The following is a 72,089-nucleotide window of genomic DNA, read 5'->3' as shown; positions in this document are numbered from 1 at the left end:
TTTCTTTCTTTCTTTCTTTCTTTCTTTCTTTCTTTCTTTCTTTCTTTCTTTCTTTCTTTCTTTCTTTCTTTCTTTCTTTCTTTCTTTCTCTTTCTTTCTTTCTTTCTTTCTTTCTTTCTTTCTTTCTTTCTTTCTTTCTTTCTTTCTTTCTTTCTTTCTTTCTTTCTTTCTTTCTTTCTTTTCCTTCCTCCCTCCCTCCCTCCCTCCTTCCTTGCTTTCCTTCTTTCCTTCTGATAAGAAGAATCAGTTTGGTGATGGTTCTACCAACATTAGCGCAATGATCAGATTATGGTAAATGAAAATGATGATGATAATAGTCACAACCCTGTGTAAAAGAAAAATTCTATTTACCTCACAAATACTTGGACAAGTAGCCCGAATACAGAAGAAATGATCTGAAGATTGTGCTTCAAAATGGGATCTTGAACTTGACACATTTGCCACCAATGTTCTCTTTTCTGTTCCTTTTTTTTTTGTCCTGTTTCTGCTTCTTCATCCAAGAAGTTCAGATTGTATCTTACTAGGGGTCAGAGATAAGTACATTCAAATAAACTGTCCAACACAGAAAGAAAGACAGCTCTTTGATAATGTCTAGGCTCCAAGAGAACAGATGGATTTACAGGCCATATTGCTGACTCTTCTGGCTAGTTCAGACATGTCAAACACAAGGCCCGGGGGTCGGATCCGGCCCATGAAGTGGTTTTATGCGGCCCGCGAAGCCATCCTGGAAACAGTGAGGGAACGGCCCCCACTGCCTTGGCCCTGGCCCAGAGACCCTCCTTCTGCCAGAGACCCTCAGATCTGTCCCACTCCTGCCCAGGCCCCCATAGGCACCCTTGATGCGAACGATGTAGAGCTGGCCACGCCCACCCTGTAGGCCATACGCACTCTAGCCACACCCACCCAGTAGGCCACGCCCACCCTGGACATACCCACCTGGCCTCTTGAGGGCAACTGCAATGCTGATGTGGCCCTCAATGAAATTGAGTTTGACACCCCTGGGCTAGTCGTTAAGATAGACTTTCTCTCACAAAAAGAACTGAAGGAGATCTGATTGGTTGTCATACATGCATTTTGCAAGACTCCAGACTTATATTGCCACGGTTCCTTTTGAGATCCCAGTCCTGATTAATGTAAGATAGAAGAGAAGGAACGACACCAAGGAAAGCACCTCAATTTTCCCAGTGTTGTAATTTCTTTGAGTGGGCCATCATGCTGGCACCATGATTTCAATGGTACTCCCAAGAACTATATGACCTTTTAACATTTTTTTGAAAATCTTAGGGTCTGGAATTCAATGTGCTTTCTCCTCCAGTGTCTCATTTGTTCCCGGATGGTCCTGGAAAAGTGGTAAAATAGCAAAGATCTATGTGTTTTTTGCCACTTAAAAAAAACAACCTGTGATTGGGGAAAATCAACACAGAGAAAAGGCTATATTTCTCCTTGATATGCAGAATTTTAATTGTAGGTTCCTCTTACTCCAGAATGTATTTAAAAATTCAGAGCTTTGCTTTTGGTTCCAACAGTGTAAGACCATACAGGAACTATAATCTTGTACAGGTTGTCCTCGATTTACAACAGTTCATTTAGTGACCATTCAAATTTACAATGGTACTGAAAAAAGTGAGTTATGACTGTTTTTCACACTTATGACTATTGCAATATCCCCATGGTCACGTGATCGCAATTCGGATGCTTGGCAACTGTTTCATATTTATGACGGTGTCCCAGCGTCATGTGATCCCCTTTTGTGACCTTCTGACAAGCAAAGTCAATAGGGAAGCCAGATTCACTTAACAACTGCAGTGATTTCTTAACAACTGTGGCAAGAAAGGTCATAAAGTGGGCACAGTTCACTTAAAAAAATGTTTCGCTTAATACAGTAGCAGAAATTTGGGGCTCATTTGTGGACATAAGTCAAGGACTACCTGTAATTCATAAAACCTTATCCTTTGGGCCATCTGACTCATCTTATACACAAAGCTAGTGGCTCTAGACCAGGGTCTCCAAACTTCGCAACTTTAAGACTTGTGGACTTCATCTCCCAGAATTCCCCAGCCAGCGCATGCTGGGAGTTGAAGTCCACAAGTCTTAAAGTTGCCAAGTTTGGAGACCCCTGCTCTAGGCCCAAAACACTTAAAAAGGTAAAGGTAAAGGTTCCCCCGCACATGTGTGCTAGTCGTTTCTGACTCTAGGGGCCGGTGCTCATCTCCGTTTCAAAGCTGAAGAGCCAGCGCTTGTCTGAGGACGTCTCCGTGGTCATGTGGCCGGCATGACTAGATGCCAAAGGCGCACGGAATGCTGTTACCTTTCCACCATAGTGGTCCCTATTTTTCTACTTGCATTTTTACGTGCTTTCGAACTGCTAGGTTGGCAGAAGCTGGGACGAGTAACAGGCGCTTACTCTGCTACGCGGCACTCGGGATTCGACCCGCCAAACTGCCGACCTTCTGATCGACAAGCTCAGCGTCCTAACCCACTGAGCCACCGCTCAAAACACTTATTTACCTATTATAGTCTGTTATATATGATTGCAAGAGTAAAATGAGCCACTGAAACAAATAGCATCAATTTAAGATGCCAGACAACACCCATCCCGGGAGCAGGGTGGTGGTAAATGAATAAAACACAAACAAGTAATTAATAAAAATATACATGCGGAGTTCCAAATTTTGTTTCTCACATAGATTTTAGCTGATTACACAAAATCACAATTTGTGTCTATAGTTATGCTTATGAACACCATGACGATATTCATGTACACTGTTTTTGAAAAGTCTGAGAATCTCTCATTTTAAATCATCTTGCTCTAAGGAAGAATTTATGAACTCTGTGTCCTGCTAGCTAATTAAGACTGTGTCCTGTTTAGAAAGCATAATATGAGACATGAACAAAAGAAATTAGATTCCTGTCTGAGAGCAGAAATAGATGCTGCTCTCTTGAAGTTTCCATTATCTAATATCCCTACAAAAATAGCCTATTTCTCCACTGAAATAGAAACTAGATAAGTCTTAATTCTAAGATACTGATTACTAAATTTCCCAATATGGCGATTACCAAGCATTTTCTCCTATATAAAATTTTACATTTTTTAAAGCCTTATAATTAAAAAAAAGTGGGGGATGCTGGCAGAGCAGCCTTCGTTGTTACTTTTATTTGTGTGAGCACTGGGACCAAGTTTGTTGAAAGAGTCAGTGTAAGGAGATGACAAATATTAGTGTTAGGAAACAAATTACTTTTACTTAGTTAAAAAGGAAGTCCTTAAACCAGTCCAATAGATATAGGCTAGCCACAATACTTTTTTATGTGTATTGGATGAAAAGTGCATGTAAAACCAGTGCTTCCCTTACATAGTCATAGGTGCCATTTTGTTCTTTTTAACCTCCCCCTCTACAAAACAATAAGTTTCTATGGAAGGGTAAGTTGGAGGAAACTGCAATAAATCTAATTAATTAATACTTTATAATTAATTATTATTGCTTTAGGCCCACTGCCATTTGCAAATGGGCAGGTCCTGCAACAGTTATTTTGCATAAACCGTGAGATATGCCCTGGTTTCCAAATGCTCTACATTTCCTCAGAAGTTGTGGATTCCTGATTTATAATTGGTATGTATATTTATTTTTCCTTTGATTACATTTAGAGTGTTGGGTATCGGTTTGAATGTGTTCAATCATACATATGCAGTCATAAATTCCATATAATATTTTCCATTTAAGTAACATAAAACATTCTCATTGGAGAAAAGCCTAACACTGGGAAAGATTGAGGGCAATAGAAGAAGGGGACGACAGAGAATGAGGTGGCTGGACGGAGTCACTGAAGCAGTAGGCGTGAGCTTAAATGGACTCCAGAAGATGGTAGAGGACAGGAAGGCCTGGAGGAACATTGTCCATGGGGTTGCAATGGGTCGGACACGATTTGGAACTAACAACAACAACAAAACATAGACATGGTGAATATTCATTTGAATAAACTACATTAATATTGTTTTTTTAACTTAAGAGCCATTTCTCACTTCTTAAAATAATTATTTCAATGAATAGCAGATATCAAAACAAGTGCATAATGTAATAGATCTATATTTCATAGACCTACAGAAAACATAACCTTGCTAAAGATTTAAATGGAGTTCAAGTAGTCCTGAGAAGGATTGATGTGCTTTGTATTTATTTAAAAAACCAATATTTTAAAATGTTTAACAAGGATTTTGCCCCCTAGGAGATGGACAGACAGACGAATGGATGGATGGATGGATGGATGGATGGGAGTAGATGGAGAAATAGAGAGATAGAGAGAAAGAGAGAGAGAGGTTTAGAAGTCTTATTTTCTTGCCACAGTGCCTAAAATGGTGCTAGCCCAGGCCATTGGGGAAGATGAAAAGTACTACTTCTCATGGTACAGAAATAGCAAAGCTTTTAAAAAGAAGGAAGGAAACTTGATTTTGGCAGTAGAAATTATCAGGGCTCCACAAATCTTCTGGAAGAAGTGCTTCATAATGTTTGGGAGTGTGTTCAAAGCATTTCTTTTGGAAAATTCCTCATTAAAGCAACTGCATCTTTACCTCAATCCAGAGCTGGATAGTTGCTGCAGTTGCATATTTGTAGCTATATGTGCACGCATACGTAAAACAGTCCATATGTTATGAAGTTCTTTTGAAGGTTTTGCATAGCTCTACTAATGATCTACTATTACTCCAAAGATCTACTAATTGTTGGAGAATTACTATTTTTTTCTTCTGCAAAAGTTTATTTGCTTTACTTGCCTGTGAGTATAGAATTTTCAGTGAAAAATTTTATACTGCTCTAAAAATATTTTTGGCCATAGCAAAATTCATTTTTCTTTAACATTATGCACTTCTGTTTATATTTCAGATCCTTACCTATCAACACTGGCTAATGTCTCCTCACCAATATGTGCTTTACTCCAAATTGTTAGCGTCCTAGACTAAAAATGAGTTTACCAAATAGACTTTATAAGGATGCAGTTTTCTGAAGCTCTGAGGACAATTCAGAAGGAGCTATTCTAATGATAAGATAAAATTAGGTGGGGGTAAAGTTCTGTATCTGAACATTTTCCCAGGTAATCTAGCTGACCAATTTTTAAATGATATCCTTCTCACCTCATGGACATTTATTTAGGTCCACTATTGACTTGTGTCTTGTGGATTTTGTAAACATACGCAGTTTTTGTAGACAATGAGCAGCAGTGACCTAGCTATCTGGTCAAAGGGCTGCACAGAGCAGAGAGATAGGCCAGTTAAAATTTAACTTATAGAACTGTAAACCAACTAGGGGTTTGCTGAACCTTTGGAGCTGGATATAATGATTAGAGAATAGCCAGGGTGACACGTTGCAAGTTCGACATAATCAAGGAGAACTTTTCCAGGTGGTGGTTCTGAAATTGCTCAGGTATGATGTATGCCATTTTCCACCATAGTCTGGGTGGGGGTTAACCATAGTATATAGTATTTTAGTTGATCAATGGGTCTAGTAACTATCTGTCTGTTACTAGAGTCTGTAAAGAAAATCCTAATATCAGTGTTTTCTGAACTAGAAAGTTTTCAAATGTAAAAATCCAATTTTTGGAATATGTAGCTCCTAAGATTATCATCAGCCATAACTGAAATGGGAATTTCCCCTGATATTGTTCTGTAAAGTTAGTATCACAGGCAATTCAATGTTGTTTTTCCTAATTTTCAAGGCGGGCAGTTGCTGAGAAAGTCATGGGACTCAGTTAGTAGAAATCTACCTTTTTGCTATTTAGCTGATTAGATTACAGTATTTCTACCTTTCTATCAGCAGAATGAAACATTAATGACAGGTTTATGCAAACAGAAATGAAACAACCAACCAACATTATATTGCTTTCATTTATTTAAAAAAGAAAAGTTCTAATTGTTCCCATTCTGCAATTAATTTTAGATTTGTTAAAGCACAATTTGCTGTAGCTAATCATTATGTGTGTCTTCATTTTTTCTTTACAAAACAGCCATTCATTTTAATATATACATGTTTCCAAACTTATTTAAAGTTTAGATTTAGATTGTTTTTCCAGGATAGATTGGGGGGGTTGTTTGACAGAGTTGTTCTCAGATTTTGAAATACCTAGCTAAGTGTCATTGAACAGTAATAACAATGAGATAAAAGAATCCACATTAAATAATCTACATGTGCTATTTAATGTAAAGTAGATTAATAACAGCAAATGTATCTGTACTGGTGTTCTCTTCATTCATTTTAAAAATACGAAACTTTGTATGTGAGAAAATGGAAGATAGTAACTTTGTAGATTGCTCCCCTATCCTTGTTCTTATCACTGTCCACATAGAAGCTTCCTTTTTTCATGGAGCTTCTCCACCCAACATATTGCACAATCTAATTTTCCAGGGTTCACAATGTCACCATAGACAGCAGAGTCCCCACTGTGCACAGTAACACTCAAACTGAGATAGCCTATTCATAGTGTGTTCTCTCCATGTAGGCTGACACTCTTCCAAAATATGAATGCTTCATGTCCTGTTGTGAGAATTATAGCAGGCAGATCATAGCAATGGAACACAAATTTATGTCATTGTTCAGCCACAGCCATTTATTATCTAAATAAATTATAATGGTGTTTTCCACCAAGTGAGAAAAAGTCACTTTTTGACAATGGTATTATCCTGTTTATGTTTGAGGGTAAAGATTAAAAGCAATAAAATATTTACACAGTGTAGATAGAACTATTATAATTATAGTTGCACATACTGAAAGTTTGCTGTATATTTGTATGCGAGAATGTGGTGAAAGAATTCATATATTTTATATTAGTGTTGCTTTGTATACTATGAATTGTCTCTTGCCTCAGCTCACCTACATTTCATTGTAATGTTACCATCAAACTAATTTACCGTGTCATGCTTAACCCTTAAAAGAAGGCTGTACGTTGACTGTTGCTTTGACTTCATTTTTAAAAATTCGATATTTTAGCCCTTTTGAAAAGAACTTAGCATGAAAATCAAAGGGTCTGGAACTGTAAGCTGTAGTATTCTTGCTCTTCATTCAGTAATTTTTCGTTGTTTTCAAATACAGGGTTTTACCATTTCAATATGGCTTTGTTTTAGGTGTCTCTGGTAACGCAGTCTTTTCAAGTGAGTTGCTCTATTGATCCGCAAAAGACAAACATCATTTTTCCTTATCGTATTCATGTAAACAGTAACTAAGCTTCAAGAGAGTGCTGCTAACAGGCAACCTCAGAAGGCAAAGCACAGATGGTGGGAAAGTAATCCAGTAGCGACCTGTCTTCCCACCAGATTTAGAAATTCCATGTTTTTGTTCTTTGCAATGAAGAGGAAGACAAATGTGTCAGCAAAGATGGCAGTGGGTTGTCGGGGTGGTGTGTGTGAAGACAGACCTACTTAGAATATGAAAGTGAATATTGTAAACACTCTGAACAAAGACGTGGAAAATAGCTAGAAGTAGCTATCAAAATGAGATTGTATCATTCACCAATTACATGCTCACAGGTAAGAGTTTCAGGGATCAGGATGTTAGGGTAAATAAATATATATTTAAATATTTCCTATTATTGGATTTATTTATGTATTTATTCATTTAGCATATGAGTCCTATTATTGTATAATATCAGAGCATAATTATTTTTAAAAGAAAATAATAAGAAAACTCGCTTATATCCACAAGGCTGCAGCTGTGGAGGTGGTTAATAGTGTTAAATACCTGAGGGTGCAGATAACTAACAGTCTGACTTGGTCTCTTCGTACGTTATCTTTAATGAAGCGTTCAAACCAGTGTCTGCATTTCCTGTGTCAGATGAGGAGAGCACATCTTTCTCCTTCTGTCCTGGCCACTTTTTACAGAGGCACAATTGAGAGTGTTTTAACAAACTGCATCACTCTTTGGTTTAATGGTAGCAGTGCCTCAGATAGAAGGCCCATACAGACAGTGGTATGGACAGAAGATTATACGAAGCTTGCTTCCCCTGTTATTCGGGATGCTGCTTATAAGCACTATGTGCTTAGAGCTCAGAGTACTGTTAGAGACCCATACACCCACTTCACGGTCTGTTTCTGTTGCTCCCCTCTGGGAGGAGGTTTAAAAGTATTTATAGCAGGACTACTAGATTCTGTAACAGCTTTGTTCCTTTTGCCATCCATCTTGTAAATTAGCAGGATTCTTTTTTCCCCCATTTTCAAATGTATACATTTAGACTAGACAGTGATGTTTCTTTGTGTCATATGTGTGTGTATGTGGATATATGCATAATGGTTTTGTGTTTTTTTAGAGCTGAATGCAATGAAATTTTATTTTAATGTTTGCTGATTTAGTATATATTTAAAGTGACAATAAAGTTTCTATTCTATTCTATTCTATTCTATTCTATTCTATTCTATTCTATTCTATTCTATTCTATTCTATTCTATTCTATTCTATTCTATTCTATTCTATTCCATTCCATTCCATTCCATTCCATTCCATTCCATTCCATTCTAATTATTTCTATAATGTCCTTAAAAAACAGTTCCCTATTACTGTCAAGAAAATCCATCTACTGCCAATCAGAAGGAATTACTGGTAGTCCTCAAATTACAACTTAATGGAGCTTGTTTATTATGATTATAAACCATGAATGTCATAAAGCAGGTCTTCACATAACCAAACTTATTTTATAGCTTCTTTTTGTGGTGGCCACTAAGCAAGACCATTGTTCACTATGGGGCTTTTTGCTAAAAAAAAAGAATAAGAAAAAAAAGAAAGCACCAGTTTTAAGTAAAAACATTGTAAATTGATGAGCACCCAAAATGCAGTCAAGTGACCATGGAGGACAGCTATCAGAATTTCAGAACCAGGTCATAAGTACATTTTGAGGTCCATTGTAGCTTCCGAGCAACCAGTCGTAAGTTGAGAACTAATCAACTATCTGAATAACACTGAATTTAAAAGGCATAATTTTTAAATGTTATTTTGGACAGTGTTTCATATTGGTAAATGACACTGTACCTCAAAAAGGCCTCAGGTCCTGTGTTTTTGCAGTCTTGAAGTTTACTTTAGACTTTATATGGAAGAGAGAAGATACCTAAGCTTTGTAGAGAAAGGGCAAGATAAAAATAAATAACATAACATAAAAATAAACAAATAAGCAAAATAAACAACTATATCCCATTCTCCTTAAGGGAACTATATCCTACTCTCTCAGGAATTCAAGAACTGCCCGAAACAGTCCTCCACAAAAGAACAGATCGTAATGTGAAAGCTGTACATTAAATAGCACTTAAATAGCATTTAATATTTAATTAATTAATTTGTACCCCTCCTTTATTATTTTACAAATAACTCAAGGCAATGAACATATCCTTTTCCACCTGGCTGACCTGGACTGACAGGGATTTTAATTATGTTTACAATTTTTAACTCTAATTTTTAATTTATTTTAATTTTTAATTTTAATTTATTGTACAGAGGCCTTTAATTTTAATTTTATCTTAATTTCTGTATTTATTGTATGTTATTGTTGTTAGCCACCCTGAGTCCTTCGGGAGATAGGGCGGGATATAAGTCCCATTAATAAATAAATAAATAAATAATTTTCTCCACAGCAACATCCTGTGAGGTGAATTCGTGATCCAGCTGCTTTCTAGTCTGGTGCCTTAACCAATAGGCCAAACCTGGTCTCAAATATATTCCAAAATAATGTACGCAGAAGAACTAATTGAATCTGGCAACATATATCTTCAAATTTCTTTTCTTCCAGAAAGCGAGCCAAGATTGGAGTTCTACGCAGAAATATATAGCGTGAAAAATTAGTCTTACTCTCTATTTCAGTGTTTCTCAACCTTGGCAGCTTTAAAACATGTGGACTTCAACTCCCAGAATTCCCCAAACATCAAATCTCCAGAGTTGAAACTCACATATCTTAAAGCTGCCAAGATTGGGAAATGCTACTCTATTTGAAAAGAAAGTTTTTGTAAGATGATGAGTTGTTTGTTCATTTTAAAAAGTCTCTAGCTCTCAGTTTTAAGGAAATTATTCTTCAGATAATTTAACAGAGTCTATCAGGTGCCTCTTTCTCTTGCTGATCCAAAAGATGCTATATTTGCAACGTCATTCAGACTCATTCCTGAGGATTATGTGATTTCTCACTGCTGTTTAAAACTCGTTCATTTCTAACAGTTGAAATTGAATGACTTTCTAGAGACTAAGACAGTTTCTATTCTATTCTTTTTTTTAAAAAAACTGGTTTTCTGTAAAGTGTTTATGTCTACATCAAAGCTATATTTAAAAGAAAGATTTAAAAGTCTGGACCAAAAAAACCTAGTACTGAAAGCTTATATTTGAAATAGCTTTGGATTAGAAATATGATGCAAATTGAACTGATCGATATAATTATTTTCTTTTTGAAATGGTACTGAGAGTTCCATCCAATAATAGAATTTGGGAATAAGATACTTGCAGTATTCTAACAGTAGATAATACTTATTCTGAACTGAGAACCCTCTCCACATTTAACCACATTAGAAGCAAAGTCACTTTTTCCCCCTACAGTCTTCTGCTATCCCAAAGATGCTTTTTCATGAGGCAACTGGACTTTCTTGTTTGAAGACGTTTCGCTTCTCATCCAAGAAGCTTCTTCAGCTTCTGACTGGTTGGTTGGGGAATGGAAAGATTTATACTCCTTGCAGACAGCTGTTCATTTGCATTCTTTTAGTGAGTCGTTAATGCTACCTGGAGGCTTATCTGTGTCTTCAGGGTCACCTGAGTAGTGCAAATGTATATATCGAGCCTTCTTGGGTTTCAGGTGTTCAAGTTTCAGGTGTTTAAAAATGAATGTGTGTATTTTAGTGGACAGCGGTTATAAAAATGGGATACAGATTAAAAGTGGTTATAAAGATGACCCCAGAAAAATAACTTGAGAATTTTCAGACAGGTGGTATCAGGATAGTCATTCACTTCTCTCTCTTGGTCCACTTGGCAATTTAGAGGAGGAGGATGGACATCATAGTATCCTTCTAGACTAGAAACTTAAAAAAATCAGTGGTTGAGTGGTTTCCTTTAATGAATTGCAGAAAGGTGCTGTGCTTAGGGGAGGCTGAATGCAATGATGAACAGGTGTAAAATGCAACTATCAATTGTGAGGCACCTGTAAAGCAAACCATGTTCTTGCACAAACAACTCCCAAAGTAAATACAACGGTGAATATTTTAAAATGGGTTCATCAGGATGGAAAGCCACTCACTGCTTACCTTCTACACATTCTATGCTTAGAAAAATGCCATGATGCCCTTTTGCAGCATTTTCAAACTAGTGTACTAATCAATAAATTAAAAAAGGCTTTTTTTCTGTCTTCAGAATAAGAGCTAAGTTGAAAAACAAAAGCTGTTGTGGCTAAGGTTGGAGAAGGAGTGAGAACTTCATTCGGATTTGTACACCTCATTGCAAAAGTGGGTAAAAGTTACATCATATCTGAAAAGCCATCTGCCAGGTTGATGATAGGGAAGGGACAGCACAAGCTATTGGCAGAATTCTCTTGTTGAATAGCACTGGCCAGCATTGTATAAAGCCTATATTAGACTCTGCAGAGTTGCAGTTATTATCGTATGCATGCTAGGAAATATTTTGCAATACAAGTGGAAAAAGAAACAGACGTTTAAGAAGAGATTAGACAGCCATTTGTCCAGAATGGTATAGGGTCTCCTGCTTGAGCAGGAGGTCGGACTAGAAGACCTCCAAGGTCCCTTCCAACTCTGTTATTCTGTTATTCATAAAGCATGAATCAACGTCTGTGGAAAACATACAGTATAGGAGAAGTAATTTTGAAGGAATCTGTCCTGTTTATCACTGAGAAGCCAAGACCTCAATAAAAAGACATTTTAATCCATACTATCGAGAGCTGTGGTGGTGCAGTGGTTAGAATGCAGTATTGCAGGCTAACTCTGCCGACTGCCAGCAGTACGATTCTTACTGGCTCAAGATTGACTCAGCCTTCCATCCTTCCAAGGTTGGTAAAGTGAAGACCCAAATTGTTGGGGGCTCTGTAAACGGCTTAGAGAGGACTGTAAAGTACTATGAAGCAATATATGAATCTAAGTGCTATTGCTATTTGATTAATGATGATTCGATGAGCTATGAAATAGACAGGAAAGATGAGCTGGGAGAAACACTGAGGAAGCACCAGTTATGGATAGACTAAGAAAGGTGCTACTATATGCTTTAAAAAAGTTGTCAAGTTTGAAAAAAACACCAGTTCAGCCCAGAAGCAAGTTGTATAACTGTAACCATAGTCAGAATGAAGCCTTGGATCATTTTTTAAATGTATGACGTGAAGAAATGAGCAACAAATAAAAAATATTGCCTTTCTATTTGGAAATAGAGTGACAGTGAAGGGGAGAGATCCTCACGAGAGTTTTCAAGCTGAGGAAAGAGATCAGAATATATTTTTTATTACAGGAATGAGGCAAATAAAGACACTTTGCATGCATTCGAGTGGCTTGATCAAATCTCATACTATAATGATATATTCAGTGCTCTGAGTAGCTTTTACTTTCACTTTGGGTTTGTAATATCACATTTTTTATGCAGGACAAGATTTCAGCATTTTTCTTCAGAAGTATGAACAGAAGTGGTTTTTCTGACAATAATTTGATTTTTTTCCCATTCATGATTTTTTCCCCATTATTATTCAGAAAATACCAATTAACTTTTATTTAATGTTTATTTAACTTTTATTCAAAATCCACCTCCATGCTGCAGAAGATTATTAAGGAATATGGGATATTAAGAATATTAGATAGTACTAGAATATTAGTTAAAGAACAGGGTATATTAGGAATATTTTAAAAAGGAATGCTTTTGAATCTATTCAGCAGTGTCTCTCAAGCTGAATCCTTTTATCTTCCTACTCATAATGCCATACTGTATGCTTGATGACTTAGCCTTGGACAGAGTTCTGAAAGTCATTTTCAATAAGAAATCCCTTCTAAATTTCTGGCTTTCCATACATGTTGAATAACCAGGATTTTTCAACACAGCTGTCAGGTGCCTCCTGCCAATTCTTTGGTTTATGAATGTAAATATGAATATGAATATTTCACATCTAATAGAAATGAAGAATAATAAAAGGAACTGAGTGAATGAAAAATCTGACCGTTCAAACTATCAGATATTAAGACAAATATCAATCTCTTATTAATAATTAGTAATATGTTGTAACTTTAGAGAAAGAGAGGTTACAAGACATTTGTACTTATAACTGCTGCAAAGAATATCAGAGGCCACTTCTTTATATATATATTTCTTTTCTTTCTATTTTTCTTCAACTTTTTCTTTTTTGCATTGTTTGTTTTTTCTTTGATTTTTTTTTCTTTTTCTTTTTTCTTACTTTATATCAGTTTGTTTTAGTTTCATCTTCTTGTTTCAACATTTTAATGAATGTTATGTACAAAAAGACAAATATCAATTTCTTCATTTGAGCTAGGAACATCTCTTTGGCTGATATTTACTACTTGAAGATTTTTGCTAAAGGACATTTTTGCTAAAGAGCAATTTTGTGCTAAGAACTATTTTTACAATGTGGCATGGAGATTAAAATTTTCAAGTGCTAAATAAGTATTTGATTGATGATGATGATGATGTGCCATAAAGTTAGCATCAGCTCTTAGCAACCACACAGAAAGATCTTGAAGATGATCTGCCCCAGTCCATTCCTTCAGGTCTAGCAGCTTGATGCTGGTTATCCTTTTCATCATTCCCAGCCTTATTGCTTTCTATAGAGCAGGGATCTTTTTTATTTTTATTTTTTATTTTAATCCCATTTATATCCCGCCCTTCTCCGAAGACTCAGGGCGGCTTACAATCTAAGAAGCACAAACCAATGTGCTTAGCAATAGCCTTCATTCTATGTATATGCCTGCTTATTAGGGCTTTTGGCCGCCACCAAGCGGCATTTTTACAAAGTCAGCTTATTGCCCCCAACAATCTGGGTCCTCATTTTACCTACCTCGGAAGGATGGAAGGCTGAGTCAACCTTGAGCCTGGTGGGACTCAAACCTGCACTTTAAACTTTGCCCTTGTATGACTTATGGACTTCAACTCCCAGAATTCCTCAGCCAGCGTGCCTGGCTGAGGAATTCTGGGAGTTGAAGTCCACATGAAGACCCCTTCTATAGAGAGCTAGGTCATCACATAATATGTCTAAACTATGATAATTTGATTCTGGTCATTTGTGTGTCATCTGGCTTAATGTATTCAATTATCTGTTTGTTGGTTTTCTTGCCCATCCCTGGTATTCTCAGCAGTCTTCTCCAGCACCAAAGTTCAAAAGTTTCAATATTCTTTTTAGCCTGTTTCTTCAAAGACCAGCTTTCACTTCTGTTGATTGTCACAAGAAAAAAAACACAATGCATCGTGTTCCTTGGCTTTTTGAAATCGCATTTCCCTTTCCATGCAGGTTCCTAACTTGTTTTGGGTGATCTAACAAGCATGTGACATTAAGAATACTGGACAATTGTTTTCACACACTGTTAATTCTACTTCCTTTGGTATTTGTAAGTAGACTCTTCCATCCTGTTGGCTAATGTGTCACTGTCCAGATTTGCTGGCACATTTGATTAGAATCTTTAATTCTTCTGCTGCTGCTTTCCATATTTGTGTCAGTAGCATCCCAATTTGGTAGTGATCAGAGTGCTGATCTACCTTCATCTTCTACTATTAAAGGTTTTTGTATGTTTGGGGAGCAAAATTTAAAAGGCCTATTTTAAAAGGCCTTTAAAATAAGGATTGGGGAACCTACAGAAATGCAAATAATGTTATTCGCAAAAAAGTACATTCGTGTGACAATTGCTGAACACTTAAGAAAAATGTGTATACCAGATAAGGAAAACATTGAGTACAATCCCCTTCCCATTTTATATATTCACTGAATTTCTGAAGTTGACCTGAACTGGATGGCCGAATCTTATCTGGACTTCCTTGGAAAACATAGATTTGGTTTTTGTGCAGTTGGTTCCTCCGTGGGTATTAGAATAGAAATCCTTTCATCAGCAACTATCTAAATATTTTTTTAAAATAAGGGGTATTTCATACATTGTTAGATACTTTAAGGTACTTTTTAAAGTATTGTGTTTACATGTGCAGCAAGTGAAATGGCTTGAAATGAAGTTCCTGTAAGTTTGAAATGTGTCTGAAATCAAGCTTAACTCCTGGTGTCAACATTTTGATAGATCTCATAACCATAACTTTTCATTCTACCATCAGGCTGGATAACAATGATACTGTTTAGTTGGTTAATATTCAGGACTGCAATAGAAAAAGATGCTTGGTGTCAGTAATGGTCTGTGAGAGCAACCTTGCGAGATAGGGGAAGGAGCTGTCCTGCAAAAGGCATCTCAGCCCAGAAAAGAAGGGGGTGGGGGGCACGGGAAGCAGCTCAGAAGAAACCCTCTGTCAGAATCCATTTATATCCCATTCATAAATGTATGTCTAAAATATTATACCCTTCCCTGGATTCTGCCATTTTCCTGAGGGGAGAAGAGAAGATGTTTACTCAGCCTGCCTGGAGGCTGTCTTCAAAGACCAGAGAAAACCTTTTGAACTGAGGACAACAAAGGGAGGGAAGGGAGAAGGAGATCTGGTTTATATCTCCATTTGAATCTGAAAAGGAAGGAGGCAATAGTCATAAAGGCACGGGAAGATCCCTCTTTCCCACGAAAGGGTTTGACACCTAAGTTAAATTGATGTGGGTCTGACCAAATGGGTTTGAGAGGAGGGGGTTGAATCGGGAACTCTTTATAAGGTATCAAAGTGTAACACAATGCCAGATCCTGTCTTGTATTTCTACAACCGATCATGTCCTAGTAAAAACTCCTTTTGGACAAGACCTGACTCCAAGAGTTCTTTCTTTTCCTAAGATGTGGATTGGGTTGGGTCCTGACACCCTCCCTTGTTTTCTGGGAGATTAAAGGAAAGGAAAGGGGGAAAGTGCTTTCATACTTGCAAGATTCTGTTTCTGTAACTGTTACTGTAACCTGCTACTGTTAGTAGTCATGGTTTGTGCTTCTTGTCTGGACTACCTCCAGGGGCAAAAAGCATCTGATGAGGTATAGTGATCCGTAATATTGAAGTGGGTAAAAAACATTGACCACAAAAGAGTGATAAAGGTTCACTCAGAGAACTTTGAAAATCATTGAAAAGATTACAGGGTGTTTCAAATGCTGCAAGCTAAAGCCAGGCATTGCTGTTAATGAAAGTTTTATACATTATTTTGGACTGGACCATCTGAACAATTTCTTGCCTCAAAGCCCTCACAAATCTTCTGGAGAAAGAAGATTCCCAGCCTGATTCTCTATCCTTTCTGAAGTTTGTTGGATTTCAAGTTCTGTTTTCTAATTACTCGTGAGTGATTCCTATAAAGACCTTCCTCATTGCTGTGATGGAAATTTCCTTTGCAGAACTATTTTAATTTACTTAATTTATCTTAAATTTGATTGCAGTGAGTACACCTAATTAACCTGATTTTTTGGTGGTAATCACACACAATGGAATCAAATAAAAAATCCGGGGATGGATTGACCGGCACAGAGAAAGAAGTTGCCCTTCGCACTTTAATTCAGCGCACAGGATATAGTTTGATTCAGGTAGGAACTTCCCTGTCACATAAATACAACTTTTAGGTTACTAATTTGAAAGTGAAATGAGGAAACTGAACTCTACTACGCTTCCCAATGGCTTTCACCAGAAGTTCTCCCCTAAGTAATATCTTTTTTTTAAAATGAGGTTCAAATGTTACATGGGTTTTCCAGTGCCAATGGTTTCCATTCTGATAATCTTGCTGCCGGGGTCTTTCTGTGAACTGCCAATTCACATTGCAGCCCTGCATTCAACGTATCAATGTGAACCGAGCATTTAGCAGAGGGACAATTGATGATTGGTCTCAGATTTTTCCAATCAGTTGTTCATTTAATTTCCTTCATGCAGCTTTATGGCTTTAAATCCCATAGACAAAAAATGAATACATGCACATTTCTCCTAAATATACTGCATGCGTGGGCTAATATATTTCCTTAGACAATGCTTTTTACATAATATACATAGCTTTGTATGCAGCTTCCTCTAGTAATGCATTGCAACCTAACATTGTGATGTGCAAATATACACACACATGCACACACGCACTTAATTTACCGTAATGATTCAGAAAGTATATATTTGCAATTTAAATGAGACAATGAAATACAAAATGAACTAAGTTCTTCTTCATTCTTGCACAATTCCAGCCATCTTTATAGGCTCTTTCCTCATGACTAGGTAAGTTCCTTAATCACTTGAGAGGTAAACAGAGGCTCTAAAATAAATGTAATGGAGTGAAGACAGGGCCAGGAGCAAATAAAAATAAGGTAAAATTCAAGTGCAGAAAAAGATATAACTACAGGAAGACAATTCAGTAATATTACTAGGGATATAAGTAATGTTGTAATTAATACAGTTCCAAATTTTGTTTTTGTTTTTTTTATTAAGGAAAATGGTCAACGAAAATACGGAGGGCCACCACCAGATTGGAATGGACCACCACCAGAACGAGGCTGTGAGATTTTCATTGGAAAACTTCCCCGAGATCTCTTTGAAGATGAACTTATTCCATTATGTGAAAAAGTAATAATACCATTTAGTGGGTTTTCTTTTCCTTGGGGTATAGTCAAAGGAATGAAGTTATTGGCAAGACTCATACCTAAAACAAGTAAAGTTAAATGAACTGGATTTGTGCAGTGCCTGGAGAAATTGGACATCATTGATGTATTTTTGCAGATGTGTGGATGCAACACATTTCTTCGGATATATTTTTTTTTCTAGAACAGAACTGCATGTTAGACAGAGAGTCTACCACAGCAACTCAGATCTTACATTTTCTAAAGCAGAGGTCCCCAACCTTTTGGGCACCAGGGGACCAGTTACATGGAGAGTGGTTTTTCCACGGACCTGAGGGGCCATGGTTTCGTGGGCTGCCTGCATCCCACAAATGGGGCTTTGCTTGTTTTTGCAGCCTGGTTCCTGGCATGCTGTGGCCTGGTACCAGTCCACGGACTGGGGCTTGGGGACCCCGGTTCTAAAGCTCAGAGTCAAACCTTCTTGGACTCTCCAGAGCAGTAGGTTGGCATGTGTAAATCTTAACCTTCAATGTATCCATTGTTCACACGGTTCTTACAGAGCTGAAGTCCTGCTCCTGCTCTGCCTCTATCTCATTCACTTTTGATAATTGCACAAAAAATAACCCACTTTTAAATATTTGCAATTCCCAGTTAAGTATCTTGTTTTGGAACTCCATGTGTAATCTATAACAGTGATTTTACAAGGGCTACTCAAATACCTTTGTGGCTGCCTCTGTCATTTCTAAGTATTGTTCTGGAGACACAATAATCTTCAAGATGACACAGGATTTAGTGCTGTTGGTAGACAAATATGTTAATATTATGTAACTTACCTATAGTACTTACAAAGCCTTTTAGAAACTCTTAAAGTGGTTAAAGTATTACACTGACTAATCCACATTCATTTAGAAACTGTTAATTTCTAACTAAAATGATATGTATAAAAGCACATGTAATAAACCAACTAAGGAAACATATCAGAAATAACTAAAAATCCATAATTTTTGATCCTTTGGATCCTACTTGTATATTAGACATATATGCCCTGAATTTCTTAATTATTTTCATACTTTTATCCTATGTGATATTTCTCATATAATTACATATAATAAGATATATACAGAGGTTTTCTTTCTGACAAATGGGTGTCTTTAAGCCTCACTCTTCAGTGTAAGGTAGATGTGGTCAGAATGGAAATAACTCTCTCCCAGGATACTTGATATCTAATGTGGAATTCTTATATATAGAAAATGTTTTCAAAAACTCAGTATGGTTCTCTATAAATTTCTATGGGGAAGGTTCTTCATTTCCAAAAAGACACTGATATTTCTTTTTTTTCTCCTTTGATGTTTTCCCTTCAACCTATCAATTTAAATTGTAACATATTTAAAAGCTAAAGACTGAAGATATTTTACTGTAGCTTAATTTTACAAGATGAACCTATGAGGCAACACTCTTGTGTTCAACGGAATGTATTCCAAGCATGCATAGAATTTGCAGTTATAGTATAGAACAGGGGTCTTCAAACTTGGCCCTTTTATGACTTGTGGACTTCAACTCCCAGAATTCCTCAGCCAGGCATGCTGGCTGAGGAATTCTGGGAATTGAAGTCCACAAGTCATAAAAGGGCCTAGTTTGAAGACCCCTCTTCTAGAATAGACATTTAATTTCCAATGGCTGACTTTTTTGTTTGCAAATATTTTCTTGTTTGGTATATCTATTTTTTAAAGTTAGACTATTAATTCTTTCATGAATAAAAAAAATATGTAACTATAGACTCTCCTTGGAATCATGAGCTTTCAAAAAAACTTCTTCAGAAAACGTAGCACTATTCCATTAGTAGATTTGCTACAATTCCAGTTCCAATCACTGTTTGGACTGAGTGTCTCATATATGATCCTCCCTTGCATTCCTGCAACTGATTGCAATGCTATGGGCTCTGAAATCATGCACTCTTTTAACTCTGTCCTGAAAGAACATTCTTACAACTTTCATTCACATCACTGCTTGCCATGCACATCAGTAAAATTATTTGTGACAGCAACAGTTATAAAGGGAGTTTTGATGTCAGGGGCCAAAAACAAGGGAAGAAAAGATAAAAAAATCCAAAGTGATCATGAATCCATGAAGCAAAAATCACAAACCCTTGATAACCGTGCAATATATTTTTAATTGAATAGCTGATTGAGACTGCACTCTGTGAGAGAAGCAGAAAATAAGATCTGCATGTTAAATCAGTATCATATAACAAAACAGCTATTTACATTATCCCACTGCCCTACTTAATGGAATCAAAATAGCAGCAGTAATTCATAGGATCAGCTTCACAATGTAGGAGGAACAGTAAGAAAAAAAATTAGCCCCCCCCCCTTCCCAAAGAATGAAGTAAGCTAAAAGAAGAGTATGGTGGGCTGAGTATGTGAATAAGCATGAAATTCTATCTTAATGTTTGGGAGCAAAACAGAAAACTGGGAAGGAAGGGAAATGGAATAGATAGAACAAAAGGAAGACCAAGCAGAAACATTGTGATTGGATCATTTTGTCACAGGAACCATGAATCTAACTACATTTTAATATCTGGAGCAACTTTCCATACTCCAGCAGACGGAATAACTTTCATAGTTTGTAGCTAATGGTTGCCTCTGGTTTATAACTGGAATTGAGAGGAGAGTATCTGGAAGATGGTCACTGGAGATGGTTGATCTGTGTTACTATATTGTCTGCTGTGACTAGACCTTTGCTCTTATCAAAACTCTGGCTGTCATAATAATAATAATAATAATAATAATAATAATAATAATAATAATAATAATAATAATAATAATAATAATAATAATAATAATAATAATAATAATAATAATGTTGGGAGGCACCTTGGAGATCATCTAGTCCACCCCGCTGCTCAGGCAGGAAACCCTATACCATTTCAGACAAATAGCTGTCCAGTCTCTTCTTAAAGACTTCCGGTGTTGGAGCATTCACAGCTTCTGGAGGCAGGTTGTTCCACTGGTTAATTGTCCTCACTGTCAGGAAGTTTCTCCTTAGTTCCAGGTTGCTTCTCTCCTTGGTTAGTTTCCATCCATTGTTCCTTGTCTTGCCTTCTGGTGCTTTGGAGAATAGCTTGACTCCCTCTTCTTTGTGGCGGCCCCTGACATATTGGTATACTGCTATCATGTTCCCCCTGGTCCTTCTCTTCATTAGACTAGACATATCCAATTCCAGCAACCGTTCCTCATATGTTTTAGCCTTCCAGTCCCCTAATCATCTTTGTACTGGAACCATCATAAACCTTGAAAAGAAGAGTTACTCAGTGCTACCAATCTGAGCTGCAGTCACCTCCATGACCATTAGATGATAGCAAAGTGTTAGACTTTTTAAAATGTACTTGGTGCCATATAGTTATTTAGATTTAGGCAGCCTGGATCTGGTAGAAAGCCCTAATAAGCAGGCATATACATAGAATGAAGGCTACTGCTAAGCTTGTAAGCCGCCCTGAGTCTTCGTAGAAGGGCGGGATATAAATGGAATTAAAATAAAAAAAATAAAAATAAGTAATTATCAAGAGCATGAGCCAAGACGTATATCATAAGCAACAGAACTCTCTCACTTAGTGGCACTAGGTGGAAGGCTAGTATGCATATCTTGAGGATCAAAAGACATCCTATCAAATCCATCCTTTTGCCTTAAGGCAAAAATATGACTAACCCTATCTTCATAGCCTGTGAGATAAATTTTCCATCTATCTCTTTCCCCCTGTTTTGAACTTCCACTCCAATAACGTTCACACCATGGCCACTGGCATCTGTAGGTTAGGAAGTATGGGAATTGAAATCAAACATATCTGGAAGATAGCAGTTCTGAGAAAATTGCTCTTCAGAGTACCCTTAATGTCTCAGTGTTGCCTAAGTATACAAAAGCAGCCACCTGTCTGTTTATTTTACTTAGGCTTATATGTCATTTCATTCATAGCCAACTTTAAATGGACTATCCCCAGCTTTTAGCTGTTAATGTAGAAATACCCCAAACATCTCATGCTTGTACTGCATCGACGAGGGACCTATTTTTTCTACTATTTTTATCCTGAAGTATTTTTCTCAATGCAAACAGTTCATTGTAACAATATTGCAATAAATTTTACAGTATATTTATACTAAAAATTTAGCAATGATTTTATTAATTTATTATTACAGCTTAAATTAAAAACCAACAATAAACATATTCATTCAAGATAACATGACTTAAATTTAAATCAGTGTTTGTTAAAGTAGGGGGTCCCCCATTCTTTCAGGAGCCCTCACCTCAAAAATTAAAATTATTTGCGGGCCTACACAGAAAAATAATACCATATTAAAATCCTACCAAGCATAATAAATAGTACCGTGTTTCCCCGAAAATAAGACTGGGTCTTATATTAATTTTTGCTCCAAAAGATGCATTAGGGCTTATTTTCCAGTTAGGTTTTATTTTCGGGAAAATATGGTACTAAATGCGTCCATCTGGCTGATGAGCTTAACTGGGGCTTATTTTGGGGGTGGGGCTTATATTACGAGCATCCTGACCAATCATGCTAGGCTGGGCTTATTTTCCAGTTGCGTCTTATTTTCGGGGAAACACAGTAGTAACAGCAGCCAATGTGTTGATTTTAATTTTTAATACAATAACTATCAAATAAAATAACCCATGCATACAAAAGTTCTTTTGGCTTCCTTCGTAATTTTTAAAAGTGGGCAAGAATCCTAAGAGGGGAAAAAATTAAGAAACACAACGGACAGAAGTCTAAGATTCCTGAAACAAGTCAATTATTACCGGAATGTGTTAATAAAAATAATTCCTAACTTGCTAAGATCCATGGTGGCACAGTGGTTAGAATGCAGTCCTGCAGGCTAGTTCTGCTGACTGCCAGCTGCCAGCAGTTTGGCAGTTCAATTCTCAGCAGCTCAAGGTTGACTCATCCATCCTTCCGAAGTCAGCAAAATGAGCACCCAGATTGTTGGGGGCAATATGCTGACTCTGTAAACTGCTTAGAGAAGGCTGTAAAGTACTGTGAAGTGATATATAAGTCTAAGTTCTATTGCTATTGCTATCCTGGGGCTTCAGCATATGCCTCTTGTGTTTGTTTGTTTCAGATTTATACATGGGTCAGAAAACAGATCTCAAATAAAGTATGTTGAAAGGTAACCTGTCCTAAAATGAAACAAGCATACAGTCAGAACTGTGAAGACAACAGACCTTGATAAACTGTAACACAGGTAGCAATTCCTTTTCTTAAAAAAACCAAAAAAACTATGGAACTTTATGCTTGACTTTTCCAGATTGGTAAAATCTACGAGATGCGGATGATGATGGATTTCAGTGGAAACAACAGGGGATATGCCTTTGTAACCTTCTGCAATAAACAAGAGGCAAAGAATGCAATCAAGCAACTGAACAATTATGAAATTCGGTAAGCTGACTTTGCTAATTTTTATTTAGTGGACTGGTATTTTGCCTCCAAAGACCATTAAAATTTACTGAAGCCTATAAAAGTCAATGTCTGGATACCAAAGAACACAAAATAAAGCAACATGTGTAAAAAAATGGATGGATGAAATGAGACCGTATTTTTCTTCAAATAGGACTTTGTAAGTCTGCTACCTTCCTACAGCTTGCTGCTGAGAATAATAAAAAAATACAAGACTTTTGCAGAATTCCAAATTCCAGGCAGACTGTCCTATATAAACAACGGCTGGAGTTAGTATTCAGTTCACTTGCCTTTTCCTCATTCCTGTTTCCTCTCAGTGATTTGTTCTTTTCCCACAAAAAAAGTAAGAGTTGGCTGTACACACCTAAGCTGAAACCACATTTTTGGACTTTATTTTTCTTATACCGCAGCTGTTTTTATATTTACTGATTTGTGAAAAGCATGCCACTTATTTTAAAATCAGCGTTATTAGCCAAGCCACCTGTGATCTTCATTTCTAAAATAACAATACAAATACTGTAAACAAATTTACAGCAAGGATCAATAATTGAAAATCTCCACATCAAGTCCTGAAGTCTACAGATTTCAAGAAAATGATATGCATGTGGCTGGGAAGAGGCGACAGTTGTGAGAAAGAGAATTTGAGAAATCAAGGGTTAGAGACTGACCTCAAAGTGAAGTCTTTTTTTCATACTCTAGCAGTTAAGGTTCTGTTGCCTACCTAATTTTAATAATTTTAGACAGGTCTTCCCTGAAGAGGGTAAAACTTGCCTTTACAACCTTCTTATGTTACCTACCATTAATTCCACCCTTTTTTAAAAATTTACACAAGAAATATATTTAAAGAGAAGATGTTGTAATTATGCTCCTAGATGACTCCTATCGATAGCACTATGAAACATCATTCTAAAAATACCCTTAATTTAACAAAGGAAGAGCAAAATAAGCTTTTGTGTAAAACTTTCTCTCACCATTTATCCATTTGTGTGAATAGGTTTTCATTAGGCTAGAGCTAAAATAGTCATTTCTCCACAAAAGCTTCATTGTATTGTTAATGAAACATTTAGTAATTTATTGATCACTTGACCCAAAGGGGCTTTTTCCAAAAGGTAACTGGATTATCTTGGTGTTTTTTTTCTTTGAAAACATTTCACTTCTCATCCCAGAAGCTTCTTCAATTCTAGAATTGAAGTTCAGTTCAGGACTGAAGAAGCTTCTTTGATGAGAAGTGAAACATTTTCAAACACACACACACACACACACACACACACACACACACACACACACACACACACACCAAACAAACAAAAAGTCCAGTTGCCTTTTGAATAAAAACACATTGAGAATCTCCATGGACATTTACTGATTATTTGGTTGTTCAAGTTGTTCACACCAATCACAGAGCAACGTGGGTTCTAAATCATATTCCCAGCCAAGATTTTCCAAGGAGTTTCATCCCATCAATGAAATTCTCCTTTTTCACACAGGGACGGTCGGTTAATCGGTGTTTGTGCCAGTGTGGACAACTGCCGCTTATTTGTAGGAGGAATTCCAAAAGCTAAGAAAAGGGAAGAAATTTTAGCCGAAATGCGGAAAGTAACGGAGGGGGTGGTTGATGTCATTGTGTACCCCAGTGCAGCTGATAAAGCAAAAAACCGGGGGTTTGCTTTTGTGGAATATGGAAGCCACAGAGCAGCAGCTATGGCAAGACGAAAACTGCTCCCAGGTAAGCCCCCAAAATTCCCTAATATAGTGATGGTGAACCTTTTAGAGACCGAGTGCCCAAACTGCAACCCAAAACCTACTTATGTATCGTCGGGTGCCGGGTGAGCATGGCCCATTGGGTGGGTGTGGCCAATTGGGCGGGTGTAGCCCATTGGGTGGGCATGGCTGTGGTGGTAACGGCAGACTGGGTGGGACTAAAAAGTTCAATCAATTCCAATTTTGCGAGAGTCATTTTTTCCCCCCACAAGAAGTAGAAATTGATTGAAACTTTTTTTTTTTGCACACAGTGGCGGAGGCCTAAAGTGAAAAGGTTTTATAAAACCCAGCTGAAGGCCTAGGCCTGGGGCAACGGCACACGTGCCCACAGAGAGGGCTTTGCGTGCCGCCCGTGGCACACGTGCCAGAGGTTCGCCCCCACGGCCCTAATATGTAGCCAAAGCAAACTCAAGCTGCAATTTGGGAGGGAGGGGGGGGTCAAGAAAAAGTAGCAAATTGCTACTTATTGGCTTTGCTAAAAGGTCTGCAGACTTATCCCCAGTACCAGTATTCACTTTAAAAAAAAGAAAAAGAAACGAACCCCAAAGATTGATCGCTAATTCAGTGCAGTAGCACTTGATGTCATTCCTAGTGCTTTTGTCAAATTTCACGCAAGAAACCTGAGACAGAGGTCGCAGAGTTATCCCTCCCTCCCTTATCTTTCTTCTCAGTATGCACAACTCTCTATGCTGACTAAATTATTTTGGTACCTGAGATGGAAAAAAAAAATCCCCCGCTTTGAACAGTGGAAAAACCTCTGTCCCTCCATCCCTCTTTTCAATGTGGCTTGGCAGTCTGCTAGCTGTTTTGCATCTTTGGCTGCCTCTGAGGAAGGGTGTAAATCTGTGTGGGTTTTAAGAAGAGCAGAGAAGTTGACCAGAATAGACATTTAAGGACAGGACAGGCATTGTTAAAATGGTTAAGAAACTAGAAAGGTTGAGTTTACTCTGCACCGGTGTTTCTCAATCTTTGAAAGCTGAAGTCGTGTGGACTTTAACTCCCAGAATTGCCCAGCCACACTGGGAGAACTGGAGGTTGAAGTCCACGCGTTTTCAAATTGTCTAACTTGAAAGATATTTCATTATGTAGTAAATTGGGCCAAGCATTTGGAGGGTCAGGCATTCCAAACAGTCTTCTGATACTTTGGAGATCCCCCGGAGGATATCCAAGACCCACCAAATGGAAAAGGGATTAATATTTTTTTCAGTCTGTTTATGTTATTGTCACACCCCTGTCACTGGGACCCAGGTAAGATTTGGAGCCTCTTTAAGACTAACTGTTCCCCTCCAATCCTTAAAGCACCTAGCCCTGATAACAGCTTGATAACCATCCTTAAAGCACCTAGCCTTGATAAGAGCCCTGATAACAGCTTGAAATATCTTGTCAAAATTCATCCCCATTTTCTCACTGAATTTTGGTATCTCAGTGGGGGATTTAGCTGCATGCTAAATCTGATTCAAGGAAAAAAACACTTTCCTTTTAACGTAAGATATGAAGCTAATTATAATAGCAATACGCTCACAAAATCCAGTTCCCAACCCTCACAAGATGAGGAGTTACAGTAGTGTTTCAAACACGATTACAGTCCTCGACTTACGAGCAGAACTGAGCCCAAAATGTCCATTGCTAAGGAAGAAAGTTGTTAAGCGACTTTTGCCCTATTTTACAACCTTTCTTGCCACAGTTGTTCGGTGAATCATTGCAGTTGTTAAGTTAAGTGAATCTGGCTCCCCTTATTGATTTTGTCGTAAAAGACGATCATGTGACAGAAGGGTATATAAGGTGACTACAGAGATGCTACAACTTTGAACAGTCACTAAATGGTTGAAAGTTGAGGACTTCCTGTATAGACTGTAGGACATGGCTTTTCAACCAGTGGTATGAGTACATTGGCACCTGGCAGGTGGTACGTGACCATCCTAGATAAGTGGTAGCGGGGGAGGGGAATGAGCTGAACTGGTGGCAGCAACACACAAGCCTGAGAGAGAGATAGCTGGAGCTGCAGGGCTGTCAGGGCTCAGTGGAAGCACCAGGATCAGCACCAGGCTCCAGCTGGAGCTCGGCACTGATCCTGGCACTTCTGCTGAGCCCAGAAGAAACGCCGATCAACTAGAATGTTGCAGCATCTCCAGGGTCTTGTGATTTACATTCAGATGCTTGGCAACTGATTCATATTTATGACGGTCACAGTGTCCCAGGATCATGTGAAGTGACTAAAACCTGCTGCAACCACCCAGCAGACTGGGGGAATGAAAGCCAACACCCCCACCCCCACTGCCAATCCTCAACAGAAATGCTCACAACAATGAAAACCTCAGACAGGAAGAAGAGCGCCGCCGGGCAGGCAGGCAGGTATCTTGCTCAGCTGTGGCTTGGGGGGGCACTTTTTTCAGTGCCATTGTAACTTCAAACAGTCACTAAGCGAACTGTTGTAAGTCGAGGAATACCTGTACTTCATCACTTTTTTTGTGGTGATCATGTTTTTGATGCCTTGCTAGGCAACTGGTGGTACTCGGATGTTGCCATATCCTAAAAGTGGTACAGTGGGTGAAAAGGTTGAAAAGCCCTTCTCTAGGAAGGTTCAGATTGACAGTTAAACTATAAAGTATGGGCAATGTAAAAAACAAACAAACCCTAATCTACTTTTTCCTTGACCTTTTCAATCAACAGTATCTTTTAAAATATTGCAGCATAAATTCAGTTCACCGATGCATCTCTTCAGCACAAACCTTCTTATCTCCTTCAGTAAAGATACTTTCCCTTTTTACATTTATTTTACTTCCAATTACATTGCAGGACGGATACAATTATGGGGACATCCAATTGCCGTAGATTGGGCAGAACCAGAAGTTGAGGTTGATGAAGATACAATGTCATCCGTTAAAATCCTCTATGTGCGAAATCTTATGTTATCTACTACTGAAGAAACAATTGAAAAAGAATTCAACAACATTAAGCCAGGTAAACAAAAAAACAACAACAACAGCTTGGTCAATTTTGTAGTCAGCTAGGAAGTTTAATAAATCAATCCACCATTTATCTAGAAAAACACTAATTACAATTGAAACATTTTTAATTTGTATGAATGCCAAAAAACTAAAAGTAAGAAAGAACTATTTTACTGTCCACTTTGTTGGAATAAATTACAACTTCAGTTAACCATGCTAACCGTGGCTAATAGGTAGTCTAAAACATCTGGATTAACACAGGCTCATAATGTAGTTAACTGTTTCAATTTGATCTAAAACACCACTATGTTTTGCTCAAATGAACATCAAAACCAATGTTTAAGTGGTGCATTCCAGAATTCTTAAATAAATTTGTTCTTCAAGACTCACAAACCATAATTTTCCTATGCAAAACTGAAGTTCATACTTCAGTAACCAGCCACAACACTAAGCAAATGGTGTGTATACTCCCCCTTTCAAATCCCTACTTATTGACGATATCAACCACACATAATCTCTTAGTCTAACCAAGCTCACAGCCATGTTGTATGCATAAAAAAACCAGTGCGTTGTTTTGAATTTCCTGCAAGAACAGTAGATAATCAAGCTGTCAATCAATAAACATTATTGTAAATTTCCCATGGCCAAACTCATGCTGTGGAACATTTGCTGTCCCAACAAAAGTGCAATGATAAGTCACAGTAGCAAAGTGAGTTGTGCTCGTCACTGATTGAACTACAGCATAGCCAGAGGCATGCAACTTCAAGCATTTTGGAAATCTCCTTATGCTAGAGAATTTGTATGTGCAGATATACTTTCAAAAAAACAAGTGCTTTATTTATGAATCAAATTTTTACAGTTGTTCATATATCCAGTGAAACCCTGGATAGTGAACAAAATAAAACAACTAGTCATAAAACCCCTCAAAAGAAACCCAAAGAAGTAAGTCAATCCCCATAATTAATATTCTGGCATCAAAGCCTGAGGAAAGATCCAGGATTTCCTGGTCTTCCCAAAAGCCAACAGGGCTGAGGCCTCAATATTTCTGGAGGGCAGGTGCCATGACAGAAAAGTCACACTTCCTGGGACTTAGCAGGTAACACTGTTTCACCAAGGGGACCTGGGGATGAAACATGGATAGCAAAATGGATAGAGACCATCAGGGATAATTGGTCCCACATCTAAAAACACACATCTTGAATTGCATCCAGAAGCATGTGTAGACAACAAGGCAGAGGTTTACATGAGTGAACCATGGTATGCTCAATACTACATACGCACATACTACAGGCTTCATTGGAAGGATGTCTTTCTTTTAGCATTTATTATTAGTACCTCTTTACAAAGCCTTAGTAAGACCACACTTGGAATTTTGAATCAAGTTTTGGTCACCATAATGTATAAAAAATGTTGAAACTCTGGACAGAGTGCAGAGAAGAGCAACAAGGATGATTAGGGGTCTGGAAGCTAAAACATATGGTTGGAGGAATTGGGTATGTCTAGTCTAGTGAAAAGAAGATAGCAGCTGCCACAGGGATGAGGGGGGTCAAACTACCGTATTTTCCAAAGCACCTAAAGGCAGGAAACTAATCAAGAAGAGAAGCAACCTAGAACTAAGGAGAAATTTCCTAACATTGAGAACAATTAATGAGTGGAATGTCTTTACCTCTCAGAAGTTGTGGGTGCCCCATCACTGGAGGCTTTTAAGAAGAGACTGGACAGCCATTTGTCTGAAATGATATAGGTCTCCTGCTTGCACACGGGATTAGACTAGATGACCTCCAAAGTCCCTCCCAACTCTGTTATTCTCTGTTCTTTATTCAATGTACCTGCATTTAAGTTTCAAGCTGGTCCCCATTATAACTTTTCTCTATATAGCAATTTAATTCTGAGGCCTGCATTCACTCTCAGAGTTTTTGAGGCAGAGGGTGAAAACCTTCTGTCCACACGGCCATATAATGTTGTAAATTCAAAAACATCAAGTAAGGAATTTCCTTATATTCACACATTTAAAGAACACCAACAGATTTTCAGCAGTTAAGAGTATTTGAAAATTTCAAGGTCCGATGCCAGTACTTTTTAAGCACTTCTTAATGAATAGCTGGCACCAGAGTCCTTTTGTATAAAAGTAGGCAAACAAGGGAGATGTGAGAAAGATGCCAGTTTTTGCTGGCAAGCGTAAATTGCGCACAAATTGGTTGTTACTCAAAAGAAAAAGTAACAGAACAAGCCAGCAATTATAAGGTACTTATGTTGTGTGATTTTTGCTCATCCCTTTGAACACTGTTTAAATTGAGAGTTCAGATTTATGCACCGTGTTCTTTAACATCTACAGGAACAGCCGAAACATTCTCAGATGGAGATTTAAACTTCATTGCCATCAATATATAGATTGCATCAAGTTCTAACCTCTCCTGTCCATCACTTGCCAGGAAAGCTCTGACATTTCTAAACCAACTAAGAAATCAATAAAGCTTTGCTACTACTCCAGTTTCTCTCAAATAAAGGGCTCCTAGTGTTATCAGAAAGCTGCAGTGTGTAACTACAGTAGTCCTTCTTTCCCACTTTATTACGGTAGATGTTTTTTCTAGAAATAAAAATAACTCCAAAAGTGATGAGAAAAATTCTAAATGGAATACAACAGTGTATGAGCTTCTAATATCATATGAATGACAATTGCTTACCGTATCCTACACAACACAGCCTGGTAGTAATGAGCTGTACAGGTATTCCTCAACTTATCACCACAACTGAGCCCAAAATTGATGTTGCTAAGCGAGACATTTGTTAAGTGAATTTTGCCCAATTTTACGACCTTTCTTACCTTAGTTGTTAAGTGAATCACTGTGATTGTTAAGTTAGTAATGTGGTTGTTAAGTGAATCTGGCTTCCCCATGGACTTTGTTTGTCAGAAGATCACAAAAGGCGATCAGATGACACACACCCCCAGATGACTTACAACCATCATAAATGTGAGTCAGTTGCCAAGCATCCAAATTTTGATCATGTGAACAATGGGGATGCTACAATGGTCGTAAGTGTGAAAAATGGACATAAATCACTTTTTTCAATGTCATTGTAACTTTGAACGGTCACTAAATGAATGGTTGTAAGTCAAGGATTACCTGTGACAGGATTGATATGATGGCATGCTGCTTCTTGCTATGTAGAACAGGACACACAAAAGGAAATTCCCTTTTGGATGCAGCAACTGCTAAATATACCCAAGGGGGAAAATAGTACAAAACTTTTAAACTAGTAGAGATTCAGACAGTGCAATTATGGTTCATGGTTTATATTGCCAGGATTTAATCATATGCAGCACAAAAATCATAATTTAAAATTCAAGCATGAGATCCCAGCTTAAAGGCAGAGCATAAGCATATGCCTTTTAATGTACCAATATGCATACAACAGGTCTATCTTCCAAATCTCTACTACAGGTTCAGTGGAACGCGTGAAGAAAATTAGAGACTATGCATTTGTGCACTTTAATAATCGAGAAGATGCTGTGGAAGCCATGAACATCTTAAATGGCAAGGTAATGATTCTGCAGTTGCTGGAAAGCAGATAGAGGGTTGCATGCATGTTGCATAATATGATTCATAATGTCAGTTCAGGTACTGGCAATACTGCTATTGGGGTATAGTGCACACAAATAATGTGCACTATAAAAGGCTTGGCAGAGAGTCTGAAGTGAATTGCTTCATTTTGCACTCCAGCAGTTTTTCTACTATGAAATATGTGGTCCGTTGTTCTTTGGATTTTGAGCTGCCTGATAAATCATTAGAGCCAACCAAAAGCAACTGCATTATTTATAATCCCATAAATGTTCAGGTAGCAAAATATCAGTCTAAACTAGTCCATTTCAACTGTGCACAATTTGTTTTCAAAAATACCAAGTGAGCTCTGTGTGTATGTGTGTGTGTTCCTGTGTCTGTTTATGTGTGTGTGTGTGTGTGTGTGTGTGTCTGTGTCTGTGTCTGTGTTATGATGTACCTCTCCTGCTGGTCTTCAAACATCTCTGCAAGTCTTGCCCCACTTATGTAGACAATTTTCATACAGAGATACCAAATCTGTATGCCAGTAAATCCAGATTTATAGTACAGGTAGTCTCGATTTATAACAGTTTGCTTAGTGACCATTTGGAGTTACAATGACACAAAAAAGTGACTTATGACCATTTTTCACACTTATAACCATTGCAGCATCCTCATGGTCATGTGATCAAAATTCAGACACTAGGCAACTGACTCATATTTATGACTGTTGCAATGTCCCGGGGTCATGTGATCAACTTTTGCGACCTTCTGACAAACAAAGTCCATGGGAAAGCCAGATTCGCTTAACAACCATGTTACTAACTTAACAACTACAGTGATTCACTTCACAACAGTGCTAGAAAAGGTTGTAAAATGGGACAAAATTCACTTACCAAATGTCTCACTTAGCAAAAGAAAATTTGGGCTCAGTTGAGGTCATAAGTCAAGGGATACCTATATGTATACGAGAAAATATTTTCAGAAACTATAATTGCAAATGAGCTACACACCAAAAGAGGCATTTCTTTCATTCCTATGACCCCTTGTTATATGTGCATATGTATGGGTTAGTATCTAGTATTTTATAAATTATTTATTTTTCTCATCCTATATTTCATATATAGGATGAGATATGTACTGCATTGGCAAAATATAGCTCAAGACCGTACTGGTTGGAAACATGTAGAAGAGGCCTTAATCCTGCAGTGGATAGACAATGGCTAGAGTGATGATGATCAAGATGAATGATATATCATATATCTTCCTTGTGTTCTCTTTCATCTTCAAGGTGTTGGATGGCTCTCCCATTGAAGTCACATTAGCAAAGCCAGTTGACAAAGACAGCTATGTTAGATACACCAGAGGTACAGGGGGACGAGGAGCAGCATTGCCAGAATTTACTTACACCTTTGGCCATGTCTATGATCCGGCCACAGCTTATCTAGGAGCTCCAGTTTTCTATGCACCACAAGCCTATGCTGCCATTCCCGGCCTTCATTTTCCTGCTGCTAAAGGCCATCTCACCAACAGAGGCATTATTAGGCCTTCATCCATTAGAGGTAATTCTATTGAGCAATGTGCAATGTGTCAGTGTTGTTACCTGATTGAACTGTCCTTCATTATTTTTCCTTTTTGACGGGTATGTTCTGATATGGAATGGTTCGCTTTAATAAATACCCATGTTCCCTCTCTTACATATATGCACCCATTTTTATTTAAAGATCTTTAAGGAAATCTGTATTGCTCTTCAAAATAAAATTAGCCTGACTAATTGACATGTACTATATATGAATGAAATATATGGCCAAAAGAATCCTGGGTGTTGTGATATATATGACCTTTCTCCAATCTGGCATTTTTAAACTATATTAGAGCTCCCAAATTTAAATCTGCTATATTTAAACTACATTACAGTTTCCAAATTTCCAGTCAATATGCCAATGCCAAGTGGCTGTTATAAGGGTTTTAGTTCAATATAAAGGCACAAATTAGAGAAAGCTAAAATGTATGACTGAGATTTAATTTAAAAAGGTTATCTCATTCAGAGTATCAGTTGTATGGATTACAGGAATATTGAGTGAAAATCTGGTCCATGAAGTATTCTTTTGCAACTCTACAAGCAAGTAGCAACTGTATTTAGCAAAAGCATTTAGACACGTTACAGCACTCTCTGGGAGATTTCCAATGTTGAAGCATTATTTGCATATTGCCCCCAGCACTCTGGGTCCTCATTTTACTGATCTCAGAAGCATGGAATCAATCTTGATTTCCATCAGGATTAAACTCCAGGTTGTGGGCAGAGTTTGCCTGCAATACTGCACTTTAACCACTGCCCCACCGGGGCTCTTTCTTAGATTTGGGTCATTTGATAGAGCATGAAGCTCTGCTTAAAGGAATAGAACAGACTGTTCAGTTTTGAACTAGACCTCTCTTGATTTGCCTTTGATGGAAAGCTTAATCAACTAAAAAGTGCCCATGGTAGTGAAACCAAATGTCTCTTTCTGAAGACTAAGAAATTCAGCGAGGAAATATCAAAAGTGATATGCACAGATGTGTGAACCATCCCAAATGCTAACAAAATGAACTAATTCCAATGTGTGATAGGGATGAGGTCAGTAAAACAATCATGTCAAAATTAGATTAAAATTAAAAAGCTTAACTTTAAATCCCAGTCTCTACAGCAATTGTGGCTTTGGAGCCCCTGCTTTTTACCTATAAATGAAAATCCTCCTAGAATTGGCTCCCAGAAAAAAATGAAAATAATAACTGCAGAGAAAAGAGCAGATAAGAAAGTTATTTAGAATTAGTCCAAGACATTCAGTCCCCGAGCCTTCAGGCATTTAATAAAATGGAAAACGGGAAGGCCTGTGTTACATTAATAATGACATAAATAGAAAATCAGTGCAGAAAATGTACAATGTGTAAACTAATATTGTGATTGCCCCTTGCAGAAGATTGCAATTCCCAGGTTCAGTGTTTTTTTGTAGCCTGAAATATGTTTTTTAAAAAACCTAGGATACCCAACATCTGTGAGGTAAACTTACAAAGACTAAAAATAATCAGAAACCCATATGATACATCCCGGTTCACAATAAAATCCTATTGTTAGCTGTGCACATTGCTGTGGATTATCACTCTTCATTTCAAGGACAATAAAAAGAGGTTGTGCTTTGTGTACTGCTACTTCTCAATGAAGTACATTCCATTAAAATACTAAAAATAATGTCAGGAGCTGAAACTTATAATAGAGTATAATGTTATCATAGATCAAGGGTCTTCAAACTTGGCCACTTTAAGACTTGTGGACTTTAACTCCCAGAATTCTGGCTGAGGAATTCTGGGAGTTGAAGTCCACAAGTCATGAAAGGGCCAAGTTTGAAGACCCCAGCAGTAAAAGGTTACCGACTTTTAATTCTCACATCAAAACTCCACATTAACTCCTCACTGCGTGTGCAATCAAGCCTTCCAATACTGTAAGAATCAGGAAGATTTTCCTGTGATTTGATTCAGTTCAATGCCTTCTTACATTCCTAGAAATTTACATGAATGTACCTGTAGGGGCTGCTGGAATTAGAGGACTAGGCGGTCGAGGCTACTTGGCTAACCCTGCCCTGGGTCGTGGATACCAGCTGAAAGGAGAAAAAAGAGGGGAGGACAAACTCTATGACCTTTTGCCTGGAATGGAGCTTACGCCAATGAATCACATCAGTTTAAAGCCACAAGGAATTAAACTTGCTCCACAGGTGGGTAAAACAGATGTAAAGGAAATGTTTCAACTCTTGGCTACTACCTTCACCATTCCTGGAAGAAATCTTTGCAGACTGAGCATTTTTGGGAGGGCTGGGGGGGGTGTTATTCTATTTGATTTCACTACACACAGTTTTGACATGGAGCAACATTCCTATATTAGTAACATTGCTTCCCAACTCCTTTCATGCACAATCAGATTATGCTGGATATACTGTCGGATTATAGGAAGTCATCTGTGAAAACGCATCCTTTTCTGCACGCACAGTGCCATGTTATTAACTGATAACCCAAATAAACAAGAGTAAACAATAGTTTGTACAGATCGGAAAACTCTTTACCAAAGGCGAAGGCATTTTATGCTTGGCAGAGAAAATGGAGCAAATGTTTGTAAGATTTTTATTTCATTTTGTTTTAAGTCATTGAGTCGGATTTATGCAAAAGTCCATGCAGTTTTCTTGGCAAGATTGCAATGGTGGTTTCCCTACTATTCTGACTTTTTCCAGGATGCTTTCTGTTTTCCCAGTTTAATGTTAAAACAGAGTGACTGACCCAGGTCGTCCTGTTGGTTTCCATGCCTATAGAAACATTGGTACTGGAGTCCCCCCCCTCCCTTAATACAGCATTTTAACGGGACCGGTCTTTTTTGGTTTTGATTTTATGATTGTTTTTATTGTAAAGTGACTCCACTTAGAGTCACTTTAATGTGAGATTGGCCGTTATGTAATATGCTATATTTAATAAAACAAAGTTATGTACCTTGATAGAATATTTACTAAAGATGAGAAAATGAATGGAGAAATTTTAAAGAACTTTGATAGGTTGCAGACAGCATGAAGCCTTCTGTGTGAGGAGATGCTTATATGGCTAGGAACAAGAGGATGCTTCCACCCTCTTTGTCATATGGTTTAGATTTTATGATTTTTTTATTGTAACGTGACTCCACGTAAAGTCACTGTAATGTGAGATTGGCCATTACGTAATATGCTATATTTAATAAAGCAAAGTTATGTACCTTGATAGAATATTTATTAAAGATGAGAAAATAAATGGAGAAATTTTAAAGAAGTTTGATGGGTTGCAGACAGCATGAAGCCTTCTGTGTAAAGAGATGCTTATATGGCTAGGAATAAGAGGATACTTCTACCCTCTTTGTCATATGGAAATGGGCATGTCAGGAGACACAGAAAAATCAAATGAGACAGGAATGGGATCTTAAAAAACATATGTGATAAAACAAAAAGAGGTCCCAAATGAATGGGAGCTAAATGAAAGTACACAGAATCGAGAAGAGGATTATCAATACAAGAGAAGTAGGTTGAAATAGTTTGGACCAGAAAATGATTGAGGCCTGATTTGCCAAACAAATGCATGAAGAGTGAATGGATCAGAACTGATTAGAGGTGGAAAGCAATATATGAATCAATGTATGCCTGAGACGGAAGAAGGGCAGCTTGCACAAATAGAAAATTATGGAAGAAAGGTATAGTGTCAAGTAGATTTAGGTAGATTTTTCTGTGTCCTTATCACCTGCCTACTCACTTCCTTTGTGATTTGCATAATGTCGCTCCATACGTGGTGGTTATATATGTACGGGAATGTCATTAGATTCATTTTGTCACAATAGATATTGGAAGAAATCTGCCAGAAGAATAACTGGGGGCAACCTGTTTACCAACTTTATTCTGCCGTTGGACAAAACCAAAGACAACTCTTCTTATATAAAATCACTATCCCTGCCCTCGCCACTCAGAATCCTACAATGTAAGTAGCTATTATAGTCACTGGGCTTAACTAGGGTTGAAGGGTTTTGTAAATAAACTATTACAATCCCTGGATAATTTGAAATTGCAAAAGAATTAGAAGGATGTGGAAGAGCAGCTGCAGCAGCATCTATATTGAAATTCCATTTTAAAAAAACAACAACAAAGATTTTTTTATGTTTAGGCTTCAGAATAAATAAAGGTGAATTTAGATACATTGATACACATACATGTATCTACAACTGTGTATGGGTTTCTGTAGACTGGACAAGAATATAAATGACATTTGAACATAAACCAGAGAGGTGGGTGCTTTTTAATAGCCCAACCAGCATGGCCAAAGATGAAGGATGCTTGGCCTTACATCTCATCAATATCTGGAGGTCCATATGTTCCTCATAAAATCTAAAACCTACACCACCAAATGGATACTCAGTGAGCCAAGAATCCTACAGTGCTAAACTAATTCTGCATGGTTTGGTATCTGTGCCGTGGAGCCTGATAAACTGAGGCATATGGATTCTCCATGGCTATTTATGTTGAAATGATGGCTTAGTTTAAGACTCCTACCTAAATGGGGAGGTTTTCTCATCATCGTTGGCACTTAATCTTATTTTGTATCTAATTTTACTGTTCAGTGGAATTCCTAATTCCACTAAATGCTACTTTTATGATTAAATGTCATACAATGAACTCTAAAAGCAGATGCAAGAGCCCCAGAGGGTGAAAAATAAGCTCCGACATACCATCCCATACCCACTAACTCTTTTCTCCGGTTAAATTAAGGATTAACAAAAAAGCCACAACAAAAAAGCTTTGAAAAAAGCAAAGACTGAGAAGAGAAACACTTAAAATCAGAAGTGCCAATGCTGACTAAGGTCCAATGCATTTCAGGGGGGGGGGGGAAATTCCTTTCTTTATTGACATTCCAAGTGTACATAAAAATATACAAGATTACATTTACATTTCCTGGTGAAATAATTTACAAACTGGTATCTGTTATCAATTATTTTGCAGGCACTATTGATTAATGTAGGATTATATTAAATTATTAAATTATTTTAAGATGGTCAGTGATTCAGCCAGAGGAGGAATGCAAGGGACTGTTCCCAAAAGTGCTAACTTTGAGAAGATCAAAGCAATTAATATTTGCTGCTTTTTTATAGACATCCCTTCACACCACCAAAGCTAAGTGCCTATGTAGATGAAGCCAAAACATATGCAGCAGAACATACTCTTCAGACATTGGGGATTCCCACTGAAGGAGCAGAAAACTCTGCCACTAATGTACCATTTCCTGGTATGTAATGGTTGTATTTTGCATCGGACTAACTTAAATTAAACTAAGAAAGTTTAGCAACAAACCTCTGCATAAAATCTTCTGAAATTCTGGTGATTCCTAACTATTACAGCCTGGTGGGCCATGAGGAAAAGAATTGATGCCAAAGGGGTTTTTGTGTGTGTGAAATATTACAATCCAAATATTTGTCCCCCAGGATAAAGAAATGTAATCGTATAAACTGACTATTCATAAGGAAATTCTAAAGAATTTGCTTTTAGAAGAATGGGTACAGGTTTGCCGTCAGAGTGCGTATTTAAAGGTAGCAAAATCACAGTCACATTGAATTCTTGCACCTTTGCAAGTATTTAGCTGCTTCTCATTATAATAGTTCAGTTTTTAAAAATCACTGTTTCTTTGGGCAATTAATAGCTTAGTTGGACTGCTACGTACTCAACCAAAAATAGAAGTAACTGCATGTCATCAAAAGAAGGCTTAACAAGGGAAATGTATAAAACTGCTCTGAAACATAGAGCTTGAATTAACACTTTTAGTTTATTCCAATAAATGGCCTTTTTGCTATCACACTTTTTTTTATTTTAAATTTTGGCAGCCAGTGGCAATAACACCAACAAAGTGTGGGAGTGATTTGTGTGTGGGAGTGTGTGTGTGTGTGTTTGAATCGATTGACTCATTCTCCAGTTTTGTAAACCACAATTACACTTCTCAAGCAAGAATGAGCGCTGACATGCAAACAGCGGTTTCTGTGTTAGGGTACTATTTTTTTCGGAGTGAATTCCCTATCCTGCTTCAGTGATTTCAGTAAAGCCGGAGAAATGTAACAGATGAACATACATGAGCACAAAGCTTTGAGTCATTTGCAATTTTTAACAATTACTAGAAAGCTAGTATGATGGGCTAGGACAGGGGTAGGCAACCTTGGCTCTTTTATGACTCACGGACTTCAACTTCCTGTGCTGGCTCAGGAATTCTGGGAATTGAAGTCCACAAGTCATAAAAGAGCCAAGGTTGCCTACCCCGGGCTAGGAGAAGGGAGGAATCTCATGGTGGAAAAGCAAGGCATACAAACACCTGGCAAGCCCCTACAGCCATAGAAGTACACAGATACATATGTACATGAATCAGGACAAAGTGATAGTTCCAGTGTTAATATATAACTACAGGTAGTCCTCGACTTACATCCACAAATGAGCCCTAAATTTCTGTTGCAAAGCGAGACAGTTGTTAAGTGGATTTTGCTCCATTTTACGACTTTCCTTGCCACAGTTGTTAAGTGAACCCCTGCAGAGGTTAAGTTAGTAACACAATTATGAAGTGAATCTGGCTGCCCAGATTCATGTACATGACACAAATGATGTAGAGCTGGTCATTCCCACCCAGTAAATGCAGCCATGCACTCCAGCCACGCCCACCCAGTAGGCCATGCCCACCCTGGCCACACACACCCCCAGGGCAGCTGCAATGCTGATGCAGCCCTCAATGAAATTGAGTTTGATACCCCTGTTCTAGAGTCTCAACATCTTTTTTACATCATGGTGACCAAAAGTGGATACAGTATTTCAAGTGTGGCCTTACCAAGGCATTGTAAAGTGGTATTAACATTTCACGTAATCTTGATTCTATCCCTCTGTTAATGCAGCCTAGCACTGTGTTGGCTTTTTTGGCAACTGCAGCACACTGCTGGGTCATATTTAAGGAGTCTGGGATTCCTCTCACAGTTGCTACTATTGAGCAAGGTACTGTTGTAAGTCAAGGACCACCTGTAATCCTTGGAAGAGTATTGAGAAAGGGTATGGGGAGTGGGGCAGGGAAGGTTAAAAAGCCAAAGCTTTCATTGCTTAGCCAAACTGCTATCATGACTTTTAAAACTCTCCTAGATGTTCCAGATGTTGAGATGTGGTCCTTCTTATTGCCATCTAAAAACCTGGAATGCTTTCATGAGGGAGAAGCATCCACAGGAATTTATTCTATAGTTAAAATTACCTTGCAGTTACACTGAATACAAAGTAATATAGGGAGCCAATTATTATAATTCATTATACTTATTTACTTTGTACTTATTTACACTATTTAATATATACAGGAACTTAATGAGAACCAAAACTTTCTGGATTTTACTCATATAGAGTATATCTTTCATGTTGAATTACTCTTTTTTTTGTTTTTACATTACTGGAAACACAGTATACATACCAGTCAGTCCTTTTGATTAATACCTGTAAGGAATCATTCAGAAGCATCAGAGCTTTTTAAAAAATTTAAAATCCATCCCGTTTCCTGCCACAAAGAAAAATCAATTTGTCTAGGCTTGTTCAAGCTTCCGCATTATGTAAGATACACTGATGTTTTATTGAACTCAGCACCATTTGCTGCTTAATTACAATGACCTTCTACTGCCATTGTTCATTTAGTTGGAAAGCTCTGAAACATTTTATCCTTTCAATTCAAGTGAACCTAATAGTCCAATAAAAAACAGTATCGGTTAGGTTCATCAAAGCTGATATGAAATGCATCATTCTAAACTACCTCTCTCTCTTCAACCGCCCTTGAATAGGAGAGAGTCTAGCTTAGGCAAAATAAAATAAGGCTATTTGTAGATGGGAAAGGCATATAATAGAATAAAAAGAAGAGTTGGAAGAGACCACCCCCTCGGTCAAGCAGGAAACCCTATATCATTTCAGACAAAAGGTTGTCCAATCTCTTCTTAAAAATGTTCAGTGTTGGAGCATTCACAACTTCTGGAAGCAAGTTGTTCCACTGATTTATTGTTCTGTCAAGAAATTTCTTCTTAGTTCTAGGTTGCTTCTCTCCTTGATTAGTTTCCATCCGTTACTTCTTGTCCTGCCTTCAAGTGCTTTAGATAATAGGCCAACTCCTTTGTGGCAGCACCTGAGATATTGGAACTGCTATCGTATGACCCCTAGCCCTTCTTATATAGAAAGGGGATTATTTTTAAAATATTATTTTTATAAATGATTAAATAGCTGAATTGCACTTTATGCTAGTTCGATATTTTGTCATTTTTTTCTATGTAAGAAGTGGCAAAATGATTTAAAGGCAGGAAAAGAAGATAGAATGAGGTTATAATCTTAGCTGTAATTGAATACAGATTCACTGGAGATTATGCCTGAGTAGCACACATCGGATTGGTATTACACTAAAGTGTAGCTAGATGGCTAACTAGCTTAGTTGTTTAAAGGACATAAAGCTAAGAGATAACAAAGTTATATGAAGAACACGAAGTAAAATATTAGGAGCCTGCTACGAACTACTGTGGATGACAATTCATGACTCAAACTTCAAGCTTTCGTACTTGTGCACTGATGTCAGACACAACTAGGTAAACCATGGGGTTTGTGTTGTGACATCCCAGTGCATGTGGTGTTTAGCAACAGTGTGTAGGAGCAGCCAAAAAAGGCTAAGCAATCCTAGGTTGTATTATGACGTGAAGTACTAGTACTGCTCTACAGAGCTTGGGTAAGACTACACTTGGAATACCTAATATCTAGTTTGGGTCACCTCAATACAAAAAAGATGTAGAGACTCTAGAAAGAGTTCAGTGAAGAGCAACAAAGATGATTAGGGGGTTGGAGACTAAAATATACTAAGAACGATTGCAGGAACTGGATATACCTAGCCTATTGAAAAGAAAGCCCAGAGGTGATACAATAGCAGAGAAATATAAAGTCTTACACTTAGGCAAGAAAAGCCAAAAGTACACATACAGATTAGGTGAAACCTGGCTTAATAGCAGTAACTGTGAGAGGGATCTTGGAGTCCTTAGTGGGCAATCAATTAAATATGAGCCAGCAGTGTGCAGCTACAGCCAAAAAAGCCAATGCAATCCTATATTGCATTAACAGATGGATTGAATCAAGATCACGTGAGGTAGTAGTACCGCTCTTTAAAGACTTAGTAAGACCACCCCTAGACAACTGCATCCAGTTTTGGTCATCACATGATAAAAAAGATGCTGAGATTTTAGAAAGAGTGCAGAGAAGAGCAACAAAGATGATTAGGGGCCTGGAGGCTAAAGCATATGAAGAACGGTTACAAGAACTGGGCATGGCTAGTCTAGGGGTGACATAATAGCAGTGTTCCAATATTTGAGGGGCTGTCACAGAGAAGAGGGGGACAACCTATTTTCCAAAGCATTCGAAAGCCAGACAAGGAACAATGGATGGAAACTGATCAAGGAGAGATTTAACCTAGAAATAAGGAGAAATTTTCTGACAGAGAGAATAATTAACCAGTGGAACAGCTTGCCTTCCGAAGTTATGGGTGCTTCATTACTGAAGGCTTTCAGGAAGAGACTGGAGAGCCACTTGTCAGAAATGGTTGGGGGGGGCAGTCTAATCTCTGGGGGAGTTGATGTTCCAGAGAGAGGGAGCCATCATAGAGAAAGCCCTTCTTCTGGATCCCACCAGATGTATCTCTTTAGGCCGGGACCAGCAATATTCCTTGCCTCCCCAGTCTAGTGACCAGCATGTGTCTTGCCTTCTGGTGCTTTGGAAAATAAGTTGACCCCCCTCCTCTTTGTGACAGCCCCTCAAATACTGGAATACTGCTATCATGTCTACCCTAGTCCTTTTTTTCTCTAGACCAGCCAAACCCAAATCCTGCAGCCATTCTTCATATGTTTTAGTCTCCAGGCCTTGGATCATCTTAGTTGGTCTTCTTTGCACTTTTTCCAACGTCTCAACATCTTTTTCATAATATGGTGACCAAAACTGGATGCAGTATTCCAGGTGTGGTCTCACTAAGGTTTTAAAAAGTGATACTAATACTTCACGTGATTTTGATTCTATGTTTCTGTTTATATAAGGATCGTATTAGCTTTTTTGGCTCTGCCGCCCACTGCTGGATCAGATCGAAGTGATTGTCCCCTAGGACTCCCAGGTCCCTCTCACAGTCACTGTTTTTGAGCCAGGTTTCGCCTACTCTGTACTTGTACCTTTGGTTTCTCCTGCCTAGATGTAAAACTTTGCTTTTCTCCATATTAAAATTCATGTTGTTGGCTAGGGCCCATTGTTCAAGTCTGTCAAGACCTTTTTGCATCCTGAGCTTGTCTTCTGGGGTGTCGGCTATTCCTGCCAGCTTAGTGTCATCTGCAAATTTGATGATATTTGATATTATTTCATATAATTTGATATTGTGCATTGCTGTAGATAAAGCATCACTTTCAATTCAAGTAGGACTTGTAAATAGGACTGACAAACTAGGATGGAAAAATCCAGATGACCACTAGATAGAAGGAAAAAGATATTTGCTGCCACATAGTGAGCAACTGAATTTTTGCACCCCACTCTGTTCCTGTAGTACAAATGATTTTCCTACTAATTAGCCAAGTATGGCCAAATTCATGTGTTTGGTTTTAAAAGCATGCTTAGAAAACAATGTTTTGGTGTGAATATTATTGTAGACTAAAATTATGCATAAATTATGCATAAAATTATGCATTGTGTCAATCTCTACAGTTCTGGTAAAAAAAATGGTTTCTTATTTTTCTCCAGGATATATTGCTAACACAGCTGCCACTGTCGCAGCTACCCAGCTTAAGCAAGCAGTGAATCTAGGACAAGATTTGACAACCTACACAGCTTATGAAGCATATCCAGCCTTTGCGGTAGCTACTCGTAATGATGGTTATGGAGCCTTTTAAATATATATACATATATATATATATATATTTACACGTACATGTATACAGTACATACCTCCAGCTTTATTTAAATATCTCTTTTTCATTTATTAAGCTCTGACAGGAGTAAGAGCTATTCCAGGTAAATTATAAGTCACCCTTAATTATTCTCAATTAATGATAAAGCTTAATTTGATATGGCAAGAATTCTTTGCTTTCGTTTAGCAAGGTAAATAGTGGTTGACAGTGATGTACTTTTTTAAAAAGCTTTTAAAGTGGGGAAAAATAATCGTAACCAGAAAGGAAAGAAAACTTTTTCAGAGGGTGTCTCTCTGTGTGTATATGTATCCTTGATGGCAATTTTCAATAATTACCGCTTTCAATAATACTTTTAGTAATTGTATTAAAAGTAATAGCTTGTAATAGCTTCATAACTTCAAAGGTCTTCAAGCTTTTAGTAGTGGAAAGTTCTTTGAAGTTATGAAGCTATCACATTTCTAATTTTCTTGTCTTAAAACTTTCTGTGTAGCTACAAAATTGGAATAGCTGGATTGTCACAATCTAGGAGCACGTGCTAGAAAATGTGTGAATGCATTTACAATGCTGCCACTGTTAGGTTGATCTTGGGTAAGATGCCCTATTTTGTGAGGATAGAGACATACAAACACAGTTTCAGGCACTTCTTATTGTTTCCTTCAATTTTCCTTTCCTAGCACCATTTTTCTCTTATTTCTTGTTCAGTATAATGCATGTGGTAGGGACGCAGTGGCTCTGTGGGTTAGGATGCTGAGCTTGTCAATCAGAAGATCGGCAGTTTGGCGGGTCGAATCCCGAGTGCCGCATAACAGAGTGAGCGCCTGTTATTCATCCCAGCTTCTGCCAACCTAGCAGTTCTAAAGCACCTAAAAATGCAAGTAGAAAAATAGGGACCACTACGGTGGGAAGGTAACAGCGTTCCGTGAGCCTTTGGCATCTAGTCATGCCGGCCACATGACCACGGAGATGTCCTCGGACAAGCGCTGGCTCTTCGGCTTTGAAACGGAGATGAGCACCGGCCCCTAGAGTTGGAAACGACTAGCACGCATGTGCGGGGGAAACTTTGCCTTTACTTTATAATGCATGTGCATACATACTAGTAAAAGAGTAGTACATTTTTACTAAAAGAGGACCCCTTGCAAAGAATTGATTCAATTCCATTTTCCACATGCTGCAATTATCCCTCTTCTTATAATTTGCCTTTTTAAATAAGCATATTAGGTGCAAAAACATATTTAAGGTCACTTGAACTTTGACTCTTAGCAGTTATTCTGGCTTTTGTTTATAAAACTGTCGTTGTAGCCATTTGTCACAACCAATAACAAAATCTACAGCACAGTCCTATACATATCTTCCCAGATATTCATTTACTGAATTCAAAAAAATATTCTCAATATCAGCCCATTCGAATTAGTGTTTTTAAACTGCAATTAATACTGAGTTAGGTTGATACCACTGTTGATTAGCAAATTATAACCTCACCTAGAAATAAGCTGAGGTGAATTCAGTGGGACCTACTTCTGAGTAGACATATAAAAGACTGAATGGTTCTAAGATGTACAGTAGTAGAAAAGACTGCCATTACAAAGTATAATTTTCTGTCTGAGTTTTAAAACTGACCGTTTTTTTTAATCTAAAAATAATGTTTCTGCCTATCTTATGAGGAAAAAAAATCTGAGCTTAAACTATGAGAACATAATTGAAGACAAATTAATTCTCAGAATTCATAATTATTTTTTGGACTAAAAAAATATTTTGGAATGAAAGCTTGAAATGTCCAAGGTCACACAAATGCATCTTAAGCAGCAAATCCCAAGTATTCAGTTATAGTTACTAGAAAGTTACTAGAAATTTCCGTTTAGACTTGATTACAAGTTATCTTTTAGTTGAATTTTGTAGTATGTGTTTAATTTTAATATTTTAGTAAACTAGTTGAAAATATTTCCTAGACTAAACTGCATAGCTGATATAAAATGGTTCTATTTTCAATCCCATTTAGTTGGTATATTTGCATATGGATTTCAAGGAAAGTAAAAATTTCTGTATCCCTCACAGAAAACAAAAGCTGTTCTGAAAGAATGTCAATATGCATGAAGGTTGAATTTTGAAATGAATTATATCATGACAAACATGAATCATATACAGAACCCACATTTTTTCCAAATTTAATATCTAATTTGGCTCTTTTATTCTTTGTTCATAAAATACACTCATGAAAAATTGCAAATTATAAAGGTTTATTCCTTGCTGATGCTATTGCGAATCATCATGAGAATAGAAATAGTAGCTTGATGGGGAAGGGAATTCTTAGCAACTGCCATGTCAAAGTAATTTTTCTAATCAAAGCTCCAGCAATCCTCTTTATTGCTTACTTGGCACAGATTCCAGATTCTTTTCAGTTTTGGTTCTTGTAAATGATTCTTCTTTATGACTGAGTTTGAAGGGTCTCTCTCACCCTTCCAGATGTGTGGGTTACAACTATTATCAAGCTGATTGGGGGAATCTGAACTTTTATCTCAACCTTCTCAAATCAAAGATCAACATTAATAACTACTGGTACATAAATGTAGTTTATGTCAGGAGTGTCCAACTTGGACAACTTTAAGACTTGTGGACTTCAACTCCCAGAATTCTCCAGCCAGTTGGCTGAGGAACTCTGGGAATTGAAGTCCGCAGCTCTTAAATTTGCCAAGTTTGGACACCCCTGGTTTAGGCTATTCACTAATGGACAATAGGGTTAATTAAAATGGACCTCTAGATAACTAGCTATTGTGAATATTCATTTAATCTGGGTGATGAGCATCACAGGTGCCCATTCTAAATGGACTGATGCCAAAAGAATGAAATGTTATCATGACATCACAACACATTTCATAATTGTTTTGCAATATCTCCTGCAAATAGATAATGATGGGTTCATTGCAATATTATGATGAACATTTCATTACTAGCCCACCACTACCAAGGCTAACAACGGATTTATATTTCATTGTCACAGCGGCAACATTTTTACTTTTCTTCTTGAAGCCACTGATTGACCTCCAGGGACCCGGGGATCCTTTTCAAACACCTCAGGCAGCATCTTGTAATGAGATGTGGTCATCTTCGTGGTCCAGCTGCCTTTATATTGTAAAATGCCATCCCTCTGGCCAATAGCTTTTAAAACAGCTTTTATTGTCCTTCTGTAAAACAACATGAGAACTGGGAAATTAACTGGCTTTCAAATGCATCCTGTTTCTAAGCCAGAAACATACTAGTAGAGAATGAATGGCATTAAAAACACAGAAAGCTGTGTTAGCTCATTGGGTTTAGTACTGTCTGCATTTATAAACTGTGATTCTCAAAAGGGTCATTACCTGCGTATGCCAGGAATTGAAAAGCACAAGCTTTCCTTATTGCTACATCTTTAGGAGTGCCTCATTCAAGAGATGGCAGGCCTCCCTACATCTAACGGTGTTGGAGCACATTTTAATCAGGAGGAGTTTGTTCTTCTGTGGCACTCTGAAGGAAAGGACTGCTACCTGCAGTGTATTTTGATGGCATGCAACTGTTAGGGCCACAAAACAGAACCATTCTGCAATTTAAAAAACACTGTCTTAGCCACAACACGAGGCCATTTAAGAACGCCCCATTTCCTCACTGCAGAAAAGCTGTTAGATGTACTATAGGCAAACTTTATTCATACTGAGCAAATCAAGTCTTGGAAGAGTTGAATTATTTGAATTTCTTTCCAAAGGGATATGAAGCCCATTATGGAAACTTTTCTAGTTTAAACTTCATACGTAAATAAGCATATGAATCAGTTGAGGAATGGCCAATAAAACATGAATCATGTTTACACGGTGTTCCAATCCATGTTAGGACATACTAGACTGATGTGTGAAAGATGGTCATCAGTCACTTTTTTTCAGTGCCGTTGTAACTTTGAACAGTCACTAAATGAACTATTGTAAATTGAGGACTACCTGTACTTGCATAAAAGCTGTAAGCTCCCATTCTCATCATGAACTATGTATACAAAAGATGCCAGCCATCACCTGCTATAATCTTCAATCTGCTACTGCCCGGTTAACTTCTGATTCTAATACCCAGATCTCTCAGGCTGGCTCATGTGGATCCCTTCTCAGCTTGACATTATACCTGCAATTGACTTTTTTTAAAAAAATTATGCACAGATAACCTTTAGATATTTTGCATACAAGAGCTCAGTATTCCTAAATACAGTAAATAACCCAATAAACATTGTATTTCATTCATCATGGAATAAAGGAAATATTGTGCAGTGTGGAGTATAAAATATAGTTTAGAACCAAAATGCAAGCAACGGTAAAGTTTTTGCAAATGATGTGATACCTCTCTCAATATGTATTCTTGGTGCAAGCAGAAACCAGCCTCAGATATATGGCTGCCCTAGGTTGTATTATCAGTGTTATCCCAGTGCTGTTAAAAATTACTGCATACTGGTTCCTTCTTCATGCTTTAAAAATACGCTCATTCTATGTGCATGACCGTGCTCCGTTGCATTGGTTAAACTTAATGCACTGTACATTCCTTTTCTGGTTCCTGGTTCCAATTTGGAAATTTCTATGATTTTAAATTTGCACCAGACAGCAGGAAAAAAATTTTTAAATGACGCCAGTCTGCTCAATGGTTTCAACTGCATATTTTATATTACTTTAATCTTGCCCTCTCTTCTATCATCTCTTAACCTGTCAACCTCTCAAGTCATGTCAATGCTGCCTCCCCAAATGGCAGTGACTTTTCTAGGACTCAGATAAGAGGTTCCCTTTTTTTTTAACCAGTCCAATGGTTTAGAGACCTTTTATCCCCAAAGAGGAAGCGTACCAGTGATGTATTTCAGATCTTAACCTTTTCTATATTGGCATGAGTCATTATGACCTTGACAAAACTGTCTAACCTGTTCGGTGATTCATGAGTAAACCATCATATAGTTTGCCACAAACATGTCTTTGTGATATGGAGCATTTATAATGGTCTGAAGAACATTTCCCATGGCTATTGTTAACACTTCACTGTGTGGACAAAATGCAAAGTGGGTCAGTCTCAAGGTTGTTTTAAATCGGTCTTACTAATTATACACTTACCAAAGTTTCCAAGGATTACTGAATTCTAACATCGAATGTGTTAACATAAAATAGGGCTATGGAATTAAAATTGTTTCTCACTTCTGTTAACTATATACTCACCAGTTTCCCCGTGCACATTATTTATATACAGTAAGATAAAGCTGATGCCAACAACATAGAAACAGTATTAAAAAGTGTATATGTAAAAGCACTTATATTTTCGTATTTGTATTACCGTCTTTGTATAGAACTGTAAACTGTAAAAGCATATATAATTACTTTGATTTGACATAACATGTTGTTTTAAAAACAGAGTTCACCAGTCACATCTTGAACTGTAAATAATTAAGAAAAGAAATTGTCAAATTACAGTCTATGACTTTTTTTATTAATCAAATAGATGTTAAGAAATGAGTAAATGTTCTTATGTAAAAGTGTTAAATTCTTTTATACTGTCTGGTTAGAATGATATTTCAGTATTACCATCCTTGATGCTCTTCCTAGAGATGGATCAATCAACCTATATCTGGTCCATGACAATTACTTGTATATGAAGTATTGTTTCATTTTCATCAATTTTCTACATTTTTAAAATCTACCCATGCATTCACACGCACACGTTCACTTTAACCCATGCATTTAGAACACAAAACTATATAATCTATCTTTTTTCTGTATATGCATTTCCCCAATTTGTGCATATTTGTTCATAAATTTTCTTAATTTAATACATTTTAATGCAATTTTCAACAGGCCTATACTGCAAGATTTGGAAAGGATACATACTATAGAATAAGAAGTTCTGATCTGCATATTCTATAATAATTGTGTTAGCTTATTTAAATCAAATCCTTTCTCCTCTCTAGCCTCAGCCATATTTAACTTTTAGCATTGATCTTTAGCATTTAGTGTTATCTCCTCTACTTCCATGGAAACCATTTGTCCTGGTATTCATCTGCATATAAACTAGGTTTTCTCTCCTGACACTTGAAACCATGCCACCCAACATTTCACAGAGGGAAACAAGAACTCTTATTTATTAATAATGTACTCATCTTAGATCAAAGATCATAATCTAAGTGCCATGCTTTGTCCTTGCTCCATTATTATATATTGCTAAAGAGATTCTGCCTTTCTGCTGAATTCATTTATTTTACAGTAGCTTTTAAAATACATATGCTAGTAAACAGTCTTATTTATAAACATAAAAAAGAGAAAGGAAGCACACTTTTTGGAAGGCTTAATACTGAATTGAATTTAGATTTCATTGTATTTGCTAGAGAAGAGCCGCCATTTTAAAATATTTGAATTTCCAATAAAACCTTAATACACAAAGGATGCCTGTATAGAAAATATTTTATCAGATACAGGCCTTCAAGCTGTTCTTGCTCATTTGATTTAGGCTAAAGCAGCATCCCTTGACAAAAAATGGTCCAGATATAGCTGCATATTCTCAATGGGAAAATGAATAGCACTTTCTGATGTAAATCAGAAAGGAGAAGCTTTGGAGCCTGGGACTATGACTCTTTCTGATCACAGTGGGCAGCATTTCAATTCTGTCTGAATTCAATTTTGCATCCCTACTTCATATGAACTAGTCCTGGTCTCCAACCTTCAGCCCTATCAAACTACTTTCTTTTTATTTCATAGGTTGATATACCTAAAATTGAACCATAAGCCAATCAAATTTCTCTACCTAGGAAACCTCATGGGAAAATGCATATAGTGGTAATATTTAAACCTTCATCCGCAGGGATGAAAACATGGTTACTATATAGAGCTTAAAGGGCTCCACAAATCTGGTCCATAACAATCCAGGAAATCTCTAGTCCAGTTTTATATGGTGTTTCAAGAGAAAAACTAGCTGCACAAAGGACTCCATACAGTGATAGCCTTCACACGAAACACCAGACCTACAGAAGTTCCACTTCACAAAATTAATTATGTAACTACAAAAAGGTGTAGTAGTGATACAGCTTTGCCTCGCTTGCTTGAAGCAAGCATCAATACCCTTTAGCAGTTAAATTTATTTATTTTATTTATTTATTTTATTATATTTATATACCGCCCTTCTCCCGAAGGACTCAGGGCTGTGAACAGGGCACATATAAAAATACAGAATACAAAAATTAAAAAAGAATTAAATAAGGGCCCGAGCTAAAACAGTAGAATAATATAAAAATCCACAATAAAAACCCCAGCACATCCCCCATCAGGCCAGGCCGGCTTGTTCAAATAGGTAGGTCTTCAGACCGCGTCAGAAGGAGCGAAGATCCGGTGCCATCCGGAGCTCAACCGGCAGCTGATTCCATAAAGCCGGGGCGCCCAGCCGACATTCTCTGACCGGTGGCACCCTGAGGAGGCCCTCTCTGTGGGAACGCACAGGGCAGAGGGAAGTTGACGCCAGCAGCAGGTGATCCCCGAGGTACTCCGGACCCATGCCATGTAGGGCCTTGAAAACCATTACCAAAACCTTGAACCTCACCCGGAAGACAACTGGTAGCCAATGCAGCTCGCGGAGCAAAGGTGTAACATGGGAGTACCGGGAAACTCACAAGACAACTCTCGCGGCTGCATTCTGTACCAGCTGGAGCCTCCGAGTGGTCTTCAAGGGAAGCCCCATGTAGAGAGCGTTGCAGTACTCCAGACGAGAGGTCACGAGCGCATGAGTGACCGTACACAGGGCATCCCAGTCTAGATAGGGCCGCAACTGGCGCACCAGGCGAACCTGGGCGAAAGCACCCCTAGTCACAGCCACTATATGATCTTCCAAAGTAAGCCGTGAATCTAGGAGGACTCCCAAGTTGCGAGCCCTATCTACGGGGGGTAAAAGCTCACCCCCCATGGAAAGAGGTGGAATATTCTGAATATCCCGGGATGCACAGCCACTCAGTCTTGTCGGGGTTGAGTTGAAGTCTGTTCCTATTTTATTTTTTTTATTTTAATTCCATTTATATCCCGCCCTTCTCTGAAGACTCAGGGCGGCTTACAAGCTTAGCAGTAGCCTTCATTCTATGTATATGCCTGCTTATTAGGGCTTTTATACACCCCCCAAGCGGCATTATTACAAAGTCAGCTTAATTGCCCCCAACAATCTGGGTCCTCATTTTACCTACCTCGGAAGGATGGAAGGCTGAGTCAACCTTGAGCCTGGTGGGATGCGAACCTGCACTAATTGCAGGCAGCTGGTGTTACTTAAGGAGGCATTAGCCCACTGCTCCCCATCCAGACCCGAACCGCCTCCAGGCAATGGGACATCACGTCGAGGGCATCACTGGGGTGGTTTGGGGTCGAAATGGAAAGCTGGGTATCATCAGCATACTGATGATACCCAACTCCAAAACCACGAATGATCTCACCCAGCGGTTTCATGTAGATGTTGAACAGGAGAGGCGAGAGGACCGACCCCTGAGGAACTCCACAAACGAGAGACCTCGGGGTCGACCTCTGCCCACCTGACAACACCGACTGCGAGCGTCCCAGGAGATAAGAGGAGAACCACTGAAGGACCGTGCCTCCCACTCCCAATCCCCTGAGACGCCGCAGCAGGATACCATGGTCGATGGTATCGAAAGCTGCTGAGAGGTCTAATAGGACTAGGACAGAGGAATATCCCCTGTCCCGGGCCCTCCAGAGATCATTCACCAGAGCGACCAATGCCGTCTCCGTGCTGTACCCGGGCCTGAAATCCGATTGGCATGGGTCTAGATAATCCGCTTCATCCAGGACCAGAGGGAGCTGATGCGCCACCACACTCTCAACAACCTTCGCAAGAAAGCGAAGGTTGGAGACCGGACGAAAGTTATTTAACACAGCTGGGTCCAAGGCAGGCTTCTTGAGGAGAGGTCTCACCACCGCTTCCTTCAAGACAGCGGGGAAACTACCCTCACTCAAAAAGGCAGATATGACCGCCTGGAACCAGCCTCGTGTCCCCTCCCGAGCTGCATACACCAGCCAGGAAGGGCACGGGTCCAATAAACATGTGGTGGAGCTCAATCTCCCCATAATCCTGTCCACTTCCTCAGGGGTCACAGAATCAAACTCCTCCCAGATAACATCGACAAGACCGCCCGTGTCCTGATCGTCAGACTCCGCCCAGCTGGAGTCCAGACTGGTCCGAATCCGAGCGATTTTATCCGACAGATGTTGACTAAACTCCTCGGCACGACCCTGCAAGGGTTCCTCCCTCACCTCCTGATTAAGGAGGGAGCGGGTCACCCTAAACAGGGCGGCCGGGCGGTTATCTGCGGACGCGATAAGGGCGGAGAAGTAATGATCTCATGAAGCAGAACTTTTATAGGCCTGATGTTTCATGGGAAAGCTATTGCTGCACGGAGTCCTTTGCTCAAACAGCTCTTCTCTTGAATGACCACATGAAACTGGTGGGTGACCAGTTGGGATCAGAAAGTGCTGTGTTGCCTTTCCAATCCCTGGTTAGCCTTGTCTGCTGCATTCTACTGTGGTCTCCCTGGAGAACTGAACATAGCAATCCTAGACAGTGGTCTATCAAAACTGCACAATGGTACTAAAGCCACTCCCCTAGCAGTACTGTGTTTTATTTCAGTGCAAGGCTGGACTAGATTAACAGCAGATTGACCAGATCAATTCTTTCCCTGCCTCCTGAATAGCGCATGTAAGAATTTGGAAATTGGCATTTGTTCTATAGGGAAGGGAAAGGGAAGGGGAAGGGGAAGGGGAAGGGAGGGGAAGGGAAGGAAAGGGAGGGGAAAGGGAAGGGGAAGGGGAAGGGGAAGGGGAAGGGAAGGAAATGGAGGGGGAGAAGGAGGGGGAGAGGAGGGGAGGAGGAAGGGAAGGGGAAGGGAAGGGAAGGGAGGGGAAGGGAACGGAGGGGGAGAGGGAGGGGAGGGGGAAGGGGAGGGGAAGGGAAGGGAAGGGAGGGGGAAGGGGAAGGGAACGGAGGGGGAAGGGAACGGAAGGAAAAGGAAGGAAGACAAAATCCTAAATAAATGCTACTTCTGACTCACCTCTCCTCATGGCTCCAAATTCTTTTATGTTTTATCTTTGCTTATCTTGGACCATGACAAAAGGAGGCATATTAAGAGCCTAGAGTTGGCAGACTTCTGCAGTCAAGCCCGCTTCATTCCTGCTGCAATGTTGTGGCTGGAGGGTGGGGATGGGGGGGGCGTTCTCTGCCAGTTGATCACATGGAATGTATAGAAAATACAAAGGAACCATCTGGTGAGTTTTGCTGAACAGAGTACGTTCTCTATACGGGTATAATCTGGAAGCACCATTCAGCTATGAAGGGGACTAAAAGGACAATAGTAAGGTAAAGGTAAAGGTTCCCCCGTACATGCGTGCTAGTCGTTTCCGACTCTAGGGGCTGGTGCTCCTCTCCGTTTCAAAGCCGAAGAGCCAGCACTTGTCCGAGGACGTCTCCGTGGTCATGTGGCCGGCATGACTAGGCGCCAAAGGCGCACGGAACGCTGTTACCTTCCCACCGTAGTGGTCCCTATTTTTCTACTTGCATTTTTACGTGCTTTCGAACTACTAGGTTGGCAGAAGCTGCGACGAGTAACAGGCGCTCACTCTGTTACGCAGCACTTGGGATTCGATCCGCCAAACTGCCGACCTTCTGATCGACAAGCTCAGCGTCCTAACCCACTGAGCCACCACGAAAAGGACAATAAGGATTGGCAATAAGGACAGCCCATTTTATTCAGGTATAATTTTTTTGCCACTTCAAAAAGAAGGGGATAGCTGTTAACTCAGCAGTGTGGAAAGGGTCTAAAATATAACCCTTTAGCAAACAGCCAGTTAGGTAAGCAGCAGCCCATATCTCCTATATATGATATCTTTCCGCCAAATAGACCTTTCAAAATCGTAGTTTAGCATGAAAGCAATTGGATCAAATTGGGACTTCATAGAATCATAGGGCTGGAAGGGACCTCAGAGGTCTTCTAGTCTAACCACTTGTTTAGGGCAGTCAAATGGTTGTCCAGTGTATTTTTTGAAAACCTGCAGTGATGGAGCACCCACAACCTCAGGAGGCAAGCTATTCTATTGATTAATTGCTCTCACTATCAGAAAATTTCTCCTTACTTCTAGGATTGATCACTCCTTGACAAACTTCCACCCATTATTTCTTGTCTTGCCATCTGGTGCCCTAGAGAAATAAGTCAATCCCCTCTTTAAAGGGCTACAATTTACTTTGGTTTTGACCTGTACATTCCCTTCGTGTTGTATTCAATTTTAAATGCCAAGGACCATGATTCACTCTAGACTGTGTAATATAAAAACAATCTTAACAGCCTCAGTTTTCTACACAGGTACAGACCATCCTAGTTGTTCTGTACAGTTAAGGTTTCTCCAAAGCATGAGGAAATTGTGTTAGAAATCTGCCCAGCCCAGACCTCTTATGGAGTTGGGACAGTGGTGGGATTCAAATATGTGAACAACCAATTCTCTGTGTGGATGCTGCTTCCGGAAATCCATTCTAGGCTTGGGCAACAAAAAATTAGCTACCAGTTCTGCTGAAGTGGTGCGAACTGGCTGAATCCCACCACTGAGTTGGGAGTACAAAAAATCTCTCATAATATACTGCTTTGCTTTTCATGAACAACCAAACATCCTGTTATGTTTCCTGAGTTTCCCCCCCCCCCCCACAAAGCTCTTTCTAACTTGTCCATCCAACCTGCCTTGTCTAGGTCAGGCAATAGACTAACAATAGTTTAAAATTTAGCTAAAGCTATGTATTAAGGTAGTTAAAATAAATAAACACAAATTTATTAGGCTACTACTGTCCAGCTTTGTTAGTCTACAAGTCTTGTACAATAAAGGCTGGATAAAAGGGAACCATAGGTCAAGGAATCTGAAGACCACCACAGTAAGGACACTTCCAAAAGCTGGACCAGATATGTACAAAAATAAATTCCAAAATACGCACTCTCACCACTCAAATCCCAAATGTTTCATCTAAGACTCAAACGGATATGTGGCTTGTATAAGCTTATATTTTTTATCAAAAAGGATCCCAGAAAAGTTTTCAAGAAGAAAACAGGGTCCCTACAGTGACATGATACAAAAAGGAGGAAAAAAAGGATGCTAGGAAAGTAGGAAAGGCAAAATCATGCACTAATCACATTCTTTGAAGGTTTAGCTAGAAATAATTCAGAAAGGATCCTTCAAATTGTACTTTACAGCAGTTTTTTCTAATACATCTAATTAAGCTTTATTGTATGGAAGCAGCTGCACATTATCTTGTATGTTGGTGAACTTTATGAATAGCTACGTAATAATCCTATCATTAACTTAGTCTGATAAATAGAACGACTGGAAGACAGATTAAAAAACAAAGAAATAATTAGGAGCCAGTTAAAACTGGCCAATAAGGGAAGGATAAAAATAAACAAATTCATCCACCATCTCTCACTGACAGATATAGGAATATAGGAATAAAGTGGAAACAAGCAGACCTCTCAGGATGAAATACCTAAGACAATGGCTGCTTATCACTCAGGGCTACTGCATAATGATTTGTATAAGATGCCCACACTATTTTTCAAACTAAACCTTTCCCAAGAGTTTACACAGTCACCCTTTTAGACTGGGAAAAAGTTTAATGCCATAGTAGAAAATGTTACCCCTAACAGTAGCAACATCACTAGCGATAGGATTTAGCCTTATATAGCACCCCATAGTGCTTTATAGCATTCTCTGGGCAGTTGTCAGCATTATTTGCACATGGTCCCCAACAATCTGGGTCCTCATGTTACTAAGCTTGGAAGGATGGAATCCTGACTCAACCTCGAGTCCTGTCAGGATCGAACTCCAGGCTGCGGGCAGAGTTAATCTGCAATATTACATTATAATCACTGTAGCATGAGGGCTCCTTTCACCAAAATTTGAATGCTGGGTTGCTCTCCAACCTAAAAAAAGGTTGTATTTCTGAATCATTCCCACTTACCTCCATACTGGATGGCGACATTTTCACTGGAAATCGTGACATTTTTCTGGGAGGTGAGAAGGCAAGTGTCTAGGTGTGGTATTTGATCCTTTCTCGTTACATTGATGAGATGAAAAGTGTTCTTTTTAATCTTGCATAACCTCCACAGGCTATACTTCACAGTACCCCAGAACCATCAAGATGATGGTCACAACCATGCAATTGAAATGATGCCCCTTCGTACATGAATTGTGCACTTGATTGCATAGTTGCATCTTGACTGTTTGGGCCTCCCCTCCCCCCCCCCATGGATACACCTGTTCTGCCTCTATATTTGAAAAAGCGGACAGTGCATCTTTCAATTCAAAACAAAAATTAAAAAAAGCTTCTTGGCATACTTTACACACTGATGAGCAATGTGTTAGCATAATATACACACAGTGCTCGACTTACAACCAAGATACAATCCGGGTCAGTCACCGGGACCAGAGATTTAGTCTTCCAAGCTTTCGGACTCATGCTGGAGCCCGTCCTCAGGGAACTTCTCCCTAGCAGAGTCAGCTTACAACAGTTCTTTCAGTGACCAGTCAAAGTTACAACGGCACAGAAAAAAAGAGAGTTATGGCTATTTTTCACACTTACAGCTGTTGCAGCCTCCCTATGGTCACATGATCAAAATTCAGACGCTTGGCAACTACTTCACATTTATAACGGTTGCAGTTTCCCGAGGTAATGTGATCATCTTTTGCAACCTTCTGACAAGCAAAGTTAATGAGGAAGCCAGGTTCACTCAACAACTGTATTACTAACTTGATAACTTCCGTAATTCACTTAGCAACTGTGTCAAGAAAGTTCATAAAATGGGGCAAGCTCACATAACAAATGCCTCACTTAGCAACAGAAATTTGGGACTCGATTGTGGTCATATGTTGAGGACTACCTGTACTTGATTCAGTGGTGGGATTCAAATACCTGAACAACCGGTTCTATTATGTGATGCTGGCCTGGCCCTTCGATGCCTAGAACGGACTTCTGGAAGTGGCATCAACGCACTTCTGGTGGGCCGTTCTAGGCCTGGGAGGCTTCCGAGGCCCAGACTGGACTTCCAGAAGCCAGGCGGTTCTTGGAATTCAGGTAAATTTAACTACTGAACTGGTGTGAACCGGCTGAATCCCACCACTGACTTCATTGTTATAACAAGAAGTGTATTTCTCCTGTTGGGTACATTCAGAGAGAAGTTTCTTCATTTGAGGTCCAAGGTGGGACTATCCAGGAAATCTCTGTAGAAGTTTCTGTAGTCTGGCTGCAAGAGACGAACAACGATAGCTTTAAGGCTGCAATATATCACTCCAGAACCCTTAAGACCACAACCCCAGATATTGTGTAGTGGGTCCGACGCAAGAGAGACGCCAGCCGGTGTGTGAGTTCAGCTCTTTATTGGAAGGGGAAGTGAACTGAGGAATGAGGGCTACCTGGCCTCCTTATATACCTGGCCAGGCAAGCTAACAGCCAATGGGGTTGGCCCTAGGTTCCCGCCGAAACTGTCCAGGCCAACGCCCCCTGAGGGCTGTTGCTATGCAGATGCCTGCATACATAACACCCCTCCCCCCTTAGAGAAGACCCACATAACAACAACAACATGCAACTACTATAACTATGAGTATATATATAAAAAAAAACAGTGGTGTCCTTGTGTGAGGATCACTTGCACACATAGTCCGACAGGTAGGCTGGTGTCCTGTGTGGACGGGTGGATCGTCTGGGTGTGCTTGGCCCCTGGGCTTGGACCGTGGGTTCCTGAGGCCTTTGTGCAGGGCTGCAAGGAGCCGGCATCAGGAAGTCCTCCTCCTCTGGTCCCTGCCCTGTGACATCCTCAGCTGGGTTGACCCCTCCTGGAGTGTGGTCCTCCTGTTGATCGTGTGCGTTGAGTTCAGGGACGTGTGTGACGCGCTCAGGGGCGTGTGTGACGTGCTCAGGGACTCTTCCTCTGAGCTGATCAATGTGTCGCCTTATGCGTCTGTCCCCCTCCACCCCTACAATGTACGAAAGGGGTCCTGTTTTCCCGACCACTGTCCCCGGAACCCAAGGATGTCCAGCCCCATAGTTCCTTGCCCAGACCAGGTCCCCCAGGTTGAGGACCCTGTGTGTGGATGATGATGGCAATGGTGATGGTAGTGATGCTGGTGGTGATGGTGATGATGGTGATGATGGTGATGTTGCCCTACCGGTTTCGGCTGCTACCCGGTCTGGGTGTAGGCGGTCCAGCTTGGTGATGAGGCGCCATCCCCATCACAGTTCTGCTGGGCTCTTGCCGGTAGCCACGCATGGTGTTGTGTGTTGGGCTAGTAAAAATTTGGCCAGTCTGTGGTGCCAGTCCCCGCTGATGATGCGCCGGAGTGCGTCTTTGGTTGTCCTTACCATCCGTTCGGCCTGCCCGTTGGTAGATGGATGGAAAGGCGCAGAGGTGGCGTGCCTAATCCAGTTCGCCTTCAAGAACGCCTGGAAATCAGCAGCAGTAAACTGAGGCCCATTATCAGACACAATTACGTCGGGGAGGCCGTGTGTGGCAAAGAGAGCTCTGAGCACCTGGATTGTCCTCCCCGAGGTCATGTTGGGGACAGGGACTACCTCTAACCACTTGGAGTGACTGTCCACCACTACTAAAAATAGTTGACCCTGGAATGGCCCCGCATAGTCAATGTGAATGCGGGACCATGGCATGTGTGTGGCCTCCCACCGGTGTACTGGTGCATGTGGCACTTCTGGCCTGGATCTCTGGCACGTATAACAGGCCTTGACCCGATCCTCAACCTCCTTGTCCAACCCGGGCCACCAGAGGTAGCTCCTAGCCAGTGCCTTCATCCTGACCACCCCCGGGTGCCCTTCGTGTAAGGAGTCCAATACCCTGGCGCGTAGTGCGGGTGGAATGATGACCCTGCTAACCCAAAGGAGGCACCCTTTGTGTGTGGAGATTTCATCGCGTCTAATGAAATAGGCCTGAAACTCTGGTCCCGGGGATTTGTCCTTCCACCTTGTGCAAACCCATGAGTGCACCCTGCCCATGATGTTGTCTGTGGCTGTGTGGCTGGCAATGTCCTTGGCAAGAACTGGGCACTCGGGTAGTTCCTGCAGGGCTAGGATCTGTGTGGCTGGTGCTGGGTCTGGGTCGTGTGTGTCTAGGGGGAGCCTACTTAGACTGTCTGCGTGGCCCATCTCCTTCCCTGGCTTGTGTACCAGCTTGCAATTGTATGCTGCAAGGAAGATGGACCACCGGAGCATCCTGGGGGACAGAATCTGGGGGGTTTGCCTGTCTGTGGTGAACAGGCCCAGGAGTGGTTTGTGGTCCGTGAAGTCAGTGAACTCCCTGCCATATAAGTAATCGTGGAATTTCTTGATTCCTGCCACGATTGCCAGGGCTTCTTTGTCTATTTGGGCATAGTTTCTTTCTGCTCCAGACAGTGTCCTAGAATAGTATGCTATGGGGACTTGTGCCCCGTTGGGCTCAAGGTGGCTTAGGACAGCGCCCACACCATAAGGGGATGCATCGCAGGCGATACAAATGGGCTTGGACTCGATGAAATGGGTTACTGTGGACTTGTCCGACAGCAATGCCTTCAGGGCCTTGAAGCTCTGATCATGGGTGGCCGTCCAGGCCCATGTTGCCTGTTTGTCTAGCAGCCTGTGGAGCGGTTCAGCGATGGCTGCCTTGTGTGGGAGGAATGTATGGTAGAAATTCAGCAGACCCAGGAATGCCTGGAGCTCTGCTTTGTTCTTGGGTGTGGGTGCTAGTTTGATGGCCCTCACCTTGGATTCTGTGGGGTGGATTCCCCTGGCGTCTACTCTGAACCCCCAAAATTCTGTGGAAGGAACGCCTATGCTGCATTTTTCCTTTTTGAGTTTGAGGCCAGCTGTGCGCAGCCTTGCCAGCACTTCCCTAAGCCTCCCTGCCAGTTCCTCTGCTGATGCTCCTGCGATCAGGATGTCATCAAAATAGGGGCAGACTCCTGGAATGCCCTTGAGTGTCTTTTCCATAACCTCCTGGAAAATGCCGGGAGCAACGCTGACTCCAAACTGCAGCCTGTTCACCCGGAACGCCCCCCTATGGGTTACTATGGTTTGGATGTCAGCTGTTTCCCTAGTGACCGTGAGTTGCTGGTACGCCTGTGCAAGATCGAGCCTTGCAAAAATGGCGCCGCCTTGGAGGGAAGCGAGAACGTGGCTGACCGCGGGAACCGGGTAAGCGTGCGGGTTTAGGGCGCGGTTCACCGAGCACTTATAGTCGGCGCAGATCCTTATTTCCCCGTTGGGCTTGAGGGGGGTCACAATGGGGGTTTCCCACTCCCCTCCATCTACAGGCTCTAAGATTCCCTGGGCCACCAACTTGTCTAGTTCGCGCTCGATTTTGTGTTTGAGCGCAAACGGGACTCGCCGCGGCCGGACCCTAACGGGGGAGACGTTCGAGTTAAGCTTGAACGATATGGGGCCCCCGGTGTACTTGCCTAATGACCCGTCGAAGACGGCGAACTCCCGGCAAACGGCCTCAACGGAGTCCCCCTGGATCCGATGGATCCCGGATACTGAGATTCCCAGGGCCTCAAACCAGTCCAGCCCGACCAGGCTGGCTCTGCGGCCCTCTACCACTACAACATCCAGGTGCCCTTCGCGACCCTTAAAGCCCACTGAAATGGTGGCCTCCCCCTTCACCTTGACCGGCGAATTCTGAAAATCGGTCAGGGTTAATTTAGTAGGCCTTAATTTAATCCGTTGCTTGCTCCGGCTAATTATGTGGTTAAGGGTCTCGTCCAAAATAATCGAGACCGCTGATCCGGAGTCAAGCTCCATGCTGCAAGGGACACCTTGCAAACGGATTGTTAATCTAATTTTGGGTTTGAGCAGCCGGCGGCTACCCGTATGGTTAATGGCCAGCCGGCTCTCGACATAGCCAATTTTTGTTTTGGTGGGGGCCCCAGTACCTTCGAACGGCGGTTCCTCCGGCTGCAGCTCGTGGATCTCCTCTCGGGGGCGGCGGCTACGGCAGACGGCAGCTATGTGGCCTGTTTTCTTGCAGGCCCGGCACGTGGCGGACCGGAACTTGCAGAGGCTGCGCACGTGGTTCCCACCACACCCTGCGCACCTCTGGGGAACGGCGGTGTTGCTGGGAGGCCTGGTCCTGTCTGGGCGTCTGGCTCGCTGGTCGGGGGTCGACTTCCGCTGGAAGAGGTCGATGCTCAGGTCGTCCTCCTCTGTGGCCCCTTGCCGGTGGACGCTGGTTGCCTGGTTGCCGGGCCGGGTTTCCTGGCAGGCTTGGACGGCCCCGCAGGCCGCTTCATGGGCTAGGATGGCGTCCTCGGCTTCCTGGAGAGAGACCTCCTCTCTTTCAAACAGGCGCTCCTGCAACCGCCTGTCGCGTAGGCCGCAAATCAGCCGGTCCTGTAGTCGCTCCTCCAAATTTGTGAACCTGCAAGCAACGGCAGCTTCCCGCAGGGCGGCGAGGAAGTCGGCACCGGTCTCGTCGGGGCGCTGGTCCCTTTTCTCGAATTGTGACCGTGCGGCCACCTTGGAGCGCCGGGGCTTGAAATGTGCGTTGAGCCTGGCCACGAGGTCTCGGTACGCGACGTTGTTGATGGTCTCCTGGGGGAACAGGTTCGCGGCGACTTCCAGCAGCGCTGGTCCCCCAAGGCAGAGCAGGGCGGCCGCCTTTGCACTGTCCTCGGATATCTGATTGAACCGCATGTACAGTTCAACGTGAGCCAGGTAACGGGTCCAGGTTTCGGGGCGGCGGGTCTCGAATTCGCGGGGTTGTCCGGCTCTAGCCATGGCGGCAGTTGGTCGTGGATGTGGCGCTTGGCGTTGCCGGTTCGGCTGGCGGTCGTGGGGGGAAGAAGGAAAAATGCCTTTCCCTTCAGCTCGCGGAGCGTTTCCCCAGTGACTTCAGCTCTTGGTCGGCAGCAATCCCACCTTCGTCGCCACTATTGTGTAGTGGGTCCGACGCAAGAGAGACGCCAGCCGGTGTGTGAGTTCAGCTCTTTATTGGAAGGGGAAGTGAACTGAGGAATGAGGGCTACCTGGCCTCCTTATATACCTGGCCAGGCAAGCTAACAGCCAATGGGGTTGGCCCTAGGTTCCCGCCGAAACTGTCCAGGCCAACGCCCCCTGAGGGCTGTTGCTATGCAGATGCCTGCATACATAACACCAGATTTATCACTGAAGGCTTCTGCCTCTATAGATGGATTTATTTAACTCCTAATACACATGAATTCCAGTAAAACCTTCTCTGAACATGGCCCCTCCTTGTGGAAAACTTCATTAAGACTTATTTCAACATGCTTAAAAAAAATAAATCCTCATTTAAAGACCACCTGAATGGCACACACGAGTAATAAAAGAGGACAAGAATGGTCATAAACAATAGAGAGGCGGCAGACAAAAGCTTGCACTACCAGTTTTGTGATTATATTTCTACTCTTAATAGGATAAATAGCTTTTTTATGTGGAATCAGCCCATTGATTTATCATATCCATCACCGGCTATGCTAACTGGCAGCAGCTATATAAAAGAAGAATTCTTTGCTAGCATGCTACTCAAGATACATTAATTGGAAAAGTTCCATATTGATTCTGGTCTTTTCTTGGCTCAAAGAATTATGGTACCTCAAGAAGGTGCAAGTGTGACCTGCAACCAAATATCATAAATTTGTCCTCATCTTCCAACTGTAATCTTCCATTCAAGGTTCCAGACAGTCCAGAATGTTAATTTATTTTTATAGTATCCTGTTTTCTTTCTGGGAAGTAAATTAAAACAAACTTGAGTATGAGAACTTGAGTAATGATAAAGTAACAACGGAGCCTTTGAAAAATGGGGAAGTCTCCTTTGAGCTGAGCTCAGATCCTAGGGATTGTATGGACTTGTTTATATAGGCCAACAGCGGTGGTTTGGCATTGTCTGGGATTTCCTGGTTAGTACTATCCGAGTACTAATCAGGTCTATTCTTGCTTACTGTAGCTTCTAAAGAACAACAGCTGGCATAACATATTCCGAAAAATAAACATCTTCTAAAAGACTGACTTAAATATATTTTTTTTCACCAAAGCAGAATGAATTTTTGGTATCTCCAAGGTATTTTCAGGTGCAGCCACTTTGCACAGATCTCAGCAGATGTCTCAAACCTGATATTCTTTGGTGGAGGCAAATCCTCTCATGGATCAGGGTGTTTTGGAGCCAAAATGTTTACTGAATATTTAGAAAGAGAGCAGTAGTCATTTGTATATGCGGAAGTAACAGAAATGACAGATTTTAAAGTCAGTTTTGCCTGTAGTTCCATGATATAAATGATGTTCTGAGGACCTGCCTTGCCCCAATGGGATTGGCCCACCCCACTCATTGCAGTGGAAGAGGCTTGCTAAGGACCTGTCAAGGAATGTCAGCTGACAAGGTCAAGGAGAAGAGCCTTTTCTGCTGTGGCCCCCACCCTGTGGAATGTTCTGCCACCAGAGGTGAGATCTGCCCCCATCCTTTTGGCCTTCCAAAAGGGGCTTAAAACCTGGTTTTGCTGGCCAGCTTGGGGGTCCGACGGGGGTGCTCTTTGGTGGAGGAGTTTTTTTTTTTTTAAATCCCATTTATATCCCGCCCTTCTCCGAAGACTCAGGGCGGCTTACAAGCTTAGCAGTAGCCTTCATTCTATGTATATGCCTGCTTATTAGGGCTTTCACACACACACCCCAAGCGGCATTATTACAAAGTCAGCTTATTGCCCCCAACAATCTGGGTCCTCATTTTACCTACCTCGGAAGGATGGAAGGCTGAGTCAACCTTGAGCCTGGTGGGATGCGAACCTGCGCTAATTGCAGGCAGCTGGTGTTACTTAAGGGGGCATTAGCCCACTGCTCCACCAAGGTTGTCAGGGTCATAAAGAAGATCCCATCCCTGTGTCACTCATCCCTTTGGTTTTTAGTTCTTACTTAAGTCTTACTCATTCTAACTTGATACGTTTATCTTTTTACTACTTTGTAGGCCGTCTAGTGTCACTTTAGAGGTGACATTTATTTAATAAATAAATAAAATTTTAAAATGCTACGTAGTTGGATTTCTCCTGCATTTTCAGTTATCCCAAGCTAGATGGTTCCTACCAATTGGGCAATCCAGCAGGCCTGTTCAAATCAAGCATCATTCACAAAGAACGTTCTACAGTGCTAAGGTGTAATATTACAAGATTTCAGCTTTCATGCATGGTGGCTAAGAGGCTGGGCTTGTTGGTAGTTCGAGACCCAAGTACCACATGACAGGGTGAGTTCCCATTCTTGCTCCAGCTCCTGCCAGTCTCGCAGTTTGGAAGCATGCAAATGCCAGTAGATAAATAGGTACCACTTCAGTGGGAAGGTAAAAGCATTCTGTGTGCTTTGGCATATAGTCTTGCCAGCCACAGGACCACAGAAGCATCTTCAGACAACAGTGGCTCCCTGGACTAGGAGATGGGAGATGAGCGCCCTAGAATCAGACACAACTAAACAATGAATTAGCTTATCATAGACCAGCAAATAAAAATGAGTATTCAGGAATACAATACATAATAAAGCCCCAGTCTTAACCTAAACATGAAATCAGTAAGAGATTTTCTACTACAGCTTGAGAAAGATATGGATTAACACTTTTCCTGGCAGTCTCTGATTATCTGTTGCTCAACTCTCTTTGCTGGGGATTTCTTTTGAAAAAGTATCTCAGTTCACAGAAAGAGGGAGGATATAGGAAACAATTCAAAAAACCGTCTCTAGTTTTCCAGAGAGTAAAAGGAAAGAGAGGGAGAAATCCTTTCAGTTTTGCAAGTTTTGTTTTAATGTATCTTTACAATAAAGCGCTAGTACTCCTGGTTGTGACTTTTCCTTCCGTTTCCCAAGGTCATTTCCACATACCATTACAAATAGTTTGATGGCAGGAAGCAGACAAAAACTAAAAAAAACATTAAAACACCAACTAGCTAACTCTATGCAATCTGCACTACATGTTCTACATCTCAGGCACAGAGTGCTATCTCTAACTATTTGGTATTACCCGGGATCTTACAGCTATTTGGGACTTCAGGCAAATGATTGTTGTCTTCTGGACATTAGTCAGACAATTGTGAACACTGCACTAAGCAAGAGGTCTTCAATGTTCTCCTGAGGCTAACAGCTCTTCTACATTAGGGACCATTAAGGAACTATTTAATTAATTAATGTCTATGTTGCCCATCTCACCTACAAGGTGAGTCTGGGTGGATTACAAATTAGAGATAGGTGAAAAATAATGAAAAGATTAAAACTAACCAATATTAAAATATTATTAAAAGCTGTGCTAAAGCCACACCTACAAGAGCTAACAGACGGATGGGATGGGGATATCTTCTAAGGACCAGTTCCATGGAGAGGTATTTTTCCACTGATGGAGAGGGTGTGGTTTTATGCTGCCTGCATCCTGCAGATGGGGCTTTATTTGTGTGGCCTGGTTTCTGACATGCTATGGAGACCCCTATTCTACCCTGTCAGCAACCTCTGGCAGTGAGCCCCACCCCCCAGGACCTCAGGCCAACCAGCAAAGGCAGGTTTTGAAACCCTTCTGGAAAGCCAAAAGAAAGGGGGCAATTCTCACCTCCAGAGATGGGGCCACAGCAGAAAAGGCTCTTCCCCTTGATCCTGCCTGCTTCAATAATTTAGCTTTTTCCAGCTACTTGAGATCACTGAGGGTCCAAACCATATATAATAAAAGTTGAAAAGCAAAAGACCTTACCAATAGCCCTGCCTAGTTTTGTTTTCTGAGTTAGTATTATTTGTAAATGTCTAGTTGAATGAAGAGAAGGACGAGGGGGGGGGAATGAGAGCAGTGTTCCAATATCTCAGGGGCTGCCACAAAGAGGAAGGAGTCAAGCTATTCTCCAAAACACCTGAAGGCAAGACAAGAAGCAACGGATGGAAACTAACCAAAGACAGAAGCAACCTAGAACAAAGGAGAAACTTTCTGACAGTTAGAACAATTAACCAATGGAACAACCTGCCTCCAGAAGCTGTGAATGCTCCAACACTGGAAGTTTTTAAGAAGAGACTGGACAGCCATTTGTCTGAAACGGTATAGGGTTTCCTGCCTGAGCAGGGGGTTGGACTAAATGACCTCCAAGGTCCCTTCCAACATTATTATTATTATTATTGTTGTTGTTGTTGTTGTTGTTGTTGTTGTTAAATCATTCTATTGGGTTGTAACTTACATGGAAAAGGTTTGCATATATGTTGTACATATAGGCAGGAGCAGGTGTCTACCTATCTGAGGAACTTTAGAGCATTTCACAGAAGATTTCTCTGGAGCTTCAATCAAAGCTATGCTTTAGATAAATTGGGCAAGTGCTATCTATTGCACTCATTAGGGATTACTACAATTTTCAATCATATGTTATAAAGCTAGGTAGGCCAAGGTAGAATGTCCAGTTCTGAACACCTCTTGTTTCTCAGCCAGAAAGCTCCTCTGCTCCAGCCCATCCCAAAGTTTCTAAAACAGTTGCTAAACATCATTATCTTATTGTACTCAAGGGGTTTATGAGGCAGTAATTAGCAGAATCCACCTTACTGCCTTTGGAAAACAGAGATAACTGCTGATTCATAATGAGCACAATTTTACAGATGGAGGTGAAAAGCAAACCCAGTCTTTGCCTTAATTAGCAGAGCTGAAATGTAAGAATAAGGGATTTTTGCCAACTAATTTATTAGGTTTTGAAGCTTGGCAAGTGAAACAGCCTGGCATTCAAGTAAATGACCCTTAATTACACTTGTGGCCATCACGGACTCATTTAGGCAGCATTTATTTATTTATGGACCAAAACCAGGGCTAAAAAAGAAATGTGGCTAGCATGGTGAATAGAAAAGATAGAAATACATGAAAATCCTGGAACAACTCATAGTAAAGAGATACTTGGCAGATTCAAAAACCTGTTGTGGTAGACAGGCAGTGGGCAACCTTCTTAGGGATTCCTCACAGTGGTCACATCAAGGAAGAGCAGTAGCCTCAGAACTGCAGGAGCAATTAAAAATACTGACAATTGAGACAAGGAGCTTTGGATGCTATTGGGTATATAAGAGGCATCTTAACAGCACAAATACTGTAGAGTCAATTTCCGTATCTGAGTACAGACAACAGACTGAGCTCTTATGCAGGTGATAAGTGTATCTGTTGGTTGTCTTCTAATGGGCAATGCCCAAATTAATGCCAGGGTAAACAGATGGACCAAGAAGGTTCCTCAAAGATTTGCTTCAGCTAGAATTAAAATTAGCGGAGTCTTAATTGATTCCGCTTAAACTGCATCCTAACTCATATTGAACCAACAGAGTTTGAGCGAGGGATGCATGTTACTGTTTTTAGGATGTTTGATCGAATTGTTTCTAAGCTTGGGTTCTCCTTAGACTGATAGGTAGTTTTCGACTTATGACCAAAGATTGAGCCCCAAATTTTCGTTGCCAACATTGAAACGTTTGTTAAGTCGGTTTTGCCCCATTTTATGACCTTTCTTGACACAGTTCTTAAGTGAATCACTGAAGTTATCAAATTAGCAATACGGGGTTGTTAAGTGAACCTGGCTTTCCCCAGTGACTTTGCTGTCAGGTCAAAAAAAGGTAATTATATGGGGGGGGGAAACCCCAGGACATTGCAACCATCATAAATAAGAGTCAGTTGCCAAGTGTCTGAATTTTGATCACATGACCAGGGGGATGTTGCAACGGTTGTGTGAAAAACAGTAATAGGTCACTTTTTTCAGTGCTGTTGCAACTTTGAACAGTCACTAAACAAACTGTTGTAAGTGGAGGACTACCTGTACACACCTGAGCATCATATAGCATTGTATCTGTAACTTTGGCTTTACAACGTGGGAACTATAAAATTATTGGAAATGGGATTTATTTGTGGCAGCAGGCAGACGTGCTACAATAAGTCAACCCTGGGAGTCCAGAGATAATATGCCACAATAAGGGCTGAGACTTTGGTCTTGACTAATTCATTGCTATATGTGATCACCTCTCTTTTCAAACTTTAGAAGATATATACGTTCTTTTCATTTTTAGGAGTTCAGGGAAAATGACAATGACTGACCTTGGAAGCTTTGCTGGAGCTAATAATTTTCTTTGAAACAATCACAGAGTTCTTTTATTTAAATCTATGCAGATACAACTGTCTGGCATTTTCATTTGTATTAATTAGGTACTCCTATTAACCTCCAAATCATATTATTATAATGGTCTATAACTGAATTTCCTAGTACAGACAAAAAAAAATTCCCAAACTGTCAGAAATTCAGACAAATTGAACAGATAATAACATGCCTGGATATCCGCTCACTCCATTTAACCTGCCCGACTCCAGCTGCAATCACAATGACAAGGTGAAACAGATTTGAAACATAGGGGGCTCTTGGGAGAGACTAAGAGATTATTCCTGTCTTGACTTATGCCCACTTGTAGTCAACTAGGTGAATTTCTGAACAGCAGCATACCTGCAAATAATCAATGACTAACATACCTGCTGCCGGCGTCGACTCCCCTCCGCCCTGTGCGTTCCCACAGAGAGGGCCTCCTCAGGGTGCCACCGGTCAGAGAATGTCGGCTGGTGGCCCCCAGGGGGAGGGCCTTCTCTGTGGGCGCCCCGGCTTTATGGAATCAACTGCCGGTTGAGCTTCGGATGGCACCGGATCTTCGCTCCTTCCGGCGCGGGTTAAAGACCCATTTATTCGAACAAGCTGGCCTGGCCTGATGGGGGAAATGTTAGGGTTTTAATGTTTTTTTTATATTCTGATTGTTTTAATTCGGGCAACAATTTAATTCTTTTTAACTTTTGTACTTCTATTTATATGCCCTGTTCACCGCCCTGAGTCCTTCGGGAGAAGGGCGGTATAAAAATTTAATTAATTAAATAAATAAATAAATAAATTTTTATGGACCAGACTCACAAGTAAATTCCATAGGACAGCCATCTTGAGCTGCTCCAGTATAGAAGAATATACAGTTTAAAAATTTTTTTATCATTAGGAGATAGAGAACAACTAGGAATTGCAAAAACACAATCTCATCGTTTGCCCGAGTTCAGACATTCTGCTGCTGAGCAGATGACTAGTCTCTTACCAGTGTATTTTTTCAGATCATGCCATGTGTGCTTAATCTGCAACCGTACCTACTGTGGAGAAATATGTGCATGTGTGGATATATGTCTGTGTGTGCATGTGTATGTGTGTGTGAGATGTTTGGACTGAATTAGGCCCACCCTAGCCCAGTGGGTATGTCAGGAATACATTAATAACTTCTACTTGGAAGCAAATATACCCAGTGCACCATTTATTCTGCTATCTTACTATGCACACTATTCAGTTTTGAACAGTATCTATCAAGATCTATCTTGTTGATTGTCCATGTTTCTGATGGAAACAAAACATTAGTTTATTAAATAGTTAATAAAGGAAATCTCTAATTGATCTCTCAATCTTTGTATAGCCCAGGGTTAGGCAACCTTGGCTCTTTTATGACTCGTGGACTTCAACTCCCAGAATTCCTGAGCCAGCCTGCTCAGATTTGAAACATAGGGGCCTCTTGGGAGAGACTAAGAGATTATTCCTGTCTTGACTTATGCCCACTTGTAGTCAACTAGGTGAATTTCTGAACAGCAGCATACCTGCAAATAATCAATGACTAACATACCTGCTGCCGGCGTCGACTCCCCTCCGCCCTGTGCGTTCCCACAGAGAGGGCCTCCTCAGGGTGCCACCGGTCAGAGAATGTCGGCTGGTGGCCCCCAGGGGGAGGGCCTTCTCTGTGGGCGCCCCGGCTTTATGGAATCAACTGCCGGTTGAGCTTCGGATGGCACCGGATCTTCGCTCCTTCCGGCGCGGGTTAAAGACCCATTTATTCGAACAAGCTGGCCTGGCCTGATGGGGGAAATGTTAGGGTTTTAATGTTTTTTTTATATTCTGATTGTTTTAATTCGGGCAACAATTTAATTCTTTTTAACTTTTGTACTTCTATTTATATGCCCTGTTCACCGCCCTGAGTCCTTCGGGAGAAGGGCGGTATAAAAATTTAATTAAATAAATAAATAAATAAATAAATAAATTTATGGACCTGACTCACAAGTAAATTCCATAGGACAGCCATCTTGAGCTGCTCCAGTATAGAAGAATATACAGTTTAAAAAATTTTTTATCATTAGGAGATAGAGAACAACTAGGAATTGCAAAAACACAATCTCATCGTTTGCCCGAGTTCAGACATTCTGCTGCTGAGCAGATGACTAGTCTCTTACCAGTGTATTTTTTCAGATCATGCCATGTGTGCTTAATCTGCAACCGTACCTACTGTGGAGAAATATGTGCATGTGTGGATATATGTCTGTGTGTGCATGTGTATGTGTGTGTGAGATGTTTGGACTGAATTAGGCCCACCCTAGCCCAGTGGGTATGTCAGGAATACATTAATAACTTCTACTTGGAAGCAAATATACCCAGTGCACCATTTATTCTGCTATCTTACTATGCACACTATTCAGTTTTGAACAGTATCTATCAAGATCTATCTTGTTGATTGTCCATGTTTCTGATGGAAACAAAACATTAGTTTATTAAATAGTTAATAAAGGAAATCTCTAATTGATCTCTCAATCTTTGTATAGCCCAGGGTTAGGCAACCTTGGCTCTTTTATGACTCGTGGACTTCAACTCCCAGAATTCCTGAGCCAGCAGGCTGGCTCAGGAATTCTGGGAGTTGAAGTCCACGAGTCATAAAAGAGCCAAGGTTGCCTAACCCTGGTATAGCCAATAACTTCCAACTCTGGAAGGTGCTTTCCAGTCGCTCAGCCAATGATATTCCATGAGATAAAAAAGCAAATACATTGAAGCTCTAAACCTCACTCTAAATAATGATAATGTTTGTTACAGAATTCAAACCCTGAGCTGTGCACAGGATTTGCAAGGAAATGCACAGGAGAGCAAGAAAAGTTCAGTGGGAGACATACAGCATGATATATTGCTAGCAAAGAGAGCCCATTTAGGTACTGAATCGATGGGACAATGTGCAGAGCTCCGGTACGTGTTGTTCCCAATGAGAACAAAAGGCCCAGGGAGTAGCTGTGGAATGAACACTGGGGAATCAACAAAGCTGCAAAAGCCGCTCTCGGCTCTATTACTCTCTCTGTCCTTTGTAAAGTGCAGAGGCACCCAGAGGGCATCTGTGGTGTGATCAGTGCAATCCTATTTGTACCCCTTTTGAA

General features: G+C 40.2%; 1 protein-coding gene across 2 annotated transcripts; it reads left to right on the top strand.

Moving 5' to 3' along the window:
• Nucleotides 1-16,528: 16,528 nt before the first annotated feature.
• Nucleotides 16,529-43,819, top strand: A1CF (APOBEC1 complementation factor; the record flags this gene model as incomplete). Of its 2 annotated transcripts, none has more annotated exons than XM_081329896.1 (11): nucleotides 16,529-16,627; nucleotides 17,508-17,642; nucleotides 22,948-23,078; nucleotides 24,584-24,822; nucleotides 27,654-27,818; nucleotides 31,249-31,346; nucleotides 32,636-32,906; nucleotides 34,906-35,090; nucleotides 36,722-36,858; nucleotides 38,024-38,157; nucleotides 43,671-43,819. In XM_081329896.1, 11 exons carry the CDS (start codon nucleotides 16,529-16,531, stop codon nucleotides 43,817-43,819), a joined length of 1,743 nt encoding a protein of 580 aa, XP_081186022.1. The 2 variants fall into 2 exon arrangements, with proteins under 2 accessions (XP_081186022.1, XP_081186021.1); XM_081329895.1 differs by having other exon boundaries at nucleotides 34,882-35,090.
• Nucleotides 43,820-72,089: the final 28,270 nt, after the last annotated feature.

Source organism: Vipera berus (assembly GCF_964194415.1).
Source record: "Vipera berus genome assembly, chromosome: 5".
In the NCBI taxonomy this organism is placed as follows: domain Eukaryota; kingdom Metazoa; phylum Chordata; class Lepidosauria; order Squamata; family Viperidae; genus Vipera; species Vipera berus.
This window is presented reverse-complemented; position numbering and strand designations above follow the sequence as displayed.